The sequence below is a fragment of the Panthera uncia genome, chromosome X, assembly GCF_023721935.1.
Source record: "Panthera uncia isolate 11264 chromosome X, Puncia_PCG_1.0, whole genome shotgun sequence".
Classification (NCBI taxonomy): domain Eukaryota; kingdom Metazoa; phylum Chordata; class Mammalia; order Carnivora; family Felidae; genus Panthera; species Panthera uncia.
Window position 1 is genome coordinate 46,338,810 of NC_064817.1, and position 72,089 is coordinate 46,410,898.

Here is a 72,089-nt window from a genome sequence, read left to right on the forward strand (position 1 = left end):
CAAAAATAAACAAACATTAAAAAAAATTTAAAAATGAACTTATACCTTGTGGTGGGGGTACCAGACAAGGGGACTAGTTCTAATACTCGGAGGCTATATTCATATAATATACTTTCAAAGTCATAGTGAGCTACTTCCTGAGATGCCACATGTGAGGGTTCTTTGAGTTTGGGTTTTCCAATGGATCCCGTGGTGATAGGTGTGACCTTGTTTGGGGGACCTGAAGATCTTGCAATCTCCTTCTATTTTTTTAAATGTGATTTTATTTTATTTTATTTTATTTTCAACGTTTTTTTTTTATTTATTTATTTTTGGGACAGAGAGAGACAGAGCATGAACGGGGGAGGGGCAGAGAGAGAGGGAGACACAGAATCGGAAACAGGCTCCAGGCTCCGAGCCATCAGCCCAGAGCCCGACGCGGGGCTCGAACTCACGGACCGCGAGATCGTGACCTGGCTGAAGTCGGATGCTTAACCGACTGCGCCACCCAGGCGCCCCAGATTTTTTTTTTTATTTTGAGAGAAAAAGAGAGCACAAGTGGGGGAGGGGCAGAGAGAAAGAATACCAAGTGGGTTTGGAGCCCAGTCTGGGGCTTGATTTCATGAATGCTGAGATCATGACCTGAGCCTAAATTAAGAGTGGGATGCTTAACCGAGTGAGCCACCCCACAATCTCATTCTATCAGATACTTTTTCTTCAGCAGCCATTTACTCTCCATTATGTGATCTGCTTCAAGCACAAGCAGGGGGATTCCACTGACTCTCAGGTCAAAGAGTGTTATAGCTTCATTATAGCTCTAGACTGCTATGGTTCAAATCTCAGTTCTGCCATTTACTAGCTTGGTGATTTGGGGATAAGCTACTTTATTTCTCTGTGTTTCAGTTTCCTCATTTTAAAAATGAAGAAATAATGCGCCCAGTCAGAATTATGAAGATTAAGTGAATTAATACAAGTATTTTTTTTCTCTTAACAGAACAGTACTTGGTACATAGTAAGTACTCAGTGAATGTTGACAATTATTGTTCTTTTATCACCATTCTGTTTTAAATGTCATGCTGCAAAGTAGCCTGAAGGTTTTCCCAGAGGCCTATCCCAAAAGTACTTTCTATTCCCCTGCAAGATATGCAATTAAACTGTCTGAAAATATATGTGTATTCTAGGTGTTATTTAATTATCTTTTTCTAATATTAAAGACACAGGTAATACTTTTAAAAAACTACTTATTATCTCAAAACTGTAAAATACTGATTTTCATTTTTCAATAGTTCCAGCATTTCTTATAGTTCAGAGGCTGAAGGTGAATGGCTTCTCCTCAAGATCTTCCAAAATTATTGGTTTGTTGTCCTTAAACTTGTTCTTCTTTTAGAAGTTTTTGTTTTGTTTGTTTTGTTTTGTTTTGTTTTGTTTTATAAAGGTGCTTACCAGATTTAGGATATTGGAAAGCAGTGAGGAACACTGCAATTTGAGTGAGAGGATAAGAATTCTAGCTCTGATTCCATTTCTTCTAAGCTATGTGACTTTGGGCCTCCAAATTCATTATCTGTTAAATGGGAATGATATATGAAATCTATTTCCTTACTGTAAAATCTATGTAGATTCACATGAGGAATTATTATTTGTGTTGTCCAAATTCTCTATCTTGTTGTTAAGATACTAGGTACCTTATTAAGTCTGTTTTAGGGCCTACAGTGCTTTGCTTGATTTTGAAGTTGTAGGCCCCAGTGACTATTCCTTGGTTTCCATCTTAAAGGTTTGACTGCTCTCTTTATCCCTAGATTTTTTTTCCCTCTCAGGACTGACCCAAGAATAAGATGTGGTCTATTAGCCAGCCACCAACTCCTGTACCTTAAAGGAATGTTCACTTTCATGAGACAAACAGATCACTATGGAAAATGCTACTTTGGTAAAAAAAAAAAAAAAACGTGGAAACATGACAAAAGTAATATAATCATATCCAGTTTCTATGGTCATAGTCCCTGGAATATGGTTTGTGATGTTCTGCATATATGAGATATTGATATGCTGTGGATGAGGCTCAATCCTCCCTATCTCCTCTTCTATTTCCTCTTCCAGTACTCCCTTCCTTAGGAGAAGGACCAAAAATTCCAGCTTCCAGACACAAATGCTTGAAGAGCCCAATCCAGGCAGAAAAATGGTTATTGTTTCAATTAGGTAATTTGCATTTCTGAAGCCCTCCTCCTGTTGTAAATGACATCTCAATGGCCCCAGACACTGTAAACCCCCTTGGGTATTTCCTCTCCACTTTCTTCCCAGCTTCTGTGCAGCTGTCCAGTCCCAGACAAGGAGCAGCAACTCCAGCTCTAGAGACAAGCAAAAGGCTTAAGAAGTCCTTTTTTTTTTTTTTTTTTTTTTTTAGGAAAAACTGAACTTTCTTTAAGACCATTCTGTAGGCCCAAATTTCATTCAGTTTTAAATTTTGGCTGGCTAATTATTAAAACTTTTTTTGTTTGTTTGTTTAAAAAAAGCTTTCTGTTAGCTTTCTCTCTGTGCACTCCCACCAACATTTAGGATGTTGTCCAGAGTTACCTAATGGCTATTCAAATTTTGCTGTTCTTTGAGAGGATACTAACAAGAAATGGCAGAGACATTCCTAATTGCCAGCTATCCCTTTTATGTCGTTTGACTAACATATTGGCATTAGGGATGGGGCAAGAAGTATTATCTAGACTCCTTGATTATTGCTGTTAAATAATATTGATATTATTTAACATTATAATATAATTGCTGTTAAATAACTTTTCTTATTTCCATGACCATTCATTGGGCATTAATCAGTACATTCTATGGAGGAGATATTCTGCTAAAAGATACAAGAGACAGTAGGCAATAGATACTAGTTAATTATTGAAGGGCTCAGTTGATGGTGAGGGAAACAGACAGACAATGCCTCTTTGTGCCAGGAACTGTTGTAAATACTTGAGCACATATTAACTTGATAAATATTTATTACAACTCTATAAACTGGTACTATTATTATTCTCATTTAACAGATGAGGAAACAGACACAGGGAGGTGGAAAAAACTTGTCCAAGGTCTTATTGTTGAGAAATTAAAAAGCCAGGATGTGACTCTAGGCACTCACTCTAGAGCCCACACCTCTTTACCATACTTAGGTAGCAATGTACAATATGGACTAGAAGGAAAAGTGACTAGGAGATGATGAAGGACTACATTTAAGAGATATTTCTGCTGTAAAATTTATTTCAACTGATAACCAGTTGGCTGGAGATAGGGAGAGAGAACTCAAAGGTGACTGATTCTTGGGTTTCTATACTGAGACTGGCTTGATGATGGTGCTGAAAATTGAGATTGTAAACACAAAATGAGGAGAGGTTTGTGAGCACATTGAGTATGAAAGACTTGTTTGATGCCTAAAGAGATAACCTTCTGCGCTAAAGCTAAGGATTCTGGCCTTCAACAATAATAATGGTGGTGATGATAATAATAGCTAATTATAAGAACTTTTATATGAAAAAAAGTTATAAATGAATTTCCATGTACTAATTCATGGGATCCTCATAGTAACCCTATTAAATCAGAACCACCACCACCACCACCACCCCACTCCTGGAAGGTAAAGAAATTTAGGCTCATAGGGACTAAATAGCTTGTCAAAGTCACTCTTCTTCCTCAGCCCTGCTGTCTTATGAGCCACAGGAATTGAAGAAGACCAATAGGAGATGACTCTTATAAGTTGGTCTAGCTAAAAATAATGAGGTCTAGTCAAAGGATATGTGAATGGAAAGGAAGAACCAAATTCACTCCACTCTCTCCTACAAATGTTTCTGGCAGCAACCAAGCAAACTCTCCTGGCTTCACGGTGCCCAACTGTGACTATATACAGTCATCTGACCTAACATTCTTTTTCTACCATTGTATTTCCTTTTCTCCCCCTCTTCCTTGAAATCAGAAAAGGCTGCCCTCTCTGGAAACTCACACTTCATAGCTAATTACACCTCAAACATCTCTTACACATAACATCTCTAATTTTCTTTCATTCTTTCCCACTCTTGTCCAATTCTTGTACTTGAGAAAACACACTTCCTCATTCTCCTTTTCTGTCACTCATCAAAAACCTTCATAAATGTGTTGAACACCTACTATGTGCCAGGTACCATTCTAAGATCTTGAAATACATCACTAAGAAAAATATCAAAGATGAAAATCTCTGCCTGCAAAGAGCTTACAGTCTAAAGGAAATCATATTTTTTCTGTGTCTGACTTATGTGTTTACTCTTTGCACTTCTTCCTCCATTAACAGCGACTTCACCCCCCCTCCCAAGAGGCTTCATAGAAGCCTTAGGACTCTGCAGAAAATAGTTTGAAATATTTTAATTCTAGATAGAAAAGTTGGACCTTCCAAAAAAAAAAGTCCTTGATAAAGATTATGGGATGCAATTCCTGGGCATCTATCAGGTCAGTGATCTCTGCTACACTTGCTGACTCTATGTCTGGTTGATCCAGATCCCAACCTGATAACAATGTGCCTAGCATAACTTCTGATACATAGTAATTATGCAATAAATATTTAGTAAATTATTGATGTATATGTGAACAGTTCTACCCATATACTTGGATGAAAAGAAAAAAGAAAAGAAGGGAAGAGAAGGGAAAAGAAAATCTGTGTGTTTTGAGATAAAATTGAGGCTATTTTAATGTGTCAAAATTATCCAAACTCTTTGATAGTGGCACAAAAGTTTTCCTCATAATCTCAATAGAAGATTCTTTGTGTGTTACTTCCATCAAATTAGGAATGGTTTCCTCAATTCCTGACATTCAATAAATAAAGGATTATTTTTAGCTTATTTTTGCTTTTTTTGTGTGGCTATAATATAATTTTGTATCTTTGTTCATTGTATATTTCTTGTATTTTAACTGCATTAGGTATTAAATGGCTATTGTGAATTGACCTGTAACATGAACATTTTTATGGGTAAATATATTTGATATCAAAAACAATTAACTGATTTACGGACTACCTTTTGAAATACAATCAGGTCATAAATGAGGACACTAATTGTAATTGATTTGGAGACACTTAGCATGATCTAAAATCTGATCAATTAAGTTAAAAGCAAGCTATGGATTTATCTTCTTTGCCCTATGTTCTCCTCTTTAGTGAGATTAGACTGTAGATCGATCAAAGGAAATCTGGTTGAAGAAGTACTGGTAGATGCTTCTGGTGGGAATGATTGTGATTGTGTAGGGCAGCATAATGAGGCCACCAAGTCTTTCCTTTTTATAGAAAGACAAATGAACAAGGAAATAGAAGACTACTTATACTAACCCTACCTAGCTTGTGTGTTTAAGAGAGATAGACAGAAAAAAACTTATTTAGAGAGATTTCGTGCTAATGTGTTAACAAGCTCATTAGGATAAATATCCATACAAGTGTATGGAACTCCTTAGAAGGAGAACTAGACCAGGAAGGGGGAAATTATGTCACTATGCCGATATCCTCCTTATGGATAGGGCTGGTTGGAGATATTGGATTCTCATGTATATAGGATTTTGGGGGGCGGGGGGCAGCCAATTCCATTTTGATGAGTAGAATATACAAATTAAAATGTTGTCCAAACACTGACTTCTCAATATCTAGTAAGTCTGAAAAGTAATGTTCATAGAATACAAACAGGTATAACCAAGGGTAAATGGCATACGGTATGCATGTAGAGGATTAGATATTATTCTAAAATTGTTTCCCTTGTCTTTTTTTTTCCAGATATGGATCAACTCATAAACAACTTGGGGGTCCAACTTAATTCAGAAAGTGGCTCAATGCATGTCCTCAAACAGGTCAGTTATCAGGAAAATGAGATGCTAATAATATTGAACCATAATAGCGCTGAGTACCTGGCAATCATTATAGAGCTAATGCTCATTTTTTTCCTACATGTTTTTTGTAGCGTGTTGAGGACTGAAAAGGGGTGAAGGAAGGGATATTTCTAGGAAGTACCTGAAAGCTTGGGTTTCATGTCTGAATAAAGAATAGATCTGACCTAAGAGAAATATAGCCCCTGGGATCAAGACTATAGGGGCAAGTTAGACACTTGGTAGACAACACCAACCATTTACCTAACACTGTTCCATATTTCAGGCACTCTGAAGATTAAATAAATTGTCTTACTTAATCTTCATAATAACTCTGTTGGATAGTGTATTAGTTAGGGTTCTCCAAAGAAACAAAACTAACAGAATATGTATGTCTCAATCTCTCCCTAGATGATAGATAGATAGATAGATAAATAGACAAATAGAGATATAGATAGAGGTATAAGTTAAAATACATATCTATATACAACTTATATCTAGCTAGCTCGCTAGCTATTTAGAGAGAGAGAGAGAGATTTTAATGAATTGGTTCACATGACTGTAGAATTCCAATGAGTTCAAAATTTAATAGGGGGTAGGTTGATAGGTTGGAAAGCCAGGGAAGAGTTGCAGTTCCAATGACAGTCTGCTGGTAGAGTTCTTTCCTGCTTGAAGGGGCTTAATCTTTGTCTATTAAGGCCTTCAAGTGATTGAATGAAGCCAACCCATATTATGGAGGTGGGTTGCTTAACTCAAAGTCGAGTGATCTAGGGGCGCCTGGGTGGCGCAGTCGGTTAAGCGTCCGACTTCAGCCAGGTCACGATCTCGCGGTCTGTGAGTTCGAGCCCCGCGTCAGGCTCTGGGCTGATGGCTCGGAGCCTGGAGCCTGTTTCCGATTCTGTGTCTCCCTCTCTCTCTGCCCCTCCCCCGTTCATGCTCTGTCTCTCTCTGTCCCAAAAATAAATAAATAAACGTTGAAAAAAAAATTAAAAAAAAAAAAGTCGAGTGATCTAAATGTTAATTTCACCCAAAGAATATCTTCACAAAAACATTCAGAATAATATATGATCAAATATATGATCACCGTGATCCAGCTAAATTGACACATAATTAACCATCATGGATAGGTTTTATCAATATTCCCATTTTACAGATAAGAAAATTGTGACGTTGGGCACTCCAAGGACAAGGATTGTTTTTCAACAGACAAGCATTCTGTTAGAATTGGAAGTCCCATTTTGCTCAGGGTTAAGTTGTAAAGTCACCCCATGAGTGAAACACAAATACAGTCAAAATTAACCTTGAAAAATCCCTTACATTGTCTCTAAAGTTGAGTGAGTATACAGTTTTGTATATCCAATAACTATCTGTTTCTTTATTTAAGTCACCAGATTAAGTATCTGGCTTACATTTAAGAGTCATATTTAAAAAAAAAAGTTTTCTTTCATTTTTTAATTTATTATTATTTTTTAATATGAAATTTATTGTCAAATTGGTTTCTGTACAACACCCAGTGCTCATCCCAACAGGTGCCCTCCTCAATGCCCATCACCCACTTTTTCCTCCCGCCCACCCCCCATCAACCCTCAGTGCATTCTAAGTTTTTAAGAGTCTCTTATGGTTTGGATACCTCCCCCTTTTTTTCCCCGTCCCCTCCCCTATGGTCTTCTGTTAAGTTTCTCAGGATCCACATAAGAGTGAAAACATATGATATCTGTCTTTCTCTATATGACTTATTTCACTTATTTCACTTATAACACTCTCCAGTTCCATCCACGTTGCTACAAAAGGCCATATTTCATTCTTTCTCATTGCCAAGTAGTATTCCATTGTGTATATAAACCACAACTTCTTTATCCATTCATCAGTTGATGGACATTTAGGCTCTTTCCATAATGTGGCTATTGTTAAAAGTGCTGCTATAAACATTGGGTACAAGTGCCCCTATGCATCAGCACTCCTGTATCCCTTGGATAAATTCCTAGCAGTGCTATTGCTGGGTCATAGGGTAGTTCTATTTTTAATTTTTTGAAGAACCTCCACACTGTTTTCCAGCATGGCCGCACCAGTTTGCATTCCCACCAACAGTGCAAGAAGTTTCCCTTTTGTCCACATCCTCTCCTGCATCTAGAGTCTCCTGATTTGCTCATTTTAGCCACTCTGACCTGTGTGAGGTGGTATCTCAGTATAGTTTTGATTTGTATTTCCTTGATGAGGAGTGACATTGAGCATCTTTTCATGTGCCTGTTGGCCATCTGGATGTCTTCTTTAGAAAACTGTTAGTAATGTCTTCTGCCCATTTCTTCACTGGATTATTTGTTTTTCGGGTGTGGAGTTTGGTGAGCTCTTTATAGATTTTGGATACTAGCCCTTGGTCCGATATGTCATTTGCAAATATCTTTTTCCATTCCTTCGGTTGCCTTTTAGTTATGTTGATTGTTTCCTTTGCAGTGCAAAAGCTTTTTATCTTCATGAGGTCCCAATAGTTTATTTTTGCTTTTAATTCCCTTTCCTTTGGAAATGTTTCAAGTAAGAAATTGCTGCGGCTGAGGGAAGAGAAGTTTTTTTCTGCTTTCTCCGCTAGGGTTTTGATGGTTTCCTGTCTCACATTCAGGTTCTTTATCCATTTTGAGTTTATTTTTGTGAATGGTGTAAGAAAGTGGTCTAGTTTCATCCTTCTGCATGTTGCTGTCCAGTTCTCCCAGCACCATTTGTTAAAGACACTGTCTTTTTTCCATTGGATATTCTTTCCTGCTTTGTCAAAGATGAGTTGGCCATACTTTTGTGTGTCACATTCAATGCAATCCCAATCAAAATTGCACCAGCATTCTTCTCAAAGCTAGAACAAGCAATCCTAAAATTTGTATGGAACCACAAAAGACCCCGAATAGCCAAAGTAATATTGGAGAAGAGGAACAAAGTGGGAGGCATCACAATCCCAGACTTTAGCCTGTACTACAAAGCTGTGATCAAGACAGCATGGTGTTGGCACAAAAACAGACACATAGAAGAATGGAATAGAATAGAGACTCCAGAATTGGACCCACAAAAAAAAGTTTTTAAACCATTAAATGGTTTTGCCTTTGGTGTACAATTGAATTTAAGTTACATGTGCATATGTGTGATACTCCTTTGTACTGTGTTAATACCAAACTTAATTTAAAATTTTGTTTACCTTTTAGCTGTTGCCATTTAGGGACTATTAGCACATCAACACTTGCTAATTGTTGGCAAAACATCTGCTGGTTGCTGGTGCTAAGTCATAATTAATACTAAAAGGAAGCTGAGTGTAAGTGTTAGATAAAAATCTATTGGGCATGTAATAAAAAGTATCCTCAGTGAAATGTTGTCAGGTATGCATAGCTATTTTATTATGAAATCTCAGCACACCTCAGTACAATTCCAAAAATATTTTCCATACATTGTTAAAGTATACTAATTTTCCAGAATTTGAAGGAACCTTGAAATTTGTTCAATGTATATAATATTCTGGATAGTAGATGATCTGAGAACTTTTTGTTTCTTGCCATTTCCAAGATATCTTGTTTTTAGTAAAGCTACGGTGCTTGTGGTTACATGACCACAGAACACTGGCCATATCCCAGGGAAAAAAGGGTCAGAACTTCTGTTCTATAAACTACAATGTTGGCAACATTTAGGTGGGCAGACACCTACTGGTTTGGCTCATTATATGATTTGTTTATGTCATGAGAGAGGATTAGTGGGTGGCTGTCTAGCTCAGTACATACATGCTGCTCTCCCTTCTTTGAATTCCTACATACCATACCATATAATGAATATATTTGGTTGTCACTATCCTTTGTTTATAGTTTCTGATTATTTCCTAGAAGTAGGATTTCTTGGACAAAGTATATGAGCAACTTTAGGGTTCATATTGTATCATACATGTCTCCATCATCCAATTTAATATTTATTAACATTTCACATGTATTCTCACATAATTGCATGCTCTCTCTCTTTCACTCACTCTCTCTCCATCCCTCTAACTCCCCGCGTCTTTCTCTCATTTCTTCCCTTTCAAAGTAATTTGCATCAAGAAACTTCGCCCATAAATAATTTAGCATGCATCACCTAAAATGACATTATCCTACATAACTACATCAACAATATTATACCCAAGTAATTAACAATATTTTAATAATATTATTTAATTGGGTCATATATTTCTAAAAGATCCTCAGTGACACCTTTTTCATACCTTTCTGCCTGGAATGTTCTTCAGTTAGCCTGTCTAATTAACCAAATTCCACACTTTTCTTAGGGCCCAAATTTCATTTCCATCTCTTCCATAAAGCTTTTACTGATAATTAATCTTACTAATCTCTAGTGCACTGGAATTCCTGGCATGCTAAATTATCTGTACCAGTTACTCATGTGGCTCTGTTCTCACCTAATTATCAACTGATTATATATCTTATTTTTATAGTGATATTTTTGTTTTCCAAAATTCAATTATGTATGTACCACTTATACAATTTCTGCCATATCCTTATTATGGATATTATTTACATACCTTTAGAAGATTAGTACAGCGACAAATAAATAAATACCTATACTGGTTCTGTCCTAAGCAATCTGGAGAATTCGGGTTTGATGTGGAGTATTGGTTTCCCAGGGTTGCTGCAAAAAATTGCCACCAGTTGGGTGGCTTAAAATAACATAAATGTATTTTCTCACAGTTCTAGAATCCAGAAGTCAAAAATTGTGTTATCACTAGGATCCTTTCCAAGGCTTTAGGGGATAATCTGTTTCTTGCCTCTTCCATCTTCTGGTGGATTCAGGTGTTCCTTGGCTTGCAGACTCAGCACTCCAGTGTCTACCTACATCTTCACATTGCTTTCTCCTGTGTGTGTCTCTGTGTGTCTTTGCTCTGTGTACCTATTTAAAGACAATTGTCATTGAATTTAGAGCTCACTCAAATAATCCGGGATAATCTCTTTTAAGATCCTTAGTTTAACTATATCTGCAAAGACTCTTTCCAAATAAGGTAATATTCATGGGTTCTAGGGATTAGGATGTAGACATATATTTGGGGGCAACATCATTCAGCCCACTACAGTGTATTATACATTTACATATATTTCTAATATATAGTAAGTAATGCAGTACACCAAACAATTGTAGAACTTTGAGAAAGAAAAAGTATTTCACCAAATTGTATTTTTAATTTTTTTTTAAATCTATTTACCTAAATTCAAGTTAGTTAACATACAGTGTAGTATTGGTTTCAGGAGTAGAATATAGTGATTCACCACTTACATATAACACCCAGTGCTCATCCCAACAAGTGCCCTACGTAATGCACAGCACGCATTTAGCCCAACCTCCCACCCATCTCCCCTCCAGCAACCCTCAGTTTGTTCTCTGTGTTTAAGAGTCTCTTATGGGTTGCCCCCTCTCTCTTTTTATCTTATTTTTCCTTCCATTCTTCTGTGTTCATCTGTTGTGTTTCTTAAATTCCACATGTGATAGCAAGCATATGATATTTGCCTCTCTCGAACTTATTTCATTTATCATAATATACTCTATTTCAATCCACGTTGTTGCAAATGGAAAGATTTCATTCCTTTTGATCACTGAGTAATATTCCATTATATATATATATATATATATATATATATATATATATATATCACCTCTTCTTTCTCCATTCATCAGTTGAGGCATGTTGGGGTACTTTCCATAATTTTGTTATTGTTGATAGTGCTGCTCTAAACATTGGGGTGCATGTACTCCTCTGAATCAGCATTTTTGTATCCTTTGGATAAATACATAGTAGTGCAATTGCTGGATTGAAGAATAGTACTTTTTTTTTTTTTTGAGGAACCTCCATACTGTTTTCCAGAGTGACTGAACCATTTCACATTCCCACGAACAGTGCAAAAGGGTTCCCCTTTCTCTGTATCCTCACCAACATCTGTTGTTTCCTGAGTTGTTCATTCTAGCCATTCTGATAAGTGTGAAGTGGTATCTAATTGGGGTTTTGATTTGTATTTCTCTGATTATGAATGATGTTGAGCATCTTTTCATGTGTCTGCTAGCCATCTGGATGCCTTCTTTGAAAAGTGTCTGTTCATATCTATTCTGCCCATTGCTTCTCTGGATTATTTGCTATTTCGGTGTGAGTTTGATAAGTTCTTCATAGATTTTGGATACTGACCCTTTATTTTATATGTTATTTACAAATATCTCCTCCCATTCTATCAGTTGCCTTTTAGTTTTACTGATTGTTTCCTTCGCTGTGCAGTAGCCTTTTATCTTGATGAGGTCCCAATCATTAATTTTTGCTTTTATTTACCTTGCCTCTGGAGACATGTCTAGTAAGAAGCTGCTGCTGCCGAGATCAGAGAGGTTGCTGGCTGTGTTCTCCTATAGGATTTTAGTGGTTTCCTATCTCAAATTTAGGTCTTGCATCCATTTTGAATTTATTTTTGTGTATTGTGTAAGAAAGTGGTCCAGGTTTATTCTTCTGCATGTAGCTGTCCAGTTTTCCCATCACCATTTGCTGGAGATACTGTCTTTTACCCATGGGATACTCTTTCTTGTTTGTTGAAGATTAGACATTTGTGGGTCTATTTCTGAGTTTTCTATTCTGTTCCATTGATCTATGTGTCTGTTTTTGTGCTAGTACCATACTGTCTTGATGATTACAGCTTTGTGATACAGTTTCAAGTCCAGAATAGTGATGCCTCCAGCTTTGGTTTTCTTTTTCAACATTCAGGGTCTTTACTGATTCCATATAAGTTTGAGACTTGTTTGTTCTAGCTCTGTGAAGAACGTTGGTGTTATTTTGATAGGGATGGCATTGAATGTGTAGATTGCTTTGTGTAGTATTGACATTTTAACAATATTTGTTCTTCAAATCCATGTGTATGGAATGTTTTTCCATTGCTTTGTGTCTTCTTCAATTTCTTTCATAAGCTTCCTATAGTTTTCAGCATACTGATGTTTTACCTCTTTGGTTTGGTTTATTCCTAAGCATCTTATGGTTTTCGGTGCAATTGTAAATGGGATCAATTTTCTATAGTTTCATGCCAGGTAATAATTTTTCCATATTTTCAAGCTAGGTACTAATCAAATACCTAATGGGTTAATATAGCCACACATATACATACATACATACATACATACAAGCAACATAAATATGTACATATCTAACCTTATTTTGCTTGGATGCAGCTACTCTGCTTGATACTTTCTCTCAGTCCCTTAGGACTGCCTAGTTCATTAGTTTATACAAAATGAATAATTCTATCGTCTCATAGTGCTACATTTCCAGGTACTATTGAGATGGTGATGATGTAAAATTTGAAATCCCTCTAGGTTTAGGTTAGGTCTAACTGTTAATAATACCCAACTCCAACCACTTCTCCTTCCTCTAATACATATACACCTGAAATCCTTATTGGAGAAGGATTAAGGTTTCAGAAAGTTAAACTGACTCTTTGACTTAAACAGTGAATATGCACATATATTTCTGTATTTACATACTTGTGTACCCAGGCATGAAAATAATAAGTTTAAACATAGATTAAAGCTAGAAGGGACCTGTGTACATGAGCAGCTTTCCTCTTTCTGTTTAGGAGCCTGGGTTTTATCTTAACTACCATAAAAATACTCTTTCCTCTCTTTTCCATCTGTTGTGCTGTCTGGAGTATTTTATTTCATTTTATTTCTAGTCTTGCTTTCCCACTTTTAAGCTCTAAATCAGAGCTATTTTATTTATTTTTTATATTTAAATGTGTGAATTTGTGACAGTAAATTACACCTCAAGAAAACTGTTTCAAAATAGAAAAAGTATCATGCATCTACCCAGCATTTTTACTCCTAGGTATTCTGTTTTTGTTTTTTTTTTCACACAAAATGTCCATCGACTGATGGATGAATAAAGAACAAGTGGTAAATATATGTACACTGAAATATTACTCAGCCATAAAAAGAATGAAATCTTGCCATTTGCAATAATGTGGCTGGAGCTAGAGAGTATTATGCTAAGCGAAATGAGTCAGTCAGAGAAAGACACCATATGATTTCACTCATACGTGGAATGTAAGAAACAAAACAAATGATCATAGGGGGAAAAAAGAGAGGCAAACCAAGAAACAGACTCTTAATTACAAACCGATGGTTACCAGAGATGGTGGGGTGGTGGGTTAAATAAGTGATGGGGATTAAGGAGTGTACTTGTTGTGAGTGCACTGGGTATTGTATGGAAGTGTTGAATCACTAAATTCTATACCTGAAACTAATATTACACTGTATGTTAAAAAACTGGAATTTAATAAAATCTTGGAATTTTTTATATTAAAAATAAATAACTTAGTAAATCAGAGCTGTTTGAAACATTTGATTCCCCTGACCCTCGACCTCCCAGGGCATTTCTACCTATCTTCATCAAATTCTAAAGAGCATAAATATTTGGAAATTAACTAATTTTTTTCTGGATTTCTTTCTAGAATTGAGGGTGCCTTTATCCATCATCTTTGATGATATATCAATAAATAACTCTTTTTTTGTCAACTCAAATTGACTTCAAATCTGATTAAGATTATTCTGGACCTTTGAGAAGGACTGTGGAAATTAAACTTCTCTTTAAATTAACCCCATAAATGTCTGTGTTTTTTTTCATACTCAACTTTCTTCATAGACTCAGAAATTTGAGAAAGCTGCAGTCTGAAGTTTTAAAGTAGCAAATGGGTACAGTAGCTATTCTCTTTCTTTGAAAAATGATAGTGACTGATGACAGAACACTTAAAAACTGAAGCCATCACACAGTGTTGAATATGAAAAGAGGCTATTTAAAAAGAAAAATCTGATGGCACAGTTTTAAATTAATCCTCAGATGCACTATTAAAACTGTGATAATTATATTCATTTTTGTGGAATGGGGAGCCATCTTGAGACATGTCAGTGAGAATTTTTAAAAATCACCAAAACTCTAGGGCTGAAACTTCAGTTACTCCTTACACTATGTCTCTTTAGAAACTTTAAGTATGGTATGTCATACCAAGTATGGTATGGTATGTACAAGAAGAAGGTATGGCAATAGTGTTTGTTTTTTGTTTGTTTAACCATAGGTGTAGTTATATTAAAAATATAGAAGAAATTAGACTATATATTGGAATTATTATTAAAAGTGTTTGGCCATATAGAAAAGAGCATTCTCAGTCCACACAGAAATTATTCAATGTAGGGGTTTAGTCAATTGAGTGTCTGACTCTTGATTTCACCTCAGGTCGTGATCTTAGGGTTCATGGGTTCCAGCCCCATGTTGGGCTCTGTGCTGTCAGTACAGATTCTCTCTTTCCTTCTCTCACTCACATACGCTCTCTCTCCCTTTCAAAATATATAAATAAACTTAAAAAAAGAAATTATTCACTATAGTAATGTGTGGATATGAGATGCTTGTCCTATTATGCCTTCACATTACAAAGCAAGAAAAAGTAAGTTCAACCTTTAGACCTACTTTTGAGCATAGTTTTTCTTGAGGAAGCTTGCTTACAGAATAAAGCAATCACAAACTAGAAAATCCTTGCTACAGACTGGATTCACTTAGGCATGCCAGGTGCACTTGAAAATGATATATACAGAAGGAAATACATAATGATATGCTGTGAGGAAGTTACTGTTAAAACAGGAAAACCCAAACACCTGGACTTCCAACATTACATTTAGTCTTATAATGATGGCAGAGAGGGGTAATGATTGGAGTTTTATTGTGGAAATGATTTTTATTAAGAACTGAAGGTCACAGGGCAGGCTTAGCCTACAGAAGCACAACTCATGATGGGTGTTAAAAAAGGCCTTGCAATATCTTATCTCATCAGGACAAGAATAGTCTCTATGATATGAAAGCAACCTGAGTGTCCATTCATAAATGAAAGGGTGAGAAGATGTGGTACAGGGCCCCGCCCCATGCCTCCCACCATGGCGCCCCTCACGTCTCCACAGGGGGAAGTTACTTCCTGACTCTGAGCTCTCCCCTGGCTCGGGCAGCCAAGTGCAGTGATCATTCTCGATCCCAAAAGTGTCTCTACACCCCTTGGGGAGTGCGAAGAGTGCAGCGTCCTTGGAAGCCAGCTTTGAGCAAGGCACCTGACCTTCCAGGACCTCAGGAGGCACCTCAGAGAAACCCTGCCTCACCATCTGCTCGCGTCTCAGACATCTGTCTACATGGAATCTACAGACCTTCTTTCAGAAGAGGAATCGTAGGAGAACTATTGACTGTCTTCAAGCACTATCATGGCTGGATTTGTGTTTTAGGATAATCTCCTTGGCTCCTGTGTGGGGTAGATTCAGAAGATCCCATCGAAGCAGTACCACAAGACTGGCAGTGTTCAAGTAGCCCAGAGGCCACACCACCATGAGTCCTGCCCCTGGGAGAGGGGAAGATAAGGTACACACCAGTCTGACTGTGGCCTCAGCAGTGGGCTGGGGGCAGACATCAGGTCTGACTGCAACCCGCCCACCAAAACAAGTTACTCCAGACAGCACAGAGGAAGAGCTGTGCAGTTCTCTGCACTCCAGGGACTATCCAAAATGACAAAATGGAGGAATTCTCTCAAAAGAAACTCCAGGAAGTAGCGAATTGATCAAAAACGAACTGATCAAAAACGATTTAAGCAATAGAGCAGAAAATGAATTTAAAATAATAGTCATAAAATTAATCGCTGGGCTTGAGAAAAGTATAGAGGACAGCAGAGAATCTATTACTACAGAGATCAAGGGACTAAGAAACAGTCAGGAGGAGCTAAAAAATGCTATAAATGAACTGCAAAATAAAATGGAGATGACCACATCTCGGATTGAAGAGGCAGAGGAGAGAATACGTGAATTAGAAGGTAAAATTATGGGAAAAGAAGAAGCTGAGAAAGAGGGAGATAAAAAAAATTCAGGAGTATGAGGGGAGACTTAGAGAACTAAGTGACCTAATTAAGCGAAATAATGTACGCATAATTGGCATTCCAGGGGAGGAAGAGAGAGGGAAAGGTGCTGAAGGTATACTTGAAGAAATCATAGCTGAGAACTTCCCTGAACTGGGGAAGGAAAAAGGCACTGGAATCAAAGAGGCACAGAGAACTCCCTTTAGATGTAACATGAATTGATCTTCTGTATGACATATCATAGTGAAACTGGCAAATACAAGGATAAAGAGAGAATTCTGAAAGCAGCTAGGGATAAACATGTTCTAACATATAAAGGGAGACCAATGAGACTCATGACAGATCTGTCTACTGAAACTTGGCAGGCCAGAAAGGAATGGCAGGAGATCTTCAATGTGATGAACAGAAAAAAAAAATGCAGCTGAAAATCCTTTATACAGCAAGTCTGTCATTTACAATAGAAGGAGAGGTAAAGGGCTTCCCAAACAAACACTGAAGGAATTCATCACCACTAAACCAGCCCTACAAGAGATCCTAAGGGGGAATCCTGTGAGACAAAGTAACAGAGACATCACTGCAAGCATGAAACCTACGGACATCACAATGACTCTAAACCCATATCTTTCAATAATAACACTGAATTAAATGGACTAAATGCTCCAACCAAAAGACCAAAAGACATAGGGTATCAGAATGGATAAAAAAAACAAGACCCATCTATATGCTGTCTACAAGAGACTCATTTTAGACCTGAGGACACCTTCAGATTGAAAGTGAGGGGATGGAGAACTATCTATCATGCTACTGGAAGTCGAAAGAAAGTGGAGTACCCATACGTATATCAGACAAACTAGACTAAATTAAAGGCTGTAACAAGAGATGAAGAAGGGCATTATATAATCATTACAGGGTATATCCATCAGGAAGAGCTAAAAATTATAAATGTCTATGTGCTGAATATGGGAGGCCCCAAATATATAAAACAATTACTCACAAACATAAGCAACCTTATTGATAAGAATGTGGTAATTGCAGGGGACTTTAATACTCACAACATTGGATAGATCATCTAGACACAAGATCAATAAAGAAACAAGGGCCCTGAATGGTACACTGGATCAGATGGACTTGATAGATATATTTAGAACTCTGCATCCCAAAGCAACAGAAAATACGTTCTTCTCGAGTGTACATGGAACATTCTCCAAGATAGATCATGTACTGGGTCACAAAACAGCCCTTCATAAATATACAAGATTGAGATCATACCATGCATACTTTCAGACCACAAAATGATGAAGCTTGAAATCAACCACAAGAAAAAGTTTTGAAAACCTCCACAAGCATGGAGGCTAAAGAACACCCTACTAAAGAATGAATGGGTCAACCAGGCAATTAGAGAAGAAATTTAAAAAATATATGGAAACAAATGAAAATGAAAATACAACAATCCAAAGGCTTTCGGATGCAGCGAAGGCAGTCCTGAGAGGAAAATACATTGTAATCCAAGTCTATCTCAAAAAAAAAGAAAAATCCCAAATACAAAATCTAACAGCACACCTAAAGGAAATAGAAGCAGAACAGCAAAGACACCCCAAATCCAGCAAAAGAAGAGAAATAATAAATATCAGAATAGAAATAAACAATATAGAATCTAAAAAAAACTGTAGAGCAGATCAACGAAAGCAAGAGTTGGTTTTTTTGAAAAAATAAACAAAATTGACAAACCTCTAGCCAGGCTTCTCAAAAAGAAAAGGGAGAGGACCCAAATAGATAAAATCATGAAAATGGAATTATTACAGCCAATCCCTCAGAGATACAAACAATTATAAGGGAATACTCTGAAAAATTATATGCCAACAAACTGGACAACCTGGAAGAAATGGACAAATTCTTAAACACCCACATTCTTCCAAAACTCAAACAGGAAGAAATAGAAAGCTTTAACAGAACCATAACCAGTGAAGAATTGAATCACTTATCAAAAATTTCCCACCAAGTAAGAGTCCAGGACCAGATGGCTTCCCAGGGGAATTCTACCAGACGTTTAAAGCAGAGATAATACCTATCCTTCTCAAGCTATTCCAAAAAATAGAAAGGAAAGGAAAACTTCCAGACTCATTCTATGAGGCCAGGATTACTTTGATTCCTAAACCAGACAGACACCCGGTAAAAAAAGAGAACTACAGGCCAATATCCCTGATGAATACGGATGCAAAAATTCTCAATAAGATACTAGCAAATCGAATTCAACAGCATATAAAAAGAATTATTCACCATGATCAAGTGGGATTCATTCCTGGGATGCAGGGCTGGTTCAACATTCACAAATCAATCAATGTGGTACATCACATTAATAAAAGAAAAGATAAGAACCATATGATCCTATCAATTGATTCAGAAAAAGCAATTGCAAAATTCAGCATCCTTTCTTAATAAAAACCCTTGAGAAATTCGTGATAGAAGGAACATAGTTAAACATCATCAAAGCCATTTATGAGAAGACCACAGATAATATCATCCTCAATGGGGAAAAGCCGAGAGCTTTCCCCCTGAGATCAGGAACACGACAGGGATGTACACTCTCACCGCTGTTGTTTACATAGTGTTGGAATTCCTAGCATCAGCAATCAGACAACAAAAGGATATCAAAGGCATCAAAATTGGCAAAGATGAAGTCAAGCTTCCCCTTTTTGCAGATGACATGATATTATACATGGAAAATCCGATAGATTCCACCAAAAGTCTGCTAGAACTGATACATGAATTCATCAAAGTCTCAGGATACAAAATCAATGTACAGAAATCAGTTGCATTCTTATACACTAATAATGAAGCAACAGAAAGACAAATAAAGAAACTGATCCCATTCACAATTGCACCAAGAAGCATAAAATACCTAGGAATAAATCTAACCAAAGATGTAAAAGATCTGTATGCTGAAAACTATAGAAAGCTGATGAAGGAAATTGAAGAAAATATAAAGAAATGGAAAAATATTCCGTGCTCATGGATTGGAAGAATAAATATTGTCAAAATGTCAACACTACCCAAAGCTATCTACACATTCAATGCAATCCCAATCAAAATTGCACCAGCATTCTTCTCGAAGGTAGAACAAGCAAACCTAAAATTTGCATGGAACCAAAAAAGGTCCCGAATAGCCAAAGCAATTTTGAAGAAGACCAAAGCAAGAGGCATCACAATCCCAGACTTTAGCCTCTACTACAAAGCTGTAATCATCAAGACAGCATGGTATTGGCACAAAAACAGACACATAGACCAATGGAATAGAATAGAAACCCCAGAACTAGACCCACATAATTATGGCCAGGTAATCTTTGACAAAGCAGGAAGGAATATCCAATGGGAAAAAGACAGTCTCTTTAACAAATGGTGCTGGGAGAACTGGACAGCAACATGCAGAAGGATGAAACTAGACCACTTACTTACACCATTCACAAAAACAAACTCAAAATGGATAAAGGACCTGAATGTGAGACAGGAAACCATCAAAACCCTAGAGGAGAAAGCAGGGAAAAACTTCTCTTCCTTCAGCTGCAGCAATTTCTTATTTGACACATCCCCAAAGGGAAGGGAATTAAAAGCAAAAATGAACTGTTGGGACCTCATGAAGATAAAAAGATTCCGCACTGCAAAAGAAACAATCAACAAAACTAAAAGGTAACCAACAGAATGGGAAAAGATATTTACAAATGACATATTGGACAAAGGGCTAGTATACAAAATCTATAAAGAGCTCATCAAACTCCACACCCGAAAAACAAATAACCCAGTGAAGAAATGGGCAGAAAACATGAATAGACACTTCTCTAAAGAAGACATCCAGATGGCCAGCAGGCACACGAAAAGATGGTCAGCGTCCCTCCTCATCAGGGAAATACAAGTGAAAACCACACTCAGATATCACCTCATGCCAGTCAGAGTGGCTAAAATGAACATGTCAGGAGACTATAGATACTGGAGAGGATGTGTAGAAACAGGAACCCTCTTGCACTGTTGGTGGGAATGCAAACTGGTGCAGCCACTCTGGAAAACAGTGTGGAGGTTCCTCAAAAAATTAAAAATAGAGCTACCCTATGACCCAGTAGTAGCACTGCTAGGAATTTACCCAAAGGATACAGCCGTGCTGATGCATAGGGGCACTTGTACCCCAATGTTTATAGGAGCACTCTCAACAATAGCTACAGTATGGAAAGAGCCTAAATGTCCATCAACTGATGAATGGATAAAGAAATTTTGGTTTATATACACAATGGAATTTTACTTGGCAATGAGAAATATGGCCTTTTGTAGCAACATGGATGCAACTGGAGAGTGTTATGCTAAGTGAAAAAAGTCATACAGAGAAGAGCAGATTCCATATGTTTTCACTCCTATGTGGATCCTGAGAAACTTAACAGAAGACCATGGGGGAGGGGAAGCAAAAAAATGGTTAGATAGGCAGGGAGCTAAAACGTAAGAGACTCCTAAAAACTGAGAACAAACTGAGGGTTTATGGGGGGTGGGAGGGAGGGGTGGGTGGGTGATGGGTATTGAGGGCACCTGTTGGCATGAGCACTTGGTTTTGTATGGAAACCAATTTGATAATAAATTTCATAATAAAAAAATAATAAAAAATATGAAGATGTGGTACACACACACAGACACACACACACAGAGGAATATTATGCATCCACAAAAAAAGGATGAAGTCTTGCCATTTGCAACAACATGGATGAACCTAGAGGGTGTGGTGCCAAGTGTAATAACTCAGAGTGAGAAAAACAAATATTGTATTTCACTCATACGTGGAATCAAAAATAAACCGAATAAAAAAATGAATAAAAAGCAGAATCAGACCTGTAAATACAGAGAGCAAACTGATGGATTCCAGAGGTGAGTGGGGTAAGGGATGGGCAAAATTGATGAAGGGGAGTGGGAGATACAGGCTTCTAATTATGAAATAAGTAATTCATAAGAATAAAAGGCACAAGATAAGGAATATAGTCAATGATATTGGGATAGTGTTGTATGGTGACAGGTCATAGGTATACTTGTGAGCATAGCACAAACTTGTTGAATCACTATGTTGTACACTTGAAACTAATGTAACATTGTATGGCGACTATGCTCAAAAACCTTTAAAAAAAGAATAGTCTATATGTTCTTTAGTTTCTTTACTCTTATTGGTCAGTTTCCATTTTGGATTTTCCTGAATAATGTATTTTTCAATAAAATGAATAACTGTGGATTGAGTAACAGCTATCCTACTGTTCCTTAGAGATTCCTGGGGTTCTGCCTTTTAATCTGGGAAGAGAGATTGTCAGGTTAAGTGACAAGTGGGAAATGTAGATAAAAATAGCTCAAGTAGATTTGAAAGTTTCAGAGAATAAGGAAGTTTTAAATTCAATACAGTCATTCTTTACAATTTCCATCCCTTATCTCCCCCCACCCCACCCCAGTAAGATTCTACTGCCCTCCTTATCTGGATGAAATGAATCCACCTATGAGGGATAGATCACATTACACAAGTATGTGGAACAATAAATACAGAAAACAAACTGATAGTTGCCAGAGGAGAGGAGTGGGAAAATGGGCAAAATGGATGAAAGGGAGTGGGAGATACAGGCTTTTCATCATGTGATTAAAATGTATAGCATAGGGAATGTTGTCAATGTTATTATAATAGTGTCTTAGTGACAGATGGTAGCTACACTTGCACTGAGCATAAGATAATTTGTAGAAATGTTTAATCATTATGTTATACACCTGAAACTAATGTAATATTGTGGGTCGACTATACTGAAATAAAAATAGATTTAAAAGTATGTTAAATGATGGGGGAAATCACAGAAGTTAGGACTTACAGGAGTAGTTGGAAACAATACTTGGACCACAGACAAGGCCTCAGTTGGGGTCTGGGCTTATAAATCAGGAAACCAAGAGTATCATAGCACAGTAGAGGGAAAACACAGATGGGAGGCTGGGTAGATTCTGTAGATAAAGTACGGATATCTCTCGATGCCTACACTCACTCCCAGCATGCTCTGGGGGTTTTTTGAATAAAGTCAAACTCAGAGAACACTTCCTGTACTTAGCCCTCTATTTTCTGAGTTCAGACCTTTATTAACTCTCACCTAAATTTTTTAAAAATCATGACGGTGATGTTTTATCAAACCCCTTTTTAAAGATATGTGCTTTTATTTTTATTTATTTCTTTATTAATTTTTAACATACAGTGTTTTATTAGTTTTAGTACAATATACAATATAGTGATTCAACAATTCCTTACCAACACCCTGTGCTCATCATGACAAGTGCACTCCTTAATTCCCATCACCTATTTAACCCATCCCCCACACCATCCCTTCTTGTAACCATAAGTTTGTTCTCTATAATTAAGAGTCTGTTTCTTGATTTGTCTCGTTCTCTTTTTTTTTCTCTTTGTTTGTTGTGTTTCTTTAGTTCCACATATCAGTGAAATCATGTGGTATTTGTCTTTCTCTGACTGACTTATTTCACTTAGCATTAAACTTTCTAGCTCCTTCCATATTGATACAAATAAGAATATTTCATTCATTCTTTTTTGTGGCTGAATTATATATATATATATATATATATATATATATATATATATATATGACACCTCTTCTTTATCCATTCATCCGTCAATGGATATTTGGGCTGCTTCCACAATTTGGCTATTGTAAATAATATTGCTATATTCATCAGGATGCATGCATCCCTTTAAATTAATGTCTTTGTATTCCTTGGGGGTAAATACCCAGTATTGTGATTGCTAGATTATAGGGTAGTTCTATTTTTAATTTTTTTAGTAACCTCCATAATGTTTTCCACAGTGGCTGCATCAGTTTGCATTCTTTTCAACAGTGCACAAGTGTTCCTTTTTTGTCACATCTTCACTGACAACTGTTGTTTCTTGTGTTGTTGATTTTAGCCATTCTGACAGGTGTGAGGTGATATCTCATTACAGTTTTAATTTCCATTTCCCTGATGGTAAGTGATGTTGAGCATATTTGCATGTGTCTGTTGGCCGTCTGGATGTCTTCTTTGGAGAAATGTCTGTTCATGCATTCTGCCCAGTTTTCATTTGGATTATTTGTTCTTTGGGTGTTGAGTTTTTATAAATTATTTCTAGATTTTGGATATTAACTCTTTATCGGATATGTCATCTGCAAATACGTTCTTCCATTCCATAGTTTGCCTTTTAGTTTGGTTGAATATTTTCCTTGCTGTTCAGAAGCTTTTCATTTTGATTTAGTTCTAAAGGCTTATTTTTCTTTTGCTTCCCTTTTCTCAGGAGATATATCTAGAAAGAAGATTCTATGGCCTATGTCAAAGAAGTTACTGCCTGTGTTCTTCTATAGGATTTTTATGGTTTAAGGTCTCACATGTATGTCTTTAATCCAGTTTATATTAATTCCTTGTATGGTATAAGAAAGTGGTCCACTTTCATTCTTTTGCATGCTGCTGTCCAGTTTTCCCAACACCCCTTTGTTAAAGAGACTGCTTTTTCCCATTGGATATGCTTTCCTGCTTTGTCCACATTAATTGACCATATAGTTGTGGGTTCATGTCTGGGTTTCTGTATTGTTCTATTGATCTATGTATCTATTTTTGTGTCATTACCATATTGTTTTGATGACTACAGCTTTGTAACATAACTTGAAGTCTGGAATTGTGATGTCTTCAGCCTTGCTTTTATTTTTCAAGGTTACTTTGGCTATTCGGGGTCGTTTGTGCTTCCATATAAATTTTAGGATTGTTTGCTTTAGCTGAGTGAAAAATGCTGGTGGTATTTTGGTAGGGATTCCATTAAATGTGTAGATAGATTTAGGTAGTAAAGACATTTTAACAATATTTGTTCTTCCAATCCATGAACATGGAATGTTTTTCCATTTCTTTGTGTCATCTTCAATTACTTTCATCAGTTTTTTTTTTAATTATTATTTTCAGAGTACATGTCTTTTCCCTCTTTGGTTAGGTTTATTCCTAGGTATCTTTTTACTGTTAGCGCCATTGTATATGGCATTGTTTTCTTAATTTCTCTTTATGCTGCTTCAGTATTGGTGTATAAAATTGCAACAGATTTCTGTACATTTATTTTGTACCCTGTGAGTTTGCTGAATTTGTTTATCAGTTCTAGCAAAACTTTTGTTGGAGTCTTCAGGGTTTTCTGTGTATAGTATCATGTCATCTGCAAAAGTTTTACATCTTCCTTAATGATTTGGATGCCTTTTATTTCTTTTTGTCGTCTGATTGTTGTGGCTAGAACTTTCAATATTATGTTGAATAGAAGTGGTGGCAGTGGACATCCTTGTCTTGTTCCTGATCTTAGGGGACAATCTCTCAGTTTTTTTCCTATTGATGATGATGCTTGCTGTGGGTTCTTCATATATGGCCTTTATTATGTTGAGGTATGTTCCCTCTAAACCTACTTTGTTGAGGGTTTTTATCATGAATGTATATTGTACTTTGTAAGTGCTTTAATCCATCTATTGAAATGATCATATGGTTCTTATCCTTTCATTCATATATCACATTTATTGATCTGTAAATACCGAAACACACTTGCAACACAGAAATAAATTCCACTTGATTGTGGTTAATGACTTTTTTAATGCATTCTTGAATTCAGTTTGCTAGTATTTTGTTCAGGATTTTTGCATCTATTTTCATCAGGGATATTGGCATATAGTTCTCTTTTTTAGTGGTATATTTATCTGGTTTTGGTATCAGGGTAATGCTGACTTCATAGAATGAATTTGGAAGCTTTCCATCCTCTTCTATTTTTTTGGAATATTTTGAGAAGAATATGTATTAGCTCTTTAAATGTTTGGTAGAATTCACCTGTGAAGCCATTTGTTCCTGGACTTTTGTTTCTTGGGAGTTTTTTGAACACTAGTTGAATTTCTTTGCTGGTTATTGGTCTGTTCAAATTTCTGTTTCTTCCTGTTTCTGTCTTGGTAATTTATATGTTTCTAGGAATTTATACATTTCTCCAGGTTGTCCAATTTGTTGGCATACAATTTTTCATAATATTCTCTTACAATGGCTTATATTTCTGTGGTGTTATTTGTTATTTCTCCTCTATCAGTTTTGATTTTATTTATTTGAGTTTTCTATTTTTTCTTGATAAGTCTGGCTAGGGATTCAACTTTATTGATTTTTTTTCCAATAGCCATCTCCTGTTTCATTGAGCTGTTATGTTTTCCATGTCATTTATTTCTGCTTTAGTCTTTATTATTTCCTCCTTTATCCTGGTTTAGGTTTTTTTTTTTTCATTTTTTCTAGTTTCTTTATGTGAAAGGTTAGGTTGTTGATTTGATATTTTTCTTATTTCTTCAGGCAAGCCTGTATTGCTATAAACTTCTCTCTTAGAACTGATTTGCTGTATCCCAAAGGCTTTGGACTGTTCTGTTTTTCATTTTCATGTACGTTTTCATTTTTTTCTTTGATTTCATGGTTGGCATATTTATTGTTTAGTGGCATGTTATTTGATCTCCATGTATTGGTGTACTTTCAGATTTTTTTGTAGTTTTCTTCTATTTTCATAGCATTGTGGTCAGAAAAGTTGCATGGTATGACTTCATTGATCCTTGGACTTGTTGAAACTTGTTTTGTGACCTAGAGTTCTATTATGGATAATATTCCATGAGCACTTGAAAATAATGTGTATTCTGATGTCTTAGGATGGAATGTTCTGAATATATCTATTAAGTCCTGTTCCAGTGTGTCATTCAAAGCCATTTTTTTCTTGTTGATTTTCTGTTTAGATCATCTGTCCATTGATGTAAGTGTGCTGTTAAAATCCCCTACCATCATTGTATTATTATCAATTAGTTCCTTTATGTTTATTATTGTTTTATGTACATGGTTGTTTCTATGGGTGCATAAATATTTACAATTATTTTATGTTCTTTTTGGATTATCTTCTTTATTATTAATATGTCCTTTTTTGTCTCTTGTTACAGTCTGTGTTTTAAAATCTAGTTTTTCTGGGGTGCCTGGGTGGCTAGGTTGGTTAAGTGTCTGACTTCGGGTCAGTTCATGATCGTGTGGCTCATGAGTTTGAGCCCTGCATTGGGCTCTGTGCTGACAGCTCAGCTTTGGATTTTGTGTCTCCTTCTCTCCTTACACCTCCCTTGCCCACATTCTGTCTCTCTCTCTTGAAAATAAACATTTAAAAAATATATAAAGTCTATTTTTCCTAATATAAGTATTGCTACTGCAGCCTTTTCTTGACATGTATTTTCATGATAGATATTTCTCAGTCTTCTCACTTTCAATCTGCAGGGGGTCTTTAGGTCTAAAATTAGTCTCTTGTAGGCAGCATATAGACATATTTTTTTAAATCCATTCCATCACCCTATGCTTATTTTTCATTGGAGTGTTTAGTCCATTTACATTCAGAGTAATCATTGATAGATATGTATTTATTGTCATTGTATTATTTGTTATGTGATTATTTCTGAAGATTTTCTTTGATCCTTTCTTTCATGCTTTGATGAATTTCTTTAATAATATATTTGAATTTATTTCTCTCTATTCTTTGTATATGTATTTGTGATTTTTGATGTGTGGGTACCATTATTTGTATATAACTACTTCTGCATATAGCAGTCTATATTAAGTCGATGGTCATTTATGTTTGAACCCATTCTTTACTCCTCTCCTCCCCATGTTCAAGGTAAAAGTTGTCATATTTTAGATGTTTTCTTTCATGAGTTCCTTGACTTCTTGTTTACAGAAATAGTCATTTATACTGCTTTTGTGTTGCCTACCTTCAGATTGTCACTTACAATGCCCTGCCATGTAGTGTCCTGTTCCCCAGGGCCGGGCACTTCTGGGAGTATTCCCATTGTGTGCTGCATGTGCACTGTTGTTTTGCCCTGCCACTTTATCCTTCAGGCCAGTAACTCCAGAGGCTCTCTTTGCTTGTTGTGGACAATATTTGGCCTCTGGAATGAATGTGACACATTTTAACTAGGTATGCTCTGGTCTGCTTGTGAAATGAGAACTGTCACCTCCACGAATGGAACTGAGACACTGCAAATCTCCTGAGTTGGGGCACTGGGTATAAGCCACGGTTTGGGCCTGTATTCTAAGGTAGGGGGCATACAGTGCTGGGACTGAGGCAGAAAATACTGGGAGGTGGTGTTTTCTGGAACACAAAGAGGGGGGCTTGGTGTAAACAAGTTAGTGAGCATTGGTGCTGGGCTTGTTCCTACTGGTAGCCCTGTGCTCATGCCGAGAAGCATGGGTGGGAAATGGCTCCACCCAATTTCTTTGTTGCAAGAATGTCTCTCCATAGATGCTGCCTCTGTGGGATGCACTCTGAAATGAGCAAATAACCTCCCCATTCTATAACTCAGGTGCTCTTCAAATCACTGTTTCCATGCTGTATGTTCTTGGGTTGTTTGCTTGCTTTCTCTCTAAGAGCAGTACATTGCCATCTGGGCTGCATCCCAGCCAAGCCAACTGACTTTAAAACTCCAGGCTTTAAGCTCCCCCTATGTTAGTCTGTCTCTTGCTCTCCTGTGTGGTTGTGGCTCCCTCCCCACTGCAGCAGCCACAATCTGTTTCTGTCTTAAAACATGTCTCCACCCTTCCTCCCTTCTTCAATGTGGCCTCTTCTGTACCTTTAGTTGTGGAGTTTGTTCTGCCAGTCTTCAGGTCAATTTCTGGAATGTTTAGGATGATTTGATAATATTCTGGCTGTATTCATGGGATGAGGAGAGCCTAGGCTCCTCCTACTCCACTGTCATCTTCCAACAACCTATATCAAACCTATAAACATTAACAATAATTCTTTAATATCATCCAAAATCCAGCCAATATTCAAATTTTTACAATCATTTAATAAATGTCACCATTATTGTTCCTGTTGCTTTCTTTATGGTCCCTTTGAACGCAGTCTTATTCTTCCTTCAATCTATCCTTCATTGAGGAGCTAGTTAATTACCACCAAAATAGCTGTGCACTTGTAACTCCCCTCTTTGAAAGAATTATACTTTATCACCCAGCCTTTCTTTGAGTTCAACCTTCCATCATATTCCAAATGTAAAAAAAAAAAGAAAGGATAGTTTTATTCTGTGCAAAGGATGCATTATTGAACATCTCCCATAATTCAAAACCCCTATAAACCAAATCCAATTGTGAGAGAGAATGAGGTCTTATTTTATTAGCTGGATAAAGTAGCATCACTATCTCCAAGGCCATCTTCAAGAACCAGGGTGTTGCTTAGCAATGGCATAACAGTTCAAAATATCATTGACATTTACATTAATAGAATTTTTAGGAGGTTTTAAATTAGATTGAGGTTTTATGGGTTTTTACAAATATGTATTACCTATAAAGTGACCATTTAATTCATATTTTTTTTAATGTAGAAGTTTCACATTTTGGCTTTGCATATAATACAATTGACAATACTGCTTCATTATTCCCTAAAAATATTGTCTCTTGTTATATCTCTATAAACTCAAAACATCTCTCTTACTCATTTTCTGCCTAAATAATTCTTATTAATTCTCTAAGATCCATATATCATAGCTCTTCCTCCTTGAAGCCTTTTCTCATCTTGCCTAGAATGAATTTTTCCCTTTACTTTTTCTTAAATGCCTTGAATGTATATCTGCTGCATCACTTATGGTATGACTTATAAGCTATTCACATTACCCTATCATTATAGTTAGTATGTTAGTATACACTTTGTGGCTAGACCCTTACTCACATTTGCTGTCACTGAGCTTAGCACAGTACTTATGGTTGATATTCAGAAAATGTTGACTTTAAGTAATCTTTCAGGGTTATTATGAAGATTAAATGAAATAATTTGTATCAATTGCTTGATACAGTGCCTGGTACTAGTGTTTAGTAAAGTTTCCCTTCCTTTTTCCTCATACTCCTGCCTCATTTCTCTCAACTCCCTATATATGTGTCCATGAGAAGAAAATATAGATTTCTTGATTTCATTCTTCACATGACTTTTCAGGGTAATGAATATTTTGCACCTTTCATTTATTTATTTATTTTAGGTCACTGGCTCTGTTCATATCAGAGATCCTCCTAAGATAGAAGATAGAGGGAATATGACATCTCCACCATTCCCAGATGCCAGTCCCATGGAGAACCCAGCATTATTTAGTGACATCAAGATTGAGCCCCCAGAAGAACTTCTGGCTAATGATTTCAACCTGCCCCAGGTGGAACCAGTTGACCTCTCTTTTCACAAGCCCAAGGCTCATCTCCAGCCTGCCAGCATGCTGCAACCCCCAATATTCACTCCCAAGCCAAAGCCTGCTCTCCAGACACTTGTAGTGTCCACTTCAACATCTGACACAGGCACTTCAGCAAATATCCCTACTGTTCTGACTCCAAGGTCTATCCTGGCATCCTCTCAAGGAACTGGTGGCCAGCAGATCTTTCATGTGATTCACAGCATCCCTTCAGTCAGACTACCAAATAAGTTGGGTGGCCTAAAGACCATCCCAGTAGTGGTACAGTCACTTCCCATGGTGTATACTACTTTGCCTGCTGATGGGGGCCCTGCAGCCATTACAGTCCCACTCATTGGAGGAGATGGCAAAAATGCTGGATCAGGTAAGCATCAGTGTCCCCCTTTCTTGGGCCTCACCTTCCTCCATTTATTCTTTTAGAATTATTCTATCTTTTATTTAATTTCATCCCCTCCAATTATTCTTGCACACAGCTTCAAGAATAATTATTTGTAAACACTGTTTTTATCATGTCTCTTTAGTGCTTAATATAGTACAAATACTCTCTTGTTTCGTCCATGATTCTAAAATTGGGGTATGCATATATATTTTTTAATTTTTATTTATTATTTTTGAGAGAGTGGGGGAGGGGCAGAGAGAGGGGGACAGAAGATCTGAAGGGGGCTCCACACTCACAACAATGACCCTGATGTGGGGCTTGGACTCTCAAACTGTAAGATCATGACCTAAGCCCAAGTTGGATGCTCAACCAACTGAGCCACACAGGCACTCCTGGGGTATGCATATTTTTGAGGAAAATACTATGTATCTTTCTGTATTCTGTATGTTATTTGATAACAAGTAATTTAATCACATTTCATATTTTAAAAATATTATTTTATTAAAGAGAAAATGTACAAGTTTAATGACCTTTTATAATAAGACACAAATGTCAAAAATAGTTTTAACCTTATTAAGGAACACACTCGGATTTTCTAGCAAAATGCATTTATTTGTCTATGCCATTAAGAATGCTTTTGTGGAAAAGTTAAGAACATTTCTAGTGCTACATTTCTAGCCAGGCTTAGCACCTGTCTCTCCCAATACCATAACCATTCTCTTCCCTAACAGGAAAATAGTCTTCTTTGAAACATTAACATCTTCCCTGGGCTCTCCTTCATTTGGCATCTATCATCCTCCATTTTACTTTCTCATTTGCCTGTGTCACAAGCGTATGGGCATTCTTCTCAACTAAATTGCAAATTCCTGGAGAAGGAAACTATATTATTTCCTTTTGTGCATCTCTAGAGAACCCAACCTGGTGGTAGATAGTAGTTGTCTTGCAACAAATACTTTGATGAACAAACTTGAAAACCTGTATAGAAGAGAGTTCACATGCTGAAATCTTCCCTTTTTATTTAATTTAAAAAATAAGTTCAGAATTCAGAAAGGAGTAAATTAAGTCCTTCTTTCACCACTATTTCCCAGCCAATTCTCATCTCTGTAGATGTATCTATTTTAGTTTGTAATTGGAAGTGATCAAAGAAAATTATAGCCCCTGAGTGGTTCAAAATATTTAGCTTCACCACAGCTCTAGAATTATAATCAGTTTTCAATATTGTGCCTTAGGAAGGACATTGGGAAGTTGGAGTATAATCAGAAGAGAGAGTTAGGATGGTGAGAGATTTCAAACACATGTCAAAGGAGGAGTTGATAAATGTTTAGCATGAATTAAAAAACCAAAAGCAAGATATGTGGGTGGAAATTACTAAAAAACAGATCTTAGATCATTATAGGAAAAAACTTTCTAAGGGTTTTCTATCTTTGAAATTCAATGCCTTGTAATCATTCCATCACCAAATGTAGGAGACTGGAAAACAACATACTAAGCATCAAGTTGCTGAGACTCTGTAGTTGTGTTTTTTCTGATTTAAAATGCCATCACTACTTACAGTGGCTAATTGTTGTAATGGTAAGTGTTTATAACAGTCTTGTTTTTGAGATTCCTCTGAGAGGATTAATTAAAATTTTGGTATCAGTTCTCCTATGAGGAAAGAGATACAAACAAAAGGGGAAATGAGAAAATAAAATCCCTAGTGAGAATTTGCTGAAATCAAGGCAGTGGTAGCACCAAGCAATCATATGATGGGTCTTTCAATTGCACCCATAATATCCATGAGTCCATCAGAGCCACTCTAAATAAGCAAAATAGGTTTTAAAAGTTTCAATGTAATTTTAAGCTAAAACCATTAGCCTAGTAGTCTCCAAAATGGTATTCTTACACCTTGGTTTGGAGGTGGGGGGAGTGAGGAATGTAAACAAAACAATTGGAACACAAGAATAAAGTATCAACATTTCTATTTCTATTTTCTCACTCTTTACATTTTAGTTTGATTTTTCATAATGTATACAGAATTTTAGTCTGCTACTACATTTATTACATATGTGCGCACACACATGCAAAGACACACATACATACTGAGATGTATGATTAAAACTTTTTAGTGAATGATACACAATTAGTGTATAGAGGCAACTGCACTAGCCAAAATTCCACCCCACCAACTTTATTGTCACCCTTAAGTTTCTTCTATATAGAAATTTTGAAACTTTGACTAGATCTAGGAGACTGCTGACCATTTGAATGAGTTTTGTTAGGTATCAGAAATATCAGTGGTTGATAATAAGAGATACTCGAGGGCTTCTCCTGACAAAGGTGGAAGGGAAGGATGCCAACATGTATCAAGCTAAGTACTAGTTATGCATTTCATCTTATTGACTTGTTTCCATTTAGGGGCACAAAACCCAAAGGAGTTCTTATCTCTGAGGTGAACCTAGGCATTTGCCTTAGGACAGCCAGATAACTATTCAGAAAGTTCAACAACCATACATTAATCCTGACTTTTCAGGAGACATTTTGTCCTGGGGGCTGGAGATAGAAAGGTAAATCATACCCAGACCCTATTCCATTAACTTACTATCCTAGAGAAGCTCATTCCAGTGGTACTAGAATGCTCCTTATTACCTTTCCCTCAAAGGAATTTTAGCTATGCTAGAATTTTTTTAAGTTCTTCTGTTCCTTCCATATACATACACTTCTTTCATCTTTATTTTTCTTTACTTCTCTATCTTGTTGATACTTCTCATTGTGGGCTAAAGTGGGAATCCTGAAAATGATATCAGAGGCACATATATTTGTAGCCCGCACTGGTCTTTTTCTTTGCTTTTAGTGAAAGTTGACCCCACCTCCATGTCTTCACTGGAGAGCCCAAGTGACAGTGAGGAGAGTGAGATTAAGAGTGGATCCTCAGCTTTACAGGGTATTCAGGGACTACAGCAAGAGTGAGTACTTTTGTCTTTACTTCAGGCCTGTCTATATATGTGTGTGTTTGTGGTAGAAGTGGAACAAATTCTCATACACAATGGCAAACATTTAATGATAACAAAATATAGGTAAATTGCCTTTCCAGCAAAGGTGTTAGTTTGTGTGCACACATGTGCATAGACATGCATGTTATGGAAGGGTTGTGTCCTAATTGTCTAGATCATCAATTTTGTCCTTGAAAAATTTTCAAATTTCCTCTAAAGTACAGTTGAATAATGTTTCTCTCTTTAAGATTAAAGCACTCTTGTCTTCCAATGTTAGAACTAATAAGGCATTGTTTTGTGTTTTAACAACCATGTTGTATGAAAAAATACATTTATGTAAACACAAACATGAGACTTGTTAGAGTGAAATGCTCACAACTGGAACAGAAAACACCCAAGGAAACATTACCACCTCTCAGGACCTGCACTTACTGCAAAGAATGGCCTAGTTGAGGGAATTGCTTGAACTATTTCAATTATTTCTTCTCTTGAAAACTTACTGTTAAATTTACATAAATTAAATGCATGTATGAGGTGATCCCACTCTATGTAAGTCCATTTATTTAGCTTCCACGTTAAAATCATTCTTTGGTCCTATCTCTCTTTCTTCGCTCAGACCATCAGCAATGACCCAAATGCAGGGAGAAGAGTCTCTTGATTTGAAGAGAAGACGGATTCACCAATGTGACTTTGCAGGATGCAACAAAGTGTACACCAAAAGCTCCCACCTGAAAGCCCACCGCAGAATCCATACAGGTCTGCCCACCTCCACTCCATCCCCAACACACACACACACACACACACACACACACAAAGTCTGAGAGATCGGAAGAAAGAAAGTCTTGAAACAAAGACTGATCCATTTATAAACATGGGCCCAAGCATCATTAGTGGATTTTACTCTTATGTCTTGTTCTTACTCACATGTGGCTTTTATAAAGCCAAACTAGGAAAACACTAAGTCTGGTGTCTTCTGAATAGGCATTACCCCACTGAGAACCTGTGGCTCTTTCTAACTGGTAAATAATAACATTTATGTTAAAATTAAGCAGCTGAGACACCACTCCTTCCCTTATTACCACAGCACCACAGGTTTTGTTGAGTATTGAAAAACAGAAAGGCAGGGGCGCCTGGGTGGTGCAGTTGGTTAAGCGTCCGACCTCAGCTCAGGTCACGATCTCGCGGTCCGTGAGTTCGAGCCCCGCGTCGGGCTCTGGGCTGATGGCTCAGAGCCTGGAGCCTGCTTCCGATTCTGTGTCTCCTTCTCTCTCTGCCCCTCCCCCATTCATGCTCTGTCTCTCTCTGTCTCAAAAATAAATAAACGTTAAAAAAAATTAAAAAAAAAAAAGAAAAACAGAAAGGCAGTTTAAATCGAGTGAAATTAAAGCACGCTTTTGGAGCTAAGCACAATACACCAACCTATAACATGCTCTTGTTCACTAGAAAAAAGGGTGCACATTAAAAAAATAGTAAGTAAAGCAGACCTGGTAAGGATGTGTCAAACCGGAGGGCACCTGCCCCCTCTGAAACAGAATTGTCACTCGACTCCAACTAATTATTACCAAATTTACCAAATTTTAAAGAAAATCAGAAAATTAATACTTTTATGTGAAACATGCTAGAATTTGGATGTTGGCCTATAATGTAAAAAGTTTTATAGCACCATGGAATCAAAGTAGCTTGCCTATGGGCCAGATGTAGATCGTCAATCATTAGTTTACACCCTCTGCTTTGCAGACTCCTTCTCCCCAGTCATCTCTAGCTCAGAATTGAGGCTTGGACACCATGGATAAGAAAGGGGCCTTTCTTTCTTGTAAACATGCATTGTGTTAACACTTGCTTTGTTAGGATTTGTATGGAGGAAACCAGAATCCTAGTTGCTGTGCCCTGAAGCTCTGAACAGGTGACAAATTTCCAGGTTGCATTGTCCCAACATTCCTGTGGCACTCTTCTTATTCGTTGATGTTTTGTTTGCCTCTCCTTCATGTAGAGTACAGGCTTATTCCACACACGCGTGTGTGAGTGTGTATATATGTGTGTATATATATGTATTTTTGTGTATAAACATAAATATATATTAAGTATTTAAGCTTAAAATTTCAACATGTAAAAGTAGAATAGTTTACTGGACTTTCAAGTACCCTTCACCCAACTTTAACAATTATATCAGTATATGCCCAATTTTGCTTTTTCCACATCCCTACTGACTCCCCCATTCTGTAGTGTATTATTTTGAACAATATTACAGACATCATATCATCTTAGTCATAAATACTTCAACATGTTTTTTTAAAAGATAAAGATTTTTAAAAATAGGCACAATATTACTATCACATACAAATTCCTTAATGTCGATTTTCTTAATATTGATATCACATTTCATAATATCAAATTTCCCCAACTGTCTAATAAATGTTTTTTTAATATTTGTTCAAATTAAGATTTAAACAAAGCTCATATATTAAATAATTTAACCAATATGAGAAGGAGCCAGCTATGACAAAAGTTTGAGGAAATAGTGTTCTTTGCTAGGCAGAATACAAAAGCTGCTGTGATATGGGAGTAAGCTTGCCTTCTTTTAATAACTGACAGAATATCAGCATAACTAGGGTGTATTGAATACAGTGGTTGGTGGGAGAAACCTTCATGTGCAAGAGTGAAAGGGGGAAGACCACTTAAGAGGCTACTGTAATGATCCAGGCAAAAAAAAAAATTATAAAAGTCTGACTAGTAAGTTGGGAGTGGATGTGGAGAAAAATGAGTGTATTGAGACGGAAAGGACACTTACAACTGTCAGATTTCTGTTTGGGGGGCTGTGTGGACAGAGGTGTCATTTACAGAGATAGGGAGTTTGCCAATGATGAACACCATAGTGGGAAAATTCCTGTGGAATCAAACCTTGGTATTCAACCAAGGTATACTTTTCTCTATTCCTGGTATTCCACAGGTTCTTTAGAACTGAGGTAGCTGCAGAAATGCCTGCTCCATTGATGTCCAAAGATTAGAGTTCATTGCAAGGGGCCCAGAGAATAATATCCCTGTCTCTGGTAGATATTCTCTCAGCAGAAAACCATGAGGTCCATGTTTATTTGGATACCACCGGTAGCATACAGCACAGCTGTTCATCTCCACTGAGCTTACAATTATACAAAGCAAGAGTTGCAGATACAACAATTCCTACTAAGCAACTTTCAAGTTCTACTGTTTAAGAATGGGACCACCCAATCACCCTGGCTCAAAATTGATCATTGATTTTTAACATTCTTTTATGATCTCAGTTATTTGTTTCTGAAGTTCTATTATTTCTTTCTTCAAATAGTTCTTTTATTGAGGATGTAGACAATGTATGCCAAGAGCATATATTGTGGAGCTACATTGTCCGGATTTGACATCCCAGTCTACTATCATTAGCTGAAAGTTACTCCACCATTTTCAGCCATTTTGGTTTTCTTATCTACTATCTGCATATTAAGTGAAAAACACTTATAATAATATCTGACATATAGTAAACACTCAGCAAATATTAGCTATTATTAAGGTTCTCTCAGTTCCAATCTCACTGCCACACCCCTTAGCCTTTTTGTCTTGATTAATTCTTTTGCCTCTAACTTTGATAAACTCTAGTTGACAATTAAAATTGTATATATTTGAGGTAGATGACAATGGTAATGGAGTAGGAGGACCCTAGGTCACTTTGTCCCATGAACACAACCACATAACTATCAAATCAACCTAAATATTCCAGAAATATACCTGAAGACATACAGAACAAATTACACAACTAAAAAGACAGGGGTCACATCAAAGAAGGTAGGAAGTGTGATCACGTGATTTAGGAAAGAAACATTGCTGTTGCTGCAGAGGGAAGGGATCCATGGTTTCTTCAACAGAGAATGTTGAGAGAGGACCACACAGGGGAACACACAAGGAAAATATTTACCCAAAGTCATTGGCTTGGAAAAAGAAAGGTGCTAAATTTCCTGAGTTCATGCAATCAGCAGGGCTTAGAGCTTGGACTTTTAAAGGTCAGCAAGCTAGGCTGGGATATAGCAGAAGGGCACTGCTCTGCTCCTAGAGAGAAAGAAGGCAAGACACCAAAGGGTAGACAGCATGGAAACAGTGAACTGAAGAGTGCCTGGGGCATTGAGCAGAGATATTATTTGCTTTCTTCAGAACAAGTCCCTGAGAGGTAGCACTCATGGAGATACATTTCCAGGAACAAAGGAGGTGGCAGGTGTCACTTCCTCTACCCACCCCTCAGCATAAACACAAAGCCACCTGCAGGAAGCAGCACAGTGCAGACATTGGCTGCCTAACTTTCATACACAAAGCCCCATTGTCCCATACACAGGTGGGTCTGCCCTTTACAGTCAAACTTGCCTCAGTCCCTGCACAGCAGGCCCCTCCCCCAGAAGACTAGCACAAACACATGCCCACACCACATCTCCTGACCAGAGAGTACTGTAGGGCCTCAGTACCAGTAAAGATGGTGACAGATATCATTTCACAAGCAGACCAAGCACAACTAGTTGAAACTTGCCACATTCAAGCCAGGAACCAAACATTACAAACAGTAGGCAAGGAGAGCCTCAGCAGATGACAGACCTGAAAGATAGAGCAGACAAAATACAAGAATAGTACACATGCAAAACACACCAGAGATACTCGGTGAAGTGCCAAGCCCTCACATTATGTGACCTCTTCATAAGGCCATTACTTTCCTGAGCAGGAAACATAACTGGCTTTTCTAACATACAAAAGAAGGCAGAGACATAGACAAAACTCAAACACAAAGGAATTTATCCCAAAATAAAGAAATAAATAAGGTTAAACCCAGAGATCTAAGTGAAACAGATATAAGTAAAATGCCTGATTTAAAGCAACAATGATAAGGATACACACTGGGCTTGAGAAAAGTATACAAACCATCAGTGAGACACTTATGACAGAGACAAAGAGTTAAAAAAAGAATCAATTAGAGATGAAAAGTGCAATAAATGAGATTAAAAACATGCTTGATGCAATGAACAGCAGGATGGAAGAAGCAGAGGAATGAATTAGTGACCTAGATGACAAAGTAATGGAAAGTAATGAAGCTGAACAAAAGAGAAGAAGAATTATACAACATGTGAATAGACTTAAGGAACTCAGTGACTATGTCAAATGTAATAATATTTGTACTATAGGAGTCCCAAAAGAAACAAAGAGAGACATGGAAGTAGAAAATTTATTTGAAGAAATAATAGCTGAAAACATCTCTAATCTGGGGACAGAAACAGATATCCAGGTCCAGGAGGCACAGAGAATTCCCACCAGAATCAACAAGAACAGGCTAACCCCAAGACATATTGTAATTAAATTTTCAAAATATAGTGACAAAGAAAAAATATTAAAAGCAGCAAGACAAAAGAGGTCCTTAACCTACAAGGAAAACCCATAAGAATAGCCAGGGATTTCTCAACAGAAACCTGGCAAGCCAGATGGGAATGGAATGGTATATACAAAGTACTAAATGGGAAAAATCTGAAGCCAAGAATACTCCATCCAGGAATACTATCATTCATAATAGGATTGGTAAAAGTTTCTGATATAAAAACTGAATAGCTCCATGCAAAGAATGAAATTTGAACACTTTCTTGCACCATACAAAAAAGTAAGTCAAAATGGATTAAAGACATAAATGTAAGACAGGAAATCATTAAAATCCTAGAGGAGAACACAGGTAATAACATCTTTGACATTGGCAATACCAACTTTTTACTAGATATGCCTCATGAGACAAGGGAAACAAAAACAAAAATAAATTACTGCCACTTCATCAAAATGAAAAGCATCTCACAGTAAAGGAAACAAACAAGCAAAATAACCTAAAAGGCCACCTATGGAATGGGATAAAATTTTTGCAAATAACATGTCTGGTACAGGGTTACTGTCCAAAATATATAAAGAACTTAAAATAGTCAACATAAAACACACAAGTAATCCAGATAAAATATAGCCAGAAGACATGAATAGATATTTTTCCAAAGAACACAGAAGATGGCCAGTGGAAATATGAAAATATGCTCAACATCACTGATCATCAAGGAAATACAAATCAAAACTACAATGAGATATCACCTCACACATTTCATAATGGCTAAAATTAACAACACAGCAAATAATAGGTGTTGGTGAGAATGTGGAAAAAGGGAAATCCTCTTGCACTGTTGGTGGGAATGCAAACTGGTGCAGCCACTCTGGAAAACAGTGTGGAGCTTCCTCAGAGTGTTAAAGATAGAACTACCCAATGATCCAGCAATGCACAACTAAGCATTTATGTAAAGAATACACAAATACTTATTTGAAGGGATACATGCATCCTAATGTTTATAGCAGCATTATCAACAATAGCCAAATTATGGAAAGAGCCCAAATGTCCTTTGACTGATGAATGGATAAAGAAGATGTGGTATGTATAATATAATATCCAATATTACTCAGCCATCAAAAAGAATGAAATCTTGCCTTTTTCAGTAATGTGGATGAAGCTAAAGAGTATTATGAAAAGTGAAATATGACATATTTCACTCATATATTTCCACATATATATTTACTCATATGTGGGATTTAAAAATCAAAACAAATAATCATAGGAGAAAAGAATAGAAAAAGCAAACCAAGAAAACAACTTTTTTTTTTTATTTATTTATTTTTTTTTAATATATGAAATTTACTGTCAAATTTGTTTCCATACAACACCCAGTGCTCATCCCAAAAGGTGCCCTCCTCAATACCCATCACCCACCCTGCCCTCCCTCCCACCCCCCATCAACCCTCAGTTTGTTCTCAGTTTTTAACAGTCGTGGGAGAGAGCCAAGAAAACAACTTTTAACCATAGAGAGCAAACTGATGTTTACCAGAGGGCAGGTGGGTGGGAATATGGGTTAAACTGGTGATGGGGATTAAGGAGTGCACTTGTTGTGATGAGCACTTGGCATTGTTTGGAAGTGTTGAATAACTGAATTATGCACCTGAAACTAATATTATACTGTATGTTAACTAACTGGAATTTAAATTTAAAAAAGAAGCCTATGGGAATAGCTGCATGCTTAGCACATGGAAAACCCACTGTGTATAAACTTTCTGTCGAGTAATATCTGATTTCATTAAGATATAAGTTATGTGTAGAAAGATATGATAGTATCAGTATGCTTAACTAGTTGGAATTATCATGTGTATAATGCATCCTTCAACTAATGTCTTCTTTGAGTAAGATACAGGTGTTTGTAAATGTATGTGTAGAAGCATATGGGAATAGCTGCATGCTTAACACTCTGAAACCATGCTATGTGAATCTGTCTTTCAAGTATCATCTTATTTCATTAAAAGTTTCTACACATACCTGTAAAGGCATATGGGAATAGTCATATGCTTAACTCATTGAAACTACTTTGTATATAAATCATCATTCAAGTAACTTCTTTCATTGATATAGATGTGTTTATAAATGTATGTGTAGAAGCATGTGGGAATAGACCTATTCTTTCTTGAATGAAACTAGGTGGCATATAATGTATATTTCAAGTAACACCTTCTTTCATTAAGATATACGTGTTTGTAAACATATGTTAGAAGCATATAGGAAGATCCCTGTCCTTATCTAACTGAAACTACACTGTGTATAATCCCTCATTCAAATAACATCTTATTTCATTAACATATGTGTGTTTATAAATGGATGAAATAGAAGTACAAGGGAAGAGCCTGGTGCTTCACACATTGAAATTCCAATGTATATATACAAATGGAATACTATGTGGCAATGAGAAAGAATGAAATATGGCCTTTTGTAGCAACGTGGATGGAACTGGAGAGTGTTATGCTAAGTGAAAATAAGTCATACATAGAAAGATACCATATGTTTTCACATTTAATGTGGGTCCTGAAAAACTTAACAGAAGTCCATGGGGGAGGGAAAGAAAGAGAAAAGAGGTTAGAGAGGGAGAGAGCCAAAGCATAAGAGACTCTTAAAAACTAAGAAAAAACAGAGGGTTGATGGGGTTGGGAAGGAGGGGAGGGTGGTTGATGGGTATTGAGGAGGGCACCTTTTGGGATGAGCACTGGGTGTTGTATGGAAACCAATTTGACAATAAATTTCATATTAAAAAAAGAAAAAAAAAGAAATTACAATGTATAAACTGTCATCGAAGTAACATCTTCTTTCAGTAATATAAACCCACTAATAACTGACCCCATAACCCTAGCTATAAACCTTAACACTAACCTTAACTCCTAATAACTAAACCTAAACCTAAATCCTAACCTCTATCCCTAACCTTAAACTTAACCCTAAATATAACCCTCTGGTTTTAGAGGGTTATAGTTTTGTAAACTATAGGATACCAGGAACATACACTTACCCTGACCCTAAACCTAACCCTAACCCTAACCCTGGCCATAAAACCTAACCCTAACCCTATATCTGAGAAGAAAAAAAAATGGAATGTATATGTGTATACACACACACACACACACACACACACAATGGAATATTACTCAGTGATTTAAAAAAAAAAAGAATGAAATCTTGCCATTAGCAATGACATGGATGGAGATAGAGAAGTGTATGCTAACTGAAATGAGACAGTCACAGAAAGAAAAATAACATGTGATTTAGAATTTAAGAAACAAAACAAATGAGAAAAGGGGGGAAAAGAATGAGAAGCAAACCCAGAAACAGACCCTTAACCATAGATAAAAAACTAATGGTTACCAGAAGTGAGGTGGGTAGGGATATGTTTTATTTATTTATTTTTTTAATATATGAAATTTATTGTCAAATTGGTTTCCATACAACACCCAGTGCTCATCCCAAAAGGTGCCCTCCTCAATACCCATCACCCACCCTCCCCTCCCTCCCACCCCCCATCAACCCTCAGTTTGTTCTCAGTTTTTAACAGTCTCTTATGCTTTGGCTCTCTCCCACTCTAACCTCTTTTTTTTTTCCTTCCCCTCCCCCATGGGTTTCTGTTAAGTTTCTCAGGATCCACATAAGAGTGAAACCATATGGTATCTGTCTTTCTCTGTATGGCTTATTTCACTTAGCAGAACACTCTCCAGTTCCACCCACGTTGCTACAAAAGGCCATATTTCATTTTTTCTCATTGCCACATAGTATTCCATTGTGTATATAAACCACAATTTCTTTATCCATTCATCAGTTGATGGACATTTAAGCTCTTTCCATAATTTGGCTATTGTTGAGAGTGCTGCTATAAACATTGGTGTACAAGTACCCCTATGCATCAGTACTCCTGTATCCCTTGGGTAAATTCCTAGCAGTGCTATTGCTGGGTCATAGGGTAGGTCTATTTTTAATTTTGTGAGGAACCTGCACACTGCTTTCCAGAGCGGCTGCACCAATTTGCATTCCCACCAACAGTGCAAGAGGGTTCCCGTTTCTCCACATCCTCTCCAGCATCTATAGTCTCCTGATTTGTTCATTTTGGCCACTCTGACTGGTGTGAGGTGATATCTGAGGGATATGTTTTAAATAGGTGATAAGGATTAAGGAGTACACTTGTTATGATGAACACCAGGTGTTCTATGTAAGCGTTGAATCACTATTTTATACAACTGAAAAAAATATTACAAATATGGTAACTAACTGGAATTTAAATAAAAACACTAAAAAGAATTTCCCAGGCAAACAAAAATTAAAGCAGTTCAGGACAACTAAAACAGGCATGCAGGAAATATTAAGGGAACTTGTTGAGTGCAAAGGAGAGGCCAAAAGTGACAGAGACAAGAAAGAATTAGAGAAAATCTCTAGAAACAATGACAAAATAAGTAAAATGGCACTAAATACACTCCTATCAATAATTATTTTGAATTTAAATGGACTAAACACTCCAAGAAAATACAAAGAGTGTCAGAATGGATTTAAAAAAACACAAGACCCATCTATTTGTTGCCAACAAGAGACTCATTTTAGACCTAAAGTAAAGACACCTTAAGACTGAAAATGAGGGCATGAAGAAAATTTATTGTGCAAATGGGTGTCAAAAGAAAGCCAAAGTATCAATACTTATATTAGACTAACTACATGTACAACAAAGACTGCAACAAGGAACAAAAAAGGGGAATATATAAAGATAAAAAGAGGACAATACAACAAGAAGATATAATCATTGTAAATATTTATGCACAGAACATGAGAGCACCCGGATATATAAAATAATTAATAACAAATATAAAAAACTTATTTATAATAATACAATAACAGTAGGGAACTTTATTTATTTATTTTATTTTTTAATATGAAATTTATTGTCAAATTGGTTTCCATACAACACCCAGTGCTCATCCCAACAGGTGCCCTCCTCCATGCCCATCAACCACTTTCCCTTTCCTCCCACCCCCCATGAACTCTCAGTTTGTTCTCAGTTTTTAAGAGTCTCTTATGGTTTGCTTCCTTCCCTCTCTGTAACTTTTTTCCCTTCCCCTCCCCCATGGTCTTCTGTTAAGTTTTTCAGGATTCACATAAGAGTGAAAACATACGTTACCTGTCTTTCTCTGTATGACTTATTTCACTTAGCATAATACTCTCCAGTTCTCTCCACGTTGCTACAAAAGGCCAGATTTCATTCTTTCTCATTGCGAAGTAGTATTCTATTGTATATTTAAACCACAACTTCTTTATCCGTTCATCAATTGATGGACATTTAGACTCATCAGGGAAATACAAATCAAAACCACACTGAGACATCACCTCACACCAGTCAGAGAGGCTAAAATGAACAAATCAGGAGACTATAGATGCTGGAGAGGATGTGGAGAAACGGGAACCCTCTTGCACTGCTGGTGGGAATGCAAATTGGTGCAGCCGCTCTGGAAAGCAGTGTGGAGGTTCCTCACAAAATTAAAAATAGACCTACCCTATGACCCAGCAATAGCACTGCTAGAAATTTACGCAAGGGATACAGGAGTGCTGATGCATAGGGGCACTTGTACCCTAATGTTTATGGCAGCACTTTCAACAATAGCCAAATTATGGGAATAGTAGGGAACTTTAACTCCCCACTTACATAAATGGACAGAAGAACTAAACAGAAAATCAACAAACAATGGCTTTTAATGACAAACTGTACCAGATGGACTACCAGATATATTCAGAACATTCCATCCTAGAACAACAGAATACACATTCTTTTCAAGTGCATTTGGAACATTCTCCAGAATAGATCAATATTAGAACACCAAACAGACCTCAACAAATAAAAAAAAAATGTAAACCATACCATACAACTTTTCTGATGACAATGGTATGAAACTAGAAATCAACCATAAAAAAAACTATAGAGAGAACACAAATACATGGAGGTGAAACAACATGCTACTTAGCAATAAGTGGGCCAACCAGACAATGAAAGAATAAACTTAAAAGTACATAGAAACAAATGAAAGTGAAAACACAATGGTCCCAAAGCCTTAAGGTGCAGCAAAAGCAGTGTTAAAAGGAAAGTATATAGCAATACAGGCCTATATCAGAAGCAAGAAAAATTTCAAACAATCCAACCTTACACCTAAAGGAGCTACTAAAAGAACAACAACAATAAAACAAAAACAAAACAAACAAAAACAAAAACAAAGCCTAAGCTACCATAAGGAAGGAAATAGTAAGATTAGAGAAGAAATAAATGATATAGAAGCTAAAAATAAAGAAAAACAGTAGAAAAGATCAATGAAATAAAGACTTGGTTCTTTTACAAGTTAATGAAAAAGATAAGCCTCTAGCCAGACTCATTAAAAAGAGAAAGGACCCAATTAAATAAAATCACAAATGAGAGATAAGAAATAACAACCAACACTACAGAAATACAAACCATTATAAAATAATTTTATGAAAAATGATATGCTAAAAAAAACTGGACAACCTGGAAGAAATGGATGATTTCCTAAAAACATATAAACTGCCAAAACTGAAACAGTAAGAAATAGACAACTTGAACAGACAAATAACCAGAAAAATAGTTGAATCAGTAATCAAAGACTGCCAACAAACAAAACTCCAGGACCAGGTGGCTACACAGGAAAATTATACCAAACATTTAAGAAGAGCTAATACCTATTTTCCATAAACTATTCCAAAATTAATAGAAAAGGATAGAAAACTTCCAAATTCATTTTATGAGGAAAGCATTACCCTGTTACCCAAACCAGAAAAAGACACCAATTATAAAAAGGAAACTATAGGAGAATACCTTAATGAACACAGATGCAAAAATTCTTAGTAAAATACTAGCAAGACAAATCCAACAATACATTAAAAATTATTCACCACAATCACGTGGGATTTATTCCTGGGTTACAATGCTGGCTTGATATTTGCAAATCAACCAATGTGATACACCACATTAATAAAACAAATTATAAGAACCATACCACCATTTCAATAGATGCAGAAAAAAACATTTGACAAACTACAACATCCATTCATGATAAAAACCCTCAGCAAGGTAGGATAAGAGAGAGCATATCTCAACATAATGAAGGACATCTATGAAAGACCCACAACTAATATTATCCTCAATATGGAAAAATCAGAGCTTTTCCTCTACAATCAGGAAAAAGACACTGCTGTCAACTAACACCACTGTTATTTAACATAATACTGGAAGTCCCAGCCACAGGAATCAGGCAACAAAAAGAAATAAAATGCATTGAAATCAGCACGGAGGAAGTAAAACTTACACTCTTTGAAGATGTTATGGTAGTCTATATAGAAAACCTGAAAGTCTCCACCAAAAATTGCTAGAACTGATAAGTGAATTGTGCAAAGTTGTAGGATACAAAATCAATATACACAAATCTGTTGCATTTTTATCCAACAATAATGAATCAACAGAAAGAGAAATTAACAAAATGGTACATTTACAACTGCACCAAAATCAATAAGAAACATAGGAATAAATGTAACCAAAGAGATTAAAGAACCATATTCAGAAAAGTATAAATACTCATGAAAGAAATAGAAAATGACACAAATAAATGAAAATAAATTCCATGCTCATAGATTGAAAGAACAAATATTGTTAAAAATTACACTACACAAAGAAATCTACACATCTCATAAAATTTATGTCAAAATTAAAACAGCATTTTTTCAGAGTTAGAACAAAGATTCCTAAAATTTGTATGGAACCACACAAGACCCCAAATAGCCAAAGCACCCTTGAAAAAGAAAAGTTGGATGCATCACAATTCTGAACTTCAAGTTATATTAAAAAGCTTTAGTAATCAAAAAAGTATGGTACTGGCACAAAAATGGACACTTAGATGTAACAGAACAAAAGACCCAGAAATGAACGCACAACTCTATGGCCAACTGATCCTCAAAGAGGTAGGAAAGAATATTAAATGGGATCAAGAATGTGTCTTCAACAAATGGTGTTTGGAAAACTGGACAGCAACATGCAAAATAATAAAAGTGGACCACTTTCTTACACCATACAAACAATAAATTTAAAATGGATTAAAGGCCTAAATGTGAGAACTGAAACCATAAAAATCCTAGAGAAGAACACAGGCAGTGACTTCTTTGATATTGGCCAATGAAATTTATTTCTAGATATCTCTCCTAACACAAGGAAACAAAAGCAAAAAATACACTGTTAGGACTATATCAAAATAAAAAGCTTCTGCACAACTAAAAAAATCAATAAAAAAAGAAGGTAACCTATAGAATGGGAGAAGATATTTGCAAATGATATATCTGATAAAGGGTTAGTATCCAACATTCATAAAGAACTTATACAATTAATCACCTAAGCAAGGAATAATCCAATTAAAAAATGAGCAGAATACATGAATAAATATTTTTTCCAAAGAATACATACAGATGGCCACCAGACACATGAAAAGATACTCAACATCACTTATAATCAGGGAAATACAAATCAAAACCATGATGAGACATATCACCTTACACCAATCAGAATGGCTAAAATCAACAATACAAGAAACAACATGTGTTGGTGAGGATGTGGAGAAAAAGGACACTTGTGTACTGTTGGTGGGAATGCACACTGGTGCAGCCACTTTGGAACACAGTATGGAGATTCTTCAAAAATTAAAAATAGAATTACCCTATGGCCCAGCAATTGCACTACTAGGTATCTACACAATGAATACAAAAATACTAACTGAAATTAATGCATGCACCCTGATCTTATAGCAGCATTATCTACAAGAGCCACATTATGGAAACAACCCAAGTGTCCACTGACTACTGAATGGATAAATAATATGTAGTGTGTGTGTGTGTGTGTGTGTGTGTGTATTCACACACATATACAATGTAATATTACTGAGTCTTAGAATGAAATCTTGCCATTTGTAATGATGTGGATGGAGCTAGAAAGTATTATGCTAAGCAAAGTAAGTCAGTCAGAGAAAGGCAAATACCATAGGATTTCACTCATATGTGGAATTTAAGAAACAAAACAATCCAGCATAGGGAAAAAATGAAGAAACATACTCTTAACTGTAGAGAACAAAGTGATTGTTACAAGAAGGGAGGTGGGTGAGGGGATGTTAAATAGGTGATGGGAATTAAGGAGTGCACTTGTGATGAGCAATAGTTGTATGGAAGTGCTGAATCACTGTATTGTATACCTGGAACTAACATTACAACTGTGTGTCAAGTAACTTGAATTTAAATAAAAACTTGAAAAACATAAAATTGTATATATTTAATATATGCAATTTTGTGATATGATATATGTATACATTGTGAAATACACACCACAATCACGTTAATTAACATATTCCTTACCTTACAGTTACTTTCTTGGTGATGGAAACACCTAAGTTCTACACTCAGCAAACTTCAAGTATACAGTACAACATTGTTAACTATAGTCAAATGGTTTTCCATTAGATCTCCAGGACTTATGTATCCTTCAAAACTAACACTTTGTACCACTTATCAACATCTCACCATACACCCCACCAGCCACTAGCAATCACCATACTGTTTTAAATATATATTTTATTTTATTTTAAATTGCAGTATAGTTAATATTCCATGTTATATTGGTTTCAAGTGTACAAAATAGTGATTCAACAGCAATATACAACACACAAGCCTAATCACAACAGGTGCACTCCATAATTCCCATTACACCTTTTACTCACACAAACCCACCTCCCCTCTGGTAACCATCAGTTTGTTCTCTGTAGTTAAGAGTTTGTTTCTTGGCTTGCCTCTCTCTTTCTCCTTTTGCCCTTTCTTAAATTCCACATATGAATGAAATCATATAGTATGTGTCTTTCTCTGGCTTATTTCACAACAAATGTATATGTTGGTATATATTTATTGCTGGTTATTGGGGTGCTCAAGTGTTATATTTCTTCCTGTTTTAGTTTTGGTAGTTTATATGTTTCTAGAAGTTTATTCATCCCTTCCAAGTTGTCCAATTTGTTGGCATGTAGTTTTTCATAATATTGTCTTATAATGGTTTGTATTTCTGTGGCGTTGGTTATTATTTCTCTTCTCTCATTTGTGATTTTATTTATATGTGTCCTTTCCATTTTCTTCTTGATAACTCTGTCTAGGAGTTTGTCAATTTTATTAATTTTTTCAAAGAACCACATCCTCATTTTATTTATCTCTTTTTTTCTATATGGTTTATTTCTGCTCTAATTTTTATTATTTCATTCCTTCTACTGGCTTTGGGCTTTGTTCTTTTTCTAACTTTTTTTTAGGTATAAGGTTAGATTGTTTACTTGAGATTTTTCTTTTTGGAGTAACCCTGTATTGCTATATATTTCCCTCTTGGGACCACTTTTGCTGCATCTCAGTATTTGGAGCATTGTGTTGTCATTTTCATGTGTTTCCCTGTGTTTTTTTAATTCTTCTTTTATTTTCTGGCTGACCCATTCATTGTATAGTAGTATGTTGTGCAACCTTTTGTATTTTTTATCTTTCCAGATTTTGTTGTAATTTACTTCTAGTTTCATAAGAGTAGTAGTCAAAAAAATGGTCCATGGTATTATTTCAATCTTTCTGTATTTGTTGAGGCCTATTGTGTGACCTAATGTATAATCTGTTCTGCATAATGTTCCCTGTGCACTTGAAAAGATTGTGTATTCTACTGTTTTAAGAAGGAATGTTCTGAATATATCTGTTAAGTCCATCTGGTCCAGTGTGTCATTCAAAACCATTGATTCTTTGTCGATTTTCTGTTTATTTGATCTGTCCATTGATGTAAGTGGGGTGTTAAAAATTATTATATTATTGTCAATAAGTTCATTTATGTTTATCATTAATTATTTTATATATTTGGGTGATCCCATATCAAGTGCATAAATATTTCCAATTGTATATCTTCTTGCTTGATTTCCCCTTTATGATTATATAGTGCCATTATTTGTCTCATGTTAGTATTTATTTTAAATTCTAGTTTGTCTGATGTAAGTATTACTACTCTTTCTTTTGACATCCATTTGTATGAAAAATGCCTCTCCTTCCCCTCACTTTCAATCTTTAGGTGTCTTAAGGTCTACAATGAATCTCTTGTAGGAAGCATAGAGATGGGTCTTTTTAACATTTATTCTGACATCCTATGTCTTTTGATCAAGCATTTATTCCATTTACATTCAAATCAATTACTGATAGATATGGATTTAGTACTATTTTGTTACATCTTTTGATATTGTTTCTGAAGATTTTCTTTTTCTAATCCTTTCTGGTCTTTGTCACTTTTGGTCTCTCCTTTTCACTCAAAGAGTTCTCTTTAATATTTCCTGCATGGATGGTTTTGTGGTCATGAACTCCTTTAGTTTTTATTTTTCGGGGAAACTATTTATCTCTCCTCCTATTCTGAATGATAACCTTGCTAAATCAGGCATTCAGCTCCAGATTTTTTCCCATTCAGCACTTTGAGTACACCATGCCATTCACTTCTACCTTGCTCCTATTTTTGTTGAGAAATCTCCAGATAGCCTTATGTGTCTTTCTTTTATGTTAAGGAATTATTTTGTCTTCCTACTTTTAAGATTTTTCTTTATCACATTTTGCAAATTTAATTACAAAATGTCTTGTTAATGACCTGCTTTTGTTGATTTTGATGGGAGTTATCTGCCTCCTGTATCTGGTTGTCTGTTTCCTTCCCCAGAGTAGGGAAGTTTTCGGGTATTAATTCCTTCAAATAAATTTTGTGCCCCCCCTTTTTTTTCTGTGCTTCATCTTGGACTTTTATAATAGGGATGTTATTATGTGCGATGGAGCCTCTGAATTCCCTAAATCTTTTCCGATGTTTCATAATTCTTCCTTCTCTCTTTTGGTCAGCTTAATTGCTTTCCATTACTTTGTCTTCTAGGTCTCTAATTCACTCCTCTGCTTCTTCCAGCCTGCTCTCCCTTGCATCATGGGTATTTCTAATCCTGTTTATTGCACTTTTCATCTGTGATTGATTCTTTTTTAAGTCTTTTATCTTTATAGTAATGGTCTCACTGATGTCTTGTATACTTTTCGCAAGCTCAGTGTGTATCCTTATGATTGGTGCTGTTAATTCTCCATCGGGCATGTTACTTATATCTGTTTCCCTTATATCTTTACCCATGGCCTCTTCTTGTTCCTTCATTTGGGATAAATTCCTCCATCTTTGCATTTTGTTTAAGTCTCTGCCTTATTCTTTGTATTAGAAAAGCCACTTATGTCTCCTGTTTCTGAAAATAATGGTCTTAGTAAGAGGTCATGTAGTGCTCAGGGACTGGTACTTCAAGGAGTGTCTCTGGTGTTTGCTGCATGCACTCTGCTATTGTGTTTTGGCTGCTTTATCCTTCAGGCCAGTTGTCTTCACAGACTTTTCTGGCCTACTGTGGGAAGTGTTTGGTCCTTGGCCTGAATGTGGTGAGTTTTAACTTGTTATGCTCTGGTGTGCTTATGAAATGAGACCTGTCACCATCTCCTCAGAAATGGGGCCATGCAGACCTCTCTGGTCGGAAATGTATTGTGGGCAGATGTTTGTGCTGGTCTTAGGGAGAAGTCTGCTGCACTGGGTTCAGGTAAGCATGACTGAGAAGGGCTGTCCCACTAGAGTGCAGGGGTGTGGGGCCTGGTGTATGCAAATTAGGCAGCCAGTGTCAGCACTGAACTGTTTCCAGCAGGTGGCTCTGTTTATGCTGAGGGGGAATAGGAGGGAAATGGCACCAACCAGCTCCCTTTTTCCCAGAGAGATGTCTCTGGGAAAGGTGCCACTCAGGGACACACTCTGAGAAGAGTGAATTATCTTCACTTCGTGTGCCTGAGACACTCTTCAGATTGCTGTTTCCATACTGTCTCCCACTGGGTTATTATTTGCCTGCTTACTCTCTTGGAGCTGTGAAGTGCCTTCTGGGCTCTATCCCATCCAAGCTTGCTATCCTTTAAAACTACAAGTTTTAAGCTCCATTGATTGCAAGAACTCAGGAATTTCAGCCCCCCCTCCCCCCGCTTTACCAAGACAGTGGCTTTGGGAAGGACTCATTCTTGTGCATTCCCTTGTGAGCTCCTCTGGTTGTGTTCATGGGACAAGGTGAGCTTAGGGTCCTCCTACTCCATCGTCATCTTTTCCCCAACTTATTAGTGGTTTTGGTATATAGTCACCATTAGGTTTGTGTATAGCCCCTTCTGCATATAGTGGTCTATATTAAGTTGATTGTCATTTAAATTTGAACCCATTTTTCATTCCTCTCCTCCCCATGTTTTGGGTAAATGTTTTTATATTTTACATCCTTTTATTTTGTGAGTTTGTTGACCCATTTTTTACAAAAATATTCATTTTTATTGTTTTTGTGTTTCCTACCTTCAGACTGTCACTTTTGATCTTTTTTTTCCACTCAAAGAATCCCCTTTAATATTTATTGCAGGGCTGGTTTAGTGCTCAGGAACTTCTTTAGTATTTGTTTGCCTGAAAAACTCTTTATCTCTCCTTCTATTCTGAATGATAGCTTTGCTGGATAGAGTGTTCTTGGCTGCGTATTTTTTTCCATTCACCAGTTTGAATATATCATGCCACTCCCTTCTGACTTGCAAAGTTTCTGTTAAAAAATCTTCTGCCTTATAGGTTCCCCTTGTCACTTATTGTCTTCTTTTGTCTTGCTGCCTTAAAAATGTTTCTTTATAACTTATTTTTGCCAACCTAATTACTACATGTCTTGGTTTGGGTCTGCCTTTGTTGATTTTGATGGCAGTTCTCTGTGCTTCCCTGATCTGGATACCTGTTTCTTTCCCCAGATTAGTGAAATTTTCAGCTATTATTTCCTCAAATAAATTTTCTGTCCATTTTCTCTCTCTCTTATTTTTTTTGGGACTCCTATTATATGAATGTTATTATGTCTGATGTAGTTACTGATTTCCCTAACTCTCATTTTGCATAATTCTTTTTTCTTTCTTCTGTTCATCTTGATTAGAGTAATGGTACTGTATATTCTAGTTCACTAATATGTTCCTTTCCTTTTTCCAGCTTGCTGTTAATTCAATCAAGTGTGTTTGTCATTTTGTGTATTGACCCCTTTATCTCTGTTATGGTATTCCTCATTTCAATGTTAAGGGTCTCACTCATGTCTTCCACTCTTTTCTCAAACCCAGTGGGTATCCTTATGATCATTACTTTAGATGATCTTTCAGGCATGTTACTTATATTGGTTTTGCTTAGGTCTCTGGCTGTGTCCTCATCCTTTTCTTTCATTTGGAATAAATTTATCTTTCTTCTCATTTTGTCTAAGTGTCTGTTTCCGTGTGTTAAGAAAGTTATGTCACCTGTTCTTGAGGGTAATGGCTTTATGAAGAAGTCCTGTAATGCCCTGTTCTGTAGTGTCTCCGGTTCCCCAGTTGCTCACACTTCCCAAAGTGTCTCCATTGTGTGCTGTTTGTGTTCTGCTGTTTTGTCCTGAAAACTTTATCCCTCAGGCCAGTCATCTGTAGAGGCTATCTTGTCTACTGTGGTGTTATGGGAAGTGTTTGGTCCATGACCTAAATGTGGTGCTTTTTAACTAGTTGTGCTTTGGTCTGTTTGTGAAATGAGACCTTTTGCCACTGCTGCTGAAACTGAATCTCTACAAAACTCCCAAGTTGGGAGACACAATTTGAGCAGAGTTTTGATGCAGTCTTCTGGGGGAGGGCAGCCACTGTTCTGGGACTGAGGCAAGCTAGACTTGGAGTAGTGGTTCCACCAGAGCATGGGGTGGGGGGACTTGGTACAAGCAGGTGAGGTAGAGAGTACAGACAATGTGCTGGTTTCCACAGGTTGCCCTGTGCTTATGCTAAATGACAAGGGAGGGAAATTGCACCAGCCAGTTCCTCTGTTCCTAGAGGGGTTCTTCATAAACACTGCCTGTCTTGGATATGCTCTGAGATGAGTAAATAACCTCCCCACTCTGTGCCCCTGGCATTCCTCTGTTAGAAGTTTCCATGCTGTATGTCCATTGTTGTGTGTGTGTGTGTGTGTGTGTATGTGTGTGTTTCTTTATTTGCCTGCCTTCTCTCCAGAAGCCACTATGCCCTCCAGGCTCTAACCCATCCAAGCCCACTGACCTTTAAAACTCTAGGCTTTAAGCCCTGCTCATTGTGAGAACTCATGAAATTCAGTACCTTTTTCTTTCTAAGCAATTGATATAGGGATTTTTTTTTCCCCTGTGTGCTCCACTTTCTGTTAGTCTGACTCTTGCCCTTCTCCATAACTGTGGCTCCCTCTCCACCACAGCGGCCACAATATGTTTCTCTCCCAAACTCTCTTTTCACTTCCTACCTTCTTCAATGTGGCCTCTTCTCTATCTTTAGATGTGATTTTGTTCTGCCAGTCTTCAGGCCGATTTCTCAGGTATTTAGGATGATTTGGTAGTTATCCAGTTGCATTCATGGGACAAGGTGGGCCTAGGGTCCTCCTACTGTATCACCATCTTCCAACCACCAATCTCCCTGTGCCTATATAAAAAATTTTTATTATAAGATACATCATGATTTTAAAAACATTCAAACAATACAGAAATATGGGGAAAAAAGGAAAAGTCACTTTTCTACTATTATCATCCTTATTTTCTCACTGTTAATCATTTCTCACTCACTCACAGTTAATCATTTCTCATAATTTACACTTAAGTGCATTGGTACTGCCTTTATTCTGAGTATATACATATGTGGTGTGTGATCCATACACCATAATGGGGGTCATACGGTGTTAATGTTTTTTATATTACTTTTTAAATTATTTAAGTTTATTTATTTGGAGAGAGACAGAGAGAGTAGGGGAGGGGAAAAGAGAAAGGTAGAGAGAGAATTCCAAGCAGTCTCTGTGCTGTCAGCACAGAATCTGTGCTGAACTCATGAACCTGAGGTCAAACTCACAAACTGTGAGATGATGATCTGAGCCAAAACCAAGAATCGGATACTTCACCTACTGAGCCACCTTGTTGCCCCTTTCATTTAGCTTTCTATATGGAGCATACATATCCCATATACAATCCAGGTGCAACATAAGGATACTAAGCATGGAGCTATTTCAAAAAGTTTGATGAGCTTCTTCCAACGCCATTCCATGCCCTTGAGTTTCTGACCTTACACAGAAGGCCTGTAGCCTTAGCTGAAGGCCTATTCTAGTGAATCACATTCTGTCTGTGTATATGGCTTTATTTATGAGTATTTATTAGGATATATTAGAAGAGAGGATATAGTTACTATAATGTGGTATGGTAGAAAGCGTCAGAGACCTGGGTTTGCATCCACTTTTTATTGTTCACTGTGATAAAAAAAAAAAAAAAAAAGATGTCTCAAACATCCCATGAGGTATTTTTATCCCCCTTTAAAGCTCAAGTAACAGAGATTGAACCAGGGAGAAGTGACTTATTTAAAGTCACACATCTAATACATAGTAGAGCCAGAATTCAAGCAAAGGCCTGTTTCAGGAAGAACCTGTGTGGTTTCTACTCTACCATTTTTGGCTCTTCTTTAGTACATCTGTAAGGATAGAGAAAATTTCTTCAAAGTGATTGTCACAACTTTTGACCAAAGCCTTGATAAAAGATTAAGTACTCTGTTCTCTTTCCAGTATCCAAATATCTCTTCTCTGACTCCCTTTGTTTTGTCATATCCCCCTTTTAGGAGAGAAGCCTTATAAATGCACCTGGGATGGCTGCTCCTGGAAATTTGCTCGTTCAGATGAGCTCACCCGCCATTTTCGCAAGCACACAGGCATCAAGCCCTTCCAGTGCACAGACTGCAACCGTAGCTTCTCTCGCTCTGACCACCTATCCCTGCACCGCAGGCGCCATGACACAATGTGAGCAGCATAGACTGCACCAGAAGAGCTGTGTTGGTCTTGTGTGTGTGTGTGTGTGTGTGTGTATGCATGCACACCGAGATCATAACCATCTTTTCCTCTTTGACTTCAGCTTGCCTCAGGGATGGGGTAGGCGCAGCTCACTGAGCCAGGTTGATGAGACTGTAGGAAAAAATAGATGGTCTCCCATGGGGGCTCCTCATATTCTACTTTCACTTATCCACTGTCCAGTCTCCAATTTTTTCAGCCTCGCATGGATTGAATTCCAGTGTGGCACCCATGGCTGCCCCCCATTCCTCCACCATACCCTTGCTTTGACATAAGACATTTCCCTACAAAAACAAAACAGGAAATCAAACTCAAGGCTGTGAACAAATATGCACTGCTTTTTATTCCAATTTGTCTCTTATTTTCTAGAATTCTTATCCTTTATTTTTTTTGGAATCAGCATTTAAGAGTGGTTGGTAGTGTCTTAAAATGACGTTTTGTAAATTTCCTAAACATAAAAAGGCATAATAATTTAGTTGATTGTTAAGATTTACAGGGATTTGGGTCCTGAGTATAGGGCACATCCTCAGTGAATAAGATGAGTCCCTTGCCAAACTGAAAGATTTTGTAAATCCAATCCTATATGTTATTACAGTTTGGTTTTCAGAAAGTGCTGATGCTTCTTCACAAGTCTATCAGAAGGAATGAAATGATCTTCTCCTACTTGTCCTCTTTTTCTTCGTCCTTCTTCAGGATAAAGATTTGTCTGCACAGTTATTTTCTCCGTTAGGTTAAATTTGAAAAAGTTTTCAAAGCACACACTGACATGGCAGTAGGGAGAAAAGTGTTCCAGGAAAATATGTTGGGCAGCGACAGGAACAAACAAAACCAGGATCATTCTGAAAACATAGAGGGGGACTTTCATTTGGATAAGATTTCAGAAGCTCTGTAATCACAAACCTCATTCAAATGGCAGCCTGTTGAGGCAGTGTCTTGAGGGGCTGTTTATTCTTTTGTTTATGTAAAGCAACTGTTATGAGCATATTGCATGGTGAGAAATCACACACTGGGGTCATTTTATACAGAAGTGAGGGGTTGGAAGAAAAAAATGTGTTCATTCTGTGGCATTATTAGCATGAATTCTTATATTCCAAATGGAATTTAAAAGGATTTTAGAGAAAACTGACACAAACCATTTGATGTTCTGCAACTGCTATAAACCACTAGCCATTTCTTTAGCCATTAAGGCAGGTTACATATTATACGCATCTGATTACCCAATTGGACTTTTAAGTAATAGTCTCTGGGACATCAAACCCTCTGTTCTAGGCTGTGGACTTCAGATCTACCTCCAAATGGCATATTTTCTCTACCTGGGGGCAGGGAGGGCTTTGCATCACTTAGTTTTAAATTCAGCCTCTCTTCTAAAGGTTATCTTCATATTGAACCCCTTTTCCTTGGCAGATATTCAATCAGTCCCTGTGTGAATACTTTAGGTTACTACTTCCAAAGACCATCCATTCCATCTAAATCAAGAAATTCTAGTACCAAGAATGGATCTTATTAACCACTTAGTACTATCCATCATTTATATCTTAAAGATGAAACAAATATGGGCCAGATTTTTTCCCCAGATTTTTTATTGAAGTGTTATAGATCTGTGCACCCATTCTCCCAGGGATCACATTCTAAAACGAAAATAAAGAAAAATTTTACATAATTTGTTGCAGTATTTCTCCAACTTTATATGCTATGCTTCAGAAAACTAGACCACTCACAGTATTATTTAAAGTTGATTAAATACTAAGTAAATGTGTTTGTGGTCATTGGTATATAACATTAGACACACAATTTTTCTATTCAAACACTGTCTATAATATTTCAGATTTGATTTACCTCATTTTCACTTACAGTGTCTTTCCAGACTATAAACTGTCATAAATTCAAAGACTGTATATTTCTCAAAATGACATATGAATTTTTAATATTATTGTTATTTTGATATAGGCTTTCCCCTGACTTTGGGTTTTCAAGTTACACACTGTAAACTAATTGATGAAGCATTAGGAGATATCTAGGGCCAGTCTGTTAAAGGGAAATTCTATGTAGCTATAAGACAGATGGTTAGAGGTGAATTACCATCACACATGAGTTTAAGCATTTAATTGGGTAGTTGATGTGACATTTCATAGTAAAGAGCCTAGCCATTTTCTCCAAAACTTTGATCCTGAGTCTCCTTTTCTAGAGTACATACATAAATGACTTGTGCCCCTTGGACCTCAGGATCTTTTGCACTGAGTATATAATCTTATAAATAAAGGCTATCAATCATACTGTTGTACTATGATGATCAAATTAAGTTTCTAAATACTGGTATCTCTGACATCCTTAAGTCTAACCCTTTACTCATTTTTTTCCCTTCAAAGTAATGTGGGACTTTGTTAATGCTTTATTGTTACAAAACATTTCAAACCCTATTCTCATTGCCCTGTCCCCTCCAAATAATGGTTAAAAAAATCCTTCCAATTATTTACATATATTGTAATAAATATGTCTAAATGCATTTAGAGTGTTTTATAGAGATCCAAATACAGTACACTACAGTACTACACCAAAACTACATATAATTTTGCTAAATAAACAGTGAGATGGAAAGGAACTATTTTAGCTGACATTTGGAATTAATTGAATTTACTGTGCTCATGCCAGCAAAGCACCATTAAGTGGACATTTCCCATGACATGAAAAATGGCCTTGTTTGATAAGGATGGATAATATTCTGGGATTCGTTGCCATGGAATTCTTCCATCTGTAGATGATTGGCAGTTGAACATAGGTATCAATAATTATGATTGGAGAATTCATGGAAAACTATGAGGAATTGAACTGGTTGGGTAGGTTAGGTGGATTGAATTATGGTAACACAAAATGTTTCTGAGAGTAAGATCTTTTTTTTAAGAGTAAGATATTTTTAAATAAACTTTTTTAAATTTAATTTTTTAATATTTATTTTTGAGAGAGAACACGAGTGGGGGTGGGCAGATAGAGAAGGAGACACAGAATCTTAAGCTGGCTGCAGGCTCTGAGCTGTCCACACAGAGCCCAACATGGGGCTCCAACTCACAAACTATGAGATCATAACCTGAGCCAAAGTCAGACGCTTAACCAACTGAGGCATGCAGGGACCCCCTTTTTACTTTAGAACTGTTTTAGATTTACAGAAAATTGTGAAGATAGTACAGAGAGTTTACCTATAAACAGTATCCAGTTTTCACTTTTATTAATATCTTTTATTAATTCATTAGTAAGGTATATTTGTTATAGCTAATGAAGTAATATGATACATTATTATTAACTAAAGTTCAAACTTTATTCAGATTTCCTCAGTTACCTAATATTCTTTTTTTAAGCATCCTATTCAGGATACCACATTACATTTAATAGTTATGCCTCCTTATGCTTCTCTTGGTTGTGACAATTTATCAGACTTTCCTTGTTTCCTATGACATTGACAGTTTTGAGGAGTATGTCTCAAATTGTCTGATGTTTTCTTCATGATGAAACTGAGGTTATGGTTTGAAGAAGGAAGATCATAGAGGTGAACTACCATTTGTATCACATTATATTAACATGGCTTATACTCTGGATGTTAACCTTGATCATCTGGCTGAGCTTGTGTTTGTTAGATTTCTGTTCTGTACCCTTCCTCTCCCTGTCTCGCTGTACTTTCTGGAAGGAAGTCACTATGTGAAGCCCACACTTAAGCAGTAGTAAATTATGCACCACATCCTAGAGGGTCTCTAGATAAATTATTTTAATTATTTGCATGAGAGATTTGTCTTTTCTCTCTCATTTATTTATTTATTAAATAATTTACTTGTATCAGTAGGGGTTCATGGATATTTATTTTGTACTTTGAGTTATAATCCAATACAACTTTATTTTATTTCTCAAATTGCTCCAGCTTTGGCCACTGGGCACTCTTGGGTTGACTTCCAAGTACTTTTGACATGTCCTCATCACATTTTTATTAGCACATTATTATTTTCTGGTACTACAAAATGCTCTAGTCTAATATATATATATTTTTTGCCCTCTCTTACAATCAACCATTTATTTAAAGTGTACTGGTTCCTTTTACTGGAGAATTATCTTAGAAACCAAGACCTGGATATTTGATATGCTTGTTGCTACTGGGCATTGTTGATTCTAGGTGATCTCAGCTGACAGAGCAGGAAATATGTGTGTGTACACTAACCCATGTATATACATAACTAGAAATATGTCTATATGTAATCATCCATATCCTTATTAAGCTGAATGTGAGTTTATACTGATGTCTGCAATTCATTACCACATGGTTCATTGTAAACCTTTACCTTTGTTTATATATAACCTCCCATTCCAATAGTGAGAATCCTACTCCTACACTCTGTCATCTATTTACTTAATTGTTCAATCACAATATACACGTATAGTGGCATCTCAATTGTTAACCTGTACACCTGTGAGAAACAACTAGAGCACAGTGCTTAGGTATATAATAGTAATATATTTAGAACCCCAACAGCTCTTTGAAACAAAGTGATCTGCAAAATTCAGGAATTAGGGATTTCCGTGATCTGAGTTCCAGGAATATGGGCTCTATCTCTTCCAAAAAAAACTTTTCTCAAGGACCAAAACATTGGGAATTGACCTAACCTTGAATAAGTCAAGATAAATTATTGACTCTTCAGTATGTTAATACTTATATAGAGAGGTGGACACAGAATAAAGTAGGTGAGCCCAATTGAATTATTGAGCATTATTCTTCTCACTGGTAAATATGTCTCTCTGAAAATAGGGGTGCTACCCTAAATTACCTCTCTTCATATTTTCCTGTCCCTCACTTGGTAAAAGTTAGGCAAGTCACAACAACTCTCTGTGACTCAGTCAACCCATCTACAAAGTGGAGATCCAAAAATCTACCTCACAGAAATGTTGTGAGAATTCTCATTAAGAGATGTTGGCAAAAATAATAAGAGATATTTAAATTAACAACAAAGTATTACGATCATCACTATGATAATAACTATCGTACCCAAAATTTACCCTAGAAAAGGGAGAGACTTAGATTGCCTGGGTCATAAAGAACTAAATTTGAATCAATAAGAAGGATAATTGAAGAGCGGTCGCTGGAAGTAATATTATTTCTTCTCTTTCTTCCCCCTACATTCACTTTATTACTACCTGTAGGATTCTCATCTGTTTCCGGACTTGAAGAACATAAGGACCCAAATGAATAAGTAGGCAAAATCCATTGCTTCAAAAGCTGAATTCTTCCCTTATTCTCACTTTGGACCACATTATATGTAACCCTGTTAGAAGCACAAAGGTAATTTCCCAGAGCCTTTCAGACTTTGGCCAGTTCAACTTCACCAGTTACATTTTTCTTTTTCCCTACTTACTGTCCTCTAAATAGTATAAAGAAGGATGTGAGGTGAGGTGGTTGGGGAGAGAGTGGGATGGAATAGGATACAATTTATGCCAGTGACAGAATATTTCTTTGATTCCCAAACACTGGTTTTACTATCAATTTCCTTTTTTTCTGGTGGTGGGTCAGGGGCAGAGGGAAAGAGGCTATTTTGTTAACTGTTAAGAAATTCTCCTTCCCTTCCAGTAGATATTTCCCAGGATCAGTACAAGTAGCTGTTTTGGCCATTACCTTATAACTATGTTGTATAGAGTGCCGTTTTAATTGTATTGTTGAATAAGAAGAGGAATAAAATTCTTAATAAGTGTCCATTCTTGTTTTTTGACATGAGGTCACAGCAGGAAAGCAATTTCAGAAACTGAGTCCTTTTTTGTGAGTTGGGAAAAGGAGCCTGCAGTGAAGGGATTGCTTAAATTTTATGTCATCATTTAAAGAGATTATAAAACAGTATATTAAGCTTTAGCCTCTATTACTCTTATGTTTGTGCCTCCTTCTTTTACTGTTTTAGACCAATACTTGGTTTTTCCTCTATTTTATGTTAGTTCTTGCTCCAGAGATATGGTTTCAAGGCTACGATCATGAGGAATCTCTCACATACAACTCCGTTATGCACCTGGGGATACTCAAAAATTGCTTAAGTTAGCATAGCCACTCAGAGTATTCTCTTCCTAGCCCAATGGGGCTCTCATTCTGTTGCAGCCAGGCAGGGTGTATGCTTGGGTACTAAGCAATCTTGTTTGAGTGTTGTACTTTTTTATTAATAAAAATATATTAAACTCCAGAAACCATGGTTAATATCTTGACTTTTTCTGCATTTTATGTTTCCTCAACATGGCATGGCATGAGTAGATTATTATTTTTCCATTAGCTGGGTAAAGTTGTGGGTAAGATACGTTACAGTAACATGGTGCAGGAAAGGAAGCTGGGCTATATAAATACAAGAATTTCTCTGTTTCCCCATGTTGGGGAGCATATTCACCTATGTCTCTGAATAAGGTTCCATGAAGACTGCGTGTTCCTTTTATATATTTCCTATAGTGAAACTCACAAGACTTTATGAGATACTCAGTAGGCTAAGTTTTCCTGCTCATCCGTGTTGTCCTCAAAATTTTGTTTTATCCTATGAATACTGGAGAAGAAGGTATTGGGACATCGTTAGCTACCTTAGTACACATACCAGTCCTGGGTGGGGATGTAGGAAACTGCTGTGACTAAAGACTGTGCTTTTACACAACCTAAAACAGCAGAACACACATCCTTTTCAAGTGTACACAAAGGATTCTCCAGAGTAGATCACAAACAGAATTAGAAGTCATACCATGCATCTTTTCTGACCACAATGCTATAAAACTAGAGTCAACCACAAGAAAAAAATCTGGAAAGAGCACAAATAAATGGAGGTTTAACAACATTCTGCTAAACAGTGAAGGGGTAACCAAGAAATAAAAGAAGAAACTAAAAACACATGGAAACAAATGAAAATGAAAACACAACTGTCCAAGAACACTGGGATGCAGCAAAAGTGATTCTAAGACACAAGTATATAGCAATACAGGCCTACATCAAAAGCAAGAAAAATCACAAATAAACAATCTAACTGTACACCTAAATAAGTTAGAAAAAGAACAACAAACAAAACATAAAGCCAGCAGAAGGAAGGAAATAATAAAAGGGCAGAAATAAATGACAAAGAAACTAAAAGATAGAATAGATCAATTAAACCAGGAGTTGGTTCTTTGAAAAACTCAATATAATTAATAAGCCTCTAGCCAAACTTATCAAGAAAATAGGAGAGAGGACTCATGAATAAAATCACAAAAGGGAGGAGAAATAAACACCACCACAGAAATACAAACAATCATAGGAGAATTTTATGAAAAATCATATGACAACAAATTGGATAACCTAGAAGAAATGTATAAATTCCTAGGAACATATAAACTACCAAAACAAGCAGGATGAAAGAGAAAATTTGAATATACTGATAACCAGCAAAGATATTGAATTGGTAATCAAAAAATTCACAAGAAACAAAAATCTAGAACCAAATGGACTCACTGGCAAATTCTACCAAACATTTAAAGAACAGATGGATAATACCTATTTTTTCTCAAATTATTCCAATAAATAGAAAAGTAAATTTCCAAATTGATCCTATGAGGCCAGCATTACCCTGATACCAAATCCAGATATAGACACCACCAAAAATGAACTAGAGGTCAATATCTCTGATGAACATAGATGCAAAAATCCTCAACAAAATAATGCAAACCAAACCCAACATTCTTTTTAAATTTATTCACCTTTTCCAAGCGGTATTTATTCTTGAGTTTCAAGTGTGGTTCAATATTCACAAATCAATCAATCGAAATAATACATGACATCAATAAGAAAAGGGATATGAACCATATGATCTGTTAAATAGATGCAGAAAAAATCCTTTCACAAAGTACAACATAGAATTATGAAGAAAACGCTCAACAAAGGTGGTTTAGAAGAAGCATACCTCAACATACTAAAGACCATCCAAAAAACACCCAAATTTAACATCATCATTAATGGAGAAAAACCGGAGCTTTTCCCCTAAGGCCAGGACCAAGACAAGGATGTCAATTCTCACCAATTTTATTCAAAATAGTACTGGAAGTCCTAGCCACAACAATCAGGCAACACGAAATAAAAAGCATCCAGATCGGTAAGGAAGAAGTAAATCTCAGTATTCGTGAATGATTTTTTTCTTCCAAATTTTAACTTAAATTACAGGTAGTTAACATATAGTGTAATGTTGGTTTCCAGAGTAAATCTAGTGATTCTTCACTTACAGATAACACCCTGTGCTCATCACAACAAGTGTCCTCCTTAGTACTCATTGCCTATTTAGCTCACCCTCCTGCCCACCTATCCTGCAACAACCCTCAGTTCTCTATTGTTAAGCATCTCTTATGGTTTACTTCCCTCTTTCTGTATTTTTTCCCCTTCCCATTTGTTCATGTTTTGTTTCCTAAATTCCACATATGAGTGAAATCATAAGGTATTTGTCTTTCTCTGCCTGACTTATTTCCCTTAGCATAATACACTCTAATTCCATCCACATCATTGTAAATAGTGAGATTTCATTCTTTTTGATGGCTAATATTCCATTGTATATATGTATCACTTCTTTTTATTTTATTTCATTTTATTATTTTATTTCATTATTTATTTACTTTTATTTTACTTATTACTTCACTTTATTTCATTTTAGAAAGAGAGAGCCCAGGCTCAATCCCACGAACCTAGGATAACTTAGGTTGTGGTTATGGATCATGGATATGGATCATGACTTGAGCCAATTTCAAGAGTTGGACATTCAACTAACTGAGTCACTCAGGCACCCCAATATAACACATCTTTTTATCCACTCATCAGTCAAAGGACATTTGGGCTTTTTCCATAATTTGGCTATTGTTGATATTGCTGCTATAAACATTAGGGTGAATGTGACACTATGAATCAGTATTTTTATATCCTTTGGAGAAATAACTAGTAGTACAACTGCTGGGTAATAGGATAGTTCTATCTTTAACATTCTGAGGAATCTCCACACTGTTTTCCAGAGTTGCTGCATCACTTTGCATTTCCACCAACAGTGTAAGAGGGGTCCCCTTTCTCCACATGTTCAACAACATCTATTGTTTCCTAAGCTGTTAATTTCAGCGATTCTGGAATGTGTGAGGTATCCTTCTGACAGGATTTTTGTGTATTTGATTTGTATTATCCTGATCATGAGTGATGATAAGCATTTTTTCATCATCAGTGTCTGTTAGCCATTTGTATTTCTTCTTTGGAGAAGTGTCTATTCATGTCTTTTACCCATTTCCTAATTAGATTATTTGTTTTTTGGTGTTGAGCTTGATAAGTTCTTTATAGATTTTGTATACTGTTTATCTGATATGCCATTGGCAAATATCTTCTCCCATTCCATAGGTTGCCTTTTAGTTTTGTTGATTGTTTCCTTTGCTGTGTACAAGCTTTTTATCTTGATGAAGTCCCAATGGTTCATTTTTGCTTTCATTTTCATTGCCTCCAGAGACATGTCTAGTAAGAAGTTACTATGACCTACATCAAAGAAGTTGCTGCCTATGTTCTAGGATTTTGATGGTTTCCTGTCTCACATTTAGCTCTTTCATCCATTTTGAATTTATTTTTATGTATAGTGTAGCCACTATGGAAAACAGCATGGAAGTTCCTCAAAAAGTTAAAAATAGAACTACCCTATGATCCAGCAATTGCACTACTAGGTATTTACCCAAAGGATACTTATTGAAAGGGATGCATGCACCCCAATGTTTGTAGCAGCATTGTCTACAATAACCACATTATGGAAATAGCCCAAGTGTACACTGAAAGATTAATGGATGAAGAAGATACAGTACATATGTACAATGGAATATTACTCAACCATAAAAAAGAACAAAATCTTGCCATTTTCATGGATGTAGATGGAGCTAGGGAGTATTATGCGAAATAAAATAAGTTAGAGAAAGACAAATGCCATATGATTTTCCTAACACGTGGAGTTTAAGAAGCAAAACAAATGTACATAGCTGAAAGAAAAAGAAAATAAAATCAAGAAATAGGCTCATACCTATAGAGAACAAACTGATGGTTACAGAAGGGGTAGTAGGTGGGGGGGATGTGTTAAATAGGTGATGGATAATTAGGAGAGCAGTTGTTGTGATGAACACCAGGTGTTGTATATAAGTGGTAAATCACTAAATTCCACACCTGAAATTAATATTACAAAGTATGTTAATTAACCAGAATTTAAATACTAACTTGGAGAAAATTTTTAAAAGCTTATGGGGAAAAATATTGCACATATGAAAGAAAGCATATATTATTTTTCTTGTTCTGACAGACTTATTTTACTTAGCATAATACTCTCTAGCTACATCAATGTCATTGCAAATGGTAAGATTTCATTATTTTTCATGGCTGAGTAATATTCCATTGTGTATATACTACTTCTTTATCCATTTATCAATTGATGGACTTTGGGGATCTTTCCATAATTTTACTATGGATGAAAATGCTGCTAAACATATCAGGGTGTATGTGCCCCTTCACATCAGTATTTTTATATCCTTTAGGTAAATACATAGTTGTGCAATTGCTGAGTCATAGGTAGTTTTATTTTTAACTCTTTGAGGAAACTCCATACTATTTTACAGAGTGACTGCACCACTTTACGTTCCCACCAACAGTATAAGAGGGTTCACTTTTCTCCACATCCTCACCAACATCTGTTGTTTCCTATGTTGTTAATTTTAGCAATTCTGACAGATGTGAGGTGTTATCTCTTTATGGATTTTATTTGTATTTCCCTAAGGATGAGTGATGCTGATAATCTTTTCCTGTGTCTGTTAGCCATCTATATGACTTCTTTGGATACATGCCTTTTAATTTCTTTTGTTGTCTGATTGCTGAGGGTAGATCTTCCAGTAATATGCTAAATAACAATGGTGAGAGTGGACATCCCTGTCTTGTTCCTGACTGTGGAGGAAACGATCTCTATTGTTCCCCATTGAGGATGATATTAGCTGTGGGTCTTTTGTGTATGGCCTTCATTATGTTGAGATATGTTCCCTATATCCCTACTTTGTTGAGGGTTTATATCAAGAAATGATGCTGACTTTGACAAATGCTTTTTCTGCATCTTTTGAGAGGATCATATGGTTCTTAACCTTTCTTTTATTAATGTGGTATAACACAATGATTGATTTACAAATACCAAACCTCCCTTGCAGCACAAGAATCAATCCCACTAGATCGTGGTGAATAAATCTTTTTATTTTCTGTGTAGAAAGCAACTTTATTTTGTTTTTTAACTTTTATTTAAATTTTAGTTAATTAACATAAAATGAAATATTGGTATCTGGAGTAGAATTCAGTGATTCATCACTTACATACAACACCCAGAGCTCATCATAACAATTGCCCTCTTTTATACCCATCACCCATCTAGCTCACCTCCCACCCACCTCTCTCCATCATTCCTAGTTTGTTCTCTATTGCTCACAGACTCTTGTGATTTGCTTCCCTCTCTCCTCATTCCCCTTATCATATGTTCATCTTTTTTTTCTTAAATTCCACATATGAGTGAAATCATACAGTATTTGTTTTTCTCTGATTGCCTTATTTCTCTTGACATAATACATTCTACCTCCACCCACATTGTTGCAAATGGCAGGTTTAATTCTTTTGATGGCTGAGTAATATTCCATTTTATATTTACATATATAGATAGATTATAGATAGATAGATAGATAGATAGATACATCTTCCTTATCCATTCATTAGGTGATAAACATTTGAGTTCTCCCCATCGTTTGCTACTATTGGTAATGCTTGTATAAACATTGAGATATATGTACACCTTCAAATCTGTATTTGTGTAATATTTTTGTAAATACCTAGTACTGCAATTGCTGGATCATAGGGTAGTTACACTTTTAGTTTTGGAGAAACCTCCATAATATTCTCCAGAGTGGCTGTATCTGTTTGCATTCCCACAAACACTGCAAGAGGGTTGCCCTTTTCCGAAACATTGTCAATACCTGTTGTGTCTTGTGTTGTTAATTTTACCCATTCTGACAGGTGTATAGTGGTATCTCATCGTGGTTTTGATTTGTATTTCGTGGATGATCAGTGATGTGGGACATCATTTCGTGTGTCTCTTAGGCACATGAATGTCTTATTTGGAAGCATGTCTATGTTTTCTGCCCATTTTTTAACTGGGTTATTTGTTTTGTGTGTGTGTGTGTCTTGAGTTTGATAAGTTCTTTATAGATTTTGGATACTAACTGATTATTAAATATGTTGTTTGAAAATCTCTTCTCCCATTCTGTAAGTTGCCTTTCAGTTTTGTTTACTGTCTCTGTCACTGTGTAGAAGCTTTTTATCTTGATGAGGTCCCAATACTTCATGTTTCCTTTTGTTTCCATTCCGTGATAATGTGTCTAGTAAGAAGTTGGTATGGCTGGTGTCAAAGAGGTTGCTGCCTGTGCTCTACTCCAGAATTTTGATGGTTTCCTGTCTCACATTAGGTATTTCACCCCCTTTTAAATTTGTTATTGTGTATGGTGTAAGAAAGTGGTCCAGTTTCCTTCTTTTGCATTTTGTTGTTCAGTGTTTTCAACACATTTTTTGAAGAGACTTTTTCCATTGGATATTCTTTCCTGCTTTGTTGAAGATTTGGTGACCATATACTTGTCAATCCATTTCTGGGTTTTATATTCTGTTCCATTGATCTATGTGTCTGTTTTTGCGCCAGTACCATACTGTCTTCATTACTACACCTTTGTAGTAGAGCTTGAAATCGATAATTGTGATGCCTCAAGTTTTGTTTTTCATATATGTATATAATTTTTTTGAAAAATTGGTTTCCATACAACACCCAGTGCTCATCCCAACAGGTGTCCTCCCCAGTGCCCATCACCCACTTTCTCCTCTCCCCCATCCCCCATCAACCCTCAGTGTGTTCTCAGTATTTAAGAGTCTCTTATGGTTTGCTTCCTTCCTTCTCTGTAAATTTCCCCCCTTCCCCTCCCCCACCCTGGTCTTCTGTTAAGTTTCGCAGGATCCACATAAGAGTGAAAACATATGGCATCTGTCTTTCTCTGTATGACTTTTTTCACTTAGCAAAACACAATCCAGATCCATCCATGTTGCTACAAATGGCCATATTTCATTCTTTCTCATTGCCAAGTAGTATTCCATTGCATTTATAAACCACAATTTCTTTATCCATTCGTCACTTGATGGACATTTAGGCTCTTTCCATAATTGGCTATTGTTGAAAGTGTTGCTATAAACATTGGGGTACAAGTGCCCCTATGCATCAGCACGCCTGTATCCCTTGGGTAAATTCCTAGTAGTGCTATTCCTGGGTCATAAGGTAGTTCTATTTTTAATTTTTTGAGGAACCTCCACACTGTTTTCCAGAGTGGCTGCACCAATTTGCATTCCCACCAGCAGTGCAAGAGGGTTCCCGATTCTCCACATCCTCGCCAGCACCTATAGTCTCTTGACATGTTCATTTTAGCCACTTTGAATGGCGTGACGTGATATCTCAGTGTGGTTTCGATTTGTATTTCCCTGATGAGGAGTGATGTTGTGCATCTTTTCATGTGCCTGTTGGCCATCTGGATGTCTTCTTTAGAGAAGTCTCTATTCATGTCTTATGCCCATTAATTCACTGGATTATTTGTTTTTCGGGTGTGGAGTTTGGGGAGTTCTTTATATATTTTGTATACTAGCCCTTTGTCCGATATGTCATTTGCAAATATCTTTTCCCATTCCGTTGGTTGCTTTTAGTTTTGCTGATTGTTTCCTTTGCAGTGCAGAAGCTTTTTATCTTGATGAGGTCCCAATAGTTCATTGTTGCTTTTAATTCCCTTGCCTTTGGGGATGTGTCAAGTAGGAAATTGTGGCTGAGGTCAGAGAGTTGTTTTCCTGCATTCTTTTCTAGGATTTTGATGGTTTCCTGTCTCACATTCAGGTCCTTCATCCATTTTGAGTTTATTTTTGTGAGGGGTGTAAAAAAGTGGTCTAGTTTCATTCTTCTGCATGCTGCTGTCCAGTTCTCCCAGCACCACTTGTTAAAGAGACTGTCTTTTTTTCCATTGGATATTCTTTCCTGCTTTGTCAAAGATTAGTTGGCCATAATTTTGTGGGTCCAAATCTGGAGTCTTTATTCTATTCCATTGTTCTGTGTGTCTGTTTTTGTGCCAATACCATAGTGTCTTGATGATTACAACTTTGTAGTAGAGGCTAAAGTCTGGGATTATGATGCCTCCAGCTTTGGTATTCTTCTTCAGTATTACTTTAGCTATTCGGGGTCTTTTGTGGTTCCATACAAATTTTAGGATTGCTTGTTCTAACTTTGAGAAGAAGGCTGGTGCAATTTTGATTGGGATTGCACTGAATGTGTAGATAGCTTTGGGTAGTGTTGACATTTTGACAATATTTATTCTTCCAATCCATGAACACGGAATATATTTCCATTTCTTTGTATCTTCTTCAATTTCCTTCATAAGCTTTCTATAGTTTTCAGCATACAGATCTTTTACATCTTTGGTTAGGTTTATTCCTAGGTATTTTATGCTTCTTGTTGCAATTGTGAATGGGATCAGCTTCTTTATTTGTCTTTTTGTTGCTTCTTTATTGCTGTATAAAAATGCAACTGATTTCTGTCCATTAATTTTGTATCTTGAGACTTTGCTGAATTCATGTATCGGTTCTAGCAGACTTTGGGTGGAGTCTATCGCGTGTTCCATGTATAGTATCATGTCGTCTGCAAAAAGTGAAAGCTTGACTTCATCTTTGCCAATTTTGATGCCTTTGATTTCATTTTGTTGTCTGATGGCTGATGCTACAACTTCCAGCACTATGTTAAACAGCAGTGGTGAGAGTGTAAATCCCTGTCGTCTTCCTGGTCTCAGGGGGAAAGCTCTCAGTTTTTCTCCATTGAGGATGATGTTAGCTGTGGGCTTTTCATAAATGGCTTTTATGATGTTTACGTATGTTCCTTCTATCCCGACTTTCTCGAGGGATTTTATTAAGAAAGGATGCTGAATTTTGACAAATGTTTTTTCTGCATTGATTGACAGGATCATATGGTTCTCATCTTTTTTTTTTTATTAATGTGATGTATCACATTGATTGATTTGTGAATGTTGAACCAGCCATGCAGCACAGGAACGAATCCCACCTGATCATGGTGAATAATTCTTTTTATATGCTGTTGAATTCTATTTGCTAGTATCTTGTTGAGAATTTTTGCACCCATATTCATCTGGGATATTGGCCTGTAGTTCTCTCTCTCTCTCTCTCTCTCTTTCTCTTTTTCTGGGTCACTGTAAACTTTGGGAATCAAAGAAAAGCTGGCTTCAAGGAATGAGTCCGGAAGTTTTCCTTCCCTTTCTATTTTTTGGAATAGCTTGAGAAGGATAGATATTATCTCTGCCTTAAATATCTGGTAGAATTCCCCAGGGAAGCCTTCTGGTTCTGGACTGTTATTTGTCGGGAGATTTTTGATAACTGATTCAATTTCTTAACTAGTTATAGGTCTGTTCTAATTTTCTATTTCTTCCCGTTTGAGTTTTGGAAGTGTGTGGATGTTTAGGAATTTGTCCATTTCTTCCAGGTTGTCCATTTTGTTGGCATATTATTTTTCATAGTATTCCCTGATAATTGCTTGTGTTTCTGAGGGATTGGTTGTAATAATTCCATTTTCATGCATTATTTATCTATTTGGGTCCTCTCCCTTTTCTTTTTGAGAAGTTGGCTAGAGGTTTATCAATTCTGTTTATTTTTTCAAAACAATAACTCTTGGTTTCATTGATCTTCTCTACTGTTTTATTTTTAGATTCTATATTGTTTATTTCTGCTCTGATCTTTATTATTTCTCTTCTTCTGCTGGGTTTGGGGTTTCTTTGCTCTTCTGCGTCTAGTTCCTTTATGTCTGTTGTTAGATTTTGTATTTGGGATTTTTCTTGTTTCTTGAGATAGACTGGATTGCAATGTATTTTCCTTTTCAGAATTGCTTTGGATATTCACGTTTTCTGTTTTCCCATACAAATTTTAGCATTGTTTTTTACATCTATGAAAAAATTTCTGGTACTATTTTGATAGGTATTGCATTAAATGTGTAGATTCATTTGTGTAGTATAGACATTTTAAGAACGTTTGTTCTTCTAATACATGAACATGGAATACTTTTCCTTTTCTTTGTATGTTTCTCTATATATTTCATAAGTGTTCTCTAGTTTTCAGAGTACAGATCTTTTACTTCTTTATTTAGGTTTAATCCTATGTATTTGTTGGGTTTTGGTGCAATTGCAAATAGGATTAATTCCCTGATTTCTCTATTTACTGCTTCATTATCAGTGTATAGAAATTAAACACATTTGTACACATTGATTTTATATCC

The 72,089-nt window shown here is 36.4% G+C and overlaps 1 protein-coding gene across 1 annotated transcript; it reads left to right on the forward strand.

Annotated features, from left to right (window-relative positions):
* The first annotated feature begins 5,745 nt into the window (after positions 1-5,745).
* Positions 5,746-55,657, forward strand: KLF8 (KLF transcription factor 8). Its single transcript, XM_049644654.1, has 5 exons — positions 5,746-5,817; positions 29,801-30,365; positions 33,211-33,322; positions 33,966-34,105; positions 55,476-55,657. The coding sequence occupies exons 1-5, from the start codon at positions 5,746-5,748 to the stop codon at positions 55,655-55,657; spliced, it is 1,071 nt and encodes a 356-aa protein (XP_049500611.1).
* Positions 55,658-72,089: the final 16,432 nt, after the last annotated feature.

Bases quoted from the DNA above. Each gene is read 5' to 3' on its own strand.
- KLF8 (XM_049644654.1), top strand. From the start codon at position 5,746: ATGGATCAACTCATAAACAACTTGGGGGTCCAACTTAATTCAGAAAGT. The intron at 5,818-29,800 runs GTCAGTTATCAG...TATTTATTTTAG, and splicing joins CAATGCATGTCCTCAAACAG to GTCACTGGCTCTGTTCATAT. The intron at 33,323-33,965 runs GTGAGTACTTTT...TTCTTCGCTCAG, and splicing joins ATTCAGGGACTACAGCAAGA to ACCATCAGCAATGACCCAAA.